This window comes from Papaver somniferum, chromosome 11 (genome assembly GCF_003573695.1).
Source record: "Papaver somniferum cultivar HN1 chromosome 11, ASM357369v1, whole genome shotgun sequence".
In the NCBI taxonomy this organism is placed as follows: domain Eukaryota; kingdom Viridiplantae; phylum Streptophyta; class Magnoliopsida; order Ranunculales; family Papaveraceae; genus Papaver; species Papaver somniferum.
In genome coordinates, this window is record NC_039368.1 from 35,119,655 (window position 1) to 35,191,141 (window position 71,487).

Below are 71,487 nucleotides of genomic sequence, written 5' to 3' on the forward strand. Positions count from 1 at the left end.
GATAGATAAGTTCAAGTCTCCACATACCTTTTTAGTCGGATGAAGTTCCACTGGTTCCTCGAGTAGTTCTTCGTCTTCGTAACATGATCTCCATGGAGTTTGGAGCTCAACTACACTTAACTATCCTAGACCGAGACTTAGTCATAAGTAAACTAGAAATCAAGACATATAGTTTTGATCACTAATATTGGTAAACATGCTTGAGATAGCAACACATGCGAGTTCGACCGAGCAATGCTCTAACACCTTATTTGGGGAACTATTGCAAGACCGATCATTAATAAGTTAACCAATTACAAATATATTTCTGACTTGTTTATTACTCTAGTGTTTGCATAGATATTAGAATTTGTATTGGTTAACATGGAAAGTTCAAAATGTCGTCAATGTATTTGAACATGTGCTGAATACTCATTTTTTAATGTTCAATACTCAGGGTGAGATCCATAACCGAAATATTCCATCATATCTTTATGATATTAAGAATTTATGTCTTTAATTTTCCAATATTTAAAGAATATCTCCGGATTATAGATTGGGAAAATTAGGCTCAGGACCCATCCATGGGTAACCCATAATATGAGGCCCTTAATTAAAAGAAGTTTAAATCTAGGCCCCGAATTATTAAAAGACCTTGATACCCTTATGTATATTGTCAAGCCCGTAATTAAATATAATTTAAATCTAGGCCCAAAATTATTAAATCTAGGCCCGACATTATTAAAGTACAGTGCGAATGTGTAAACAGAAGTTACACATGCATATGGCATGTGTATCCAGAAGTTACACATCCTTATGACATGTGTAATGCAAGTTATACTTATATATATATGCAAAAAATAGACATAAAAAAGAAAACATAAAAAAATACATGTATTACTTTAATATTCGTTTAATTCAATTTTTTAGCATGTGTAACTAGAATTTACACACACATCTGTCTAGTGTAATCGAGAGTTACATATGCGTCTATCTAGTGTAATTGAGAGTTACACATGCATCTGACTTGTGTATTCAGCGTCAACTCCAGTTCCAGCGAGACCAATACCACAAATAAGCAAACCATGACTGCGGTTCCTGTCTCCGTATAACACAAAAATAGTTTCAGTATATACAGAACATATAATAGTTTCTCAGATTCTATAGAACCTTACATATACTATTTCATGAAAAATGAATCAACTTTCTGTTAATAAAATTACTAAAAATAAGAATAACACTTTTTGCATGTGCATTTAGCATCTGTAGCTAAGAGTTACACATTCATATGGCTAGTGTAACTGGAAGTTACACACGCATCTGGCTAGTGTAACTGGAAGTTACACATGCTAATTGTGTACATATACACTGAAACTAATTGTTACACATACATATGACTTATGTAATCAGCAAATACTGAGCCTAATTGTGTACCTCTGGCAAAAAAATTCAACAAAGCATCAAAACTAACAAGCTTCAAAGACATCAGTGTCAACTAATATAGTAGTCACCATTCACATTCTAAGATATGCTTTTCCTGTGTAAGCAAGTAACATTGCAAAAAATTATGTAGCAGAAACAATGTATGAAAACTAGAGGTCTTCAGATACCATCTATTCGGCTACCGAAGACGCAACACAATACAAAGAATTCAAAAAATATATTCGCTAATTATTACTCATACCCTAGCACATTTACGTTTTGCTTATTTTGTTTAATGTTTCAAAAACTACATGAAATGTATAATAAGGCACAAGACTGACCTTTTGGAATTTCTTACAAGCAACTGCACTGTTTAAGGTAGATACTCCATAAGCCAACACATGAACTGTCCAAAAAAACGCCTGCAGCATAAAATGTACAACAAAGCCTCAATCGGTATTGAAATACATAATCCCCAGACATTGCAATAACGAACTAACCATCCTCATTTCAAGTAAACACTCGAAATACTTGTTCATCCTCTAAGGTCTACAACCACCATTTAATAACATTTAACCACGAAAAAAAAGCTCAAATATTTGCCTCAACATAAACAATCGATGGGTCACAAGTTCATGTTCAAATTAGCTTTTCAATAATCATAAATCTGGAGACAAAACAAAAATGCAAAGCAAAGATGAAAAACACTTGAAAAGTAGTAAATAACCTCTTGTTTAATAAAGAACAAAAAGTAAAAAAACTTGAAATTTTTTTCACCTCAATGTCTTCGCAGTATACTTCCAACAACACGAGTATCGAAGCTCAGCACTGCTTGCATCTCATACTCTCACTGCTTGAAATAAAGTTTCACCTCAACGTCTTCATATCTCATGTGCACATCTTGTGTAAACTGCAGTTACATATATACAATGCTTGTGTAAACTGCAGTTACACATCTCGTGTAAACTGCATTCTATCATGTGTATATATAAGTTCATATCTAATTAGCATGTGTAACTAGTAGCTACACATCCATTTAACTTGTGTAACTAAAAGTTACATATCTAATTAGCATGTGTAACTAATAGTTACACATCCAAAAAAGGTCAGATAACTTACAACAAATAGACATTTCTCTTCCTAATACAAAGTTCAAATGAATACACAGTTCAGACATGTGACTTCAAAATACAAAAGCACATAAATTGCGAAGACTGTGCCTCAGAAAATTGAATTGATCATCAAGGAGAAGTAATGAAACAACCCCATTAAGTTCAAAGTGAAGAAATATTAAATTAACTTCATCATCTGCACATTTCACTTTGATTTGAATTGACCCGATTCAACTATATTTATAAACCATTAAGAAGACAAGCTAAACCTTATCAATTTCACAAACTGAATAAAACAATGCTTACAAGCTAAAAGAAAAATTCAGATATCATTTAGTGCACCAAAACTAATTGAGAAAGAAAAACACAAGCCTATATTACAATATTGATCTGATTATCGTATGAGAGTGATTTAAATGATTCTGTGAAAAAATGCACATTCAATCAGTATGTGTAAGTAAAAGTTACACATCCAATTAGCATGTGTAACTAGAAGTTACACATCTATAAGTTATATACCTTTGTGGTAGAAGAACTGAAAACAATAAGAATGCTCTTTTCCTTATAAGAGTCTCTTTTGTATATTGCCTGAAGATAACGAAAAACTATGATTTCAAGTTTGAATAACCGAAAACCTAGTACAACATACTTAGCATCCAACATTACAAGTGAATATGGCTTCTTTATGACAGCCTTTCGCTTCATATAATAAACCTGGAATATATGTATTACCTTTATAAGGGCTATATAGACAATCGAGAATAGAAGGACAGGTACACGCAAAGAATTAAAAAAAAACATAAATGTACCTGTTGTGTGCCACCTGGAAGCAGAATAAGGTGCAATGACCTCAGATTTAGAGAGACAGACCTCAGCATACATCTAATCTTACCACTAAGTCCATTCTGCAACTTCAATTGCAACCACCATCAGTTTCACTGCCTATGCTTTCTTGGCTCTGCTCAAAGAAATCAGTCAATTAAACACAATCAATGTTACAGAACTATATAAAAACTAAGAAAAACCAAAGGAAAAGATGTTGTGCCACAAGAGTTGTACATAAAAATAGCAATTAAGCTTCTGTGCAAAAAAATAAATAAAATTAATTACCTCATTTGATTCATTTAGCAAAGCACTGCTTTCAAAGAGGTTGAGAATAACCCAGGGGATGTTTAAACTGGAAAGAATCTCAATACTGCATAAACAAGGGATGCGAGTTTTATTTATTCATACATACCTGAGTAGTATTCTAGTATCAGACCAGAACATAGAAAACATGAATGCATGATGTGAGAAGATTAACTACTGAAATAGGAGTTACACATGCATTTGAATAGTGTAACTAGGAGTTACAGATGCATTTGAATAGTGTAACTGAGAGTTACAGATGCACCTGACTTGTGTAACTGAGAGTTACACATCCACCTAAACCCGTAAGAAATGTCTAATGTCTTACACCTAAACCCGTAAGAAATGTCTAATATCTACTGCAACAAAAGTTGTTCAGCAAATCAAGTTCAATAAAGATAAAAAGTGAAGGTGCAAAACTATACATGTGATGGATGTATTTGAGGCATCCCCAAGTCTCCTTGCCTCCCATATAAAATCCAATTACATAGAATTTTGATCATAGACCCAACTGGTCAGCAAGCTCTTAACATCTAAAGCAGTACTCTTATCTGTAGGTTTCGATTCAGATCAGTTTCTCCATACCTAGATCTATAAAATTAGCATGTGTAACTGGCGGTTACACATCTAATTAGCATGTGTAACTAGTAGTTACAGTTGTAATTACCATGTGTAACTAGCAGCTATACATTCATATAACTTGCGTACTTGTTAAGTCTGAAGGCATCATACTTCAAAAGTTAATAGTCCATACAAATGTTTAATGTTGTTGATAAATACAATGAACCAATATAGTATACACACATGAACTAGTGCCAAAAGAAAAATGGAAACGAATATTGCTCAATATTTACCTTTCAACAGACACACATGAACCGCTGCTGGCCACCACCACTACCTTCTCATCCTCCAAAACTTGTACCTCCAGCACCAAAATCACCACAACTTTGTTTGTAGAACAAGACTGAAGATAAGCGAACTAAAAAACAAACTCAACTGTGAACTTTAGTAAAATGTTAATGTTGCTTATATCCAAACAAACCAAACGCAGAAAGAGACAAGTAGTGAAAAATGAAATCAAGTCGTCATATCTTCTGAACCTTGTTCCCATGCTTCACAGCTGCCTCAAACACAGACACCTGAAAATTACAAATTCCAAATGATTCATTAACGAATACCACTTCATAATCACTAAAAAAATGATGCCCTATTGGGACGGCAAAAAAGTGTCGCAATAGCCTGTTGTAGAGGAACCTTACCTTCTCTGATTCATTCAACAAGCGCACCCTGCAACATGAACTCCTGCGAAATAAAGTTTTACCATGAACTAAAGCCCAAAGAAATTCTTAATATGCCCAGGCAGCGGGCTTTCCAAAAAGAATTCCACTTGCTAGCCAAAGAAGCTGGGTGATCTGGCGGCTTGACAAGCCAATTATAGCAAGCTTTGACAGAGAAAATGCCGCCTCAGAAAGTCTTCTTCTAGAATTAGGTAAACGTGTAAACAATCTAGGTAATTTAAGAACTTGGTAAACATATAACAAATTACTGAAATGACTGACACAGTCACTTACTTGGGAGCTCTTTCTGCTCCAAGGGCCAATCGTAAAGCCACCACTCCAACAGAATCCTTTTGGCTTTGTCCCAAACCTCATTTTGCTGCGAAAGAATGGTCCAATAGCATCAATCATTAATCTTATGATTGAAATACATAATTAAGGTGTAAAAAATTCCAAAATAAAACAAACCATATGAAGAAAAAAAATTACAATGAAATTGCTCCAAGTATTAAAAACTTAAAATAAAATACCATTATGCCAATAACATGCATTGATAGCTCACCACGAATTCACATCCTTTGCAAGTATTTTAACCAGAAACTTTCTCCACACCAGAAAATTTCTAAAATTTCTCATACCCTGCAATAGTGATAAAATGAACACCAGGTTAGTTGATAATGCACTACAATTGAATGAAAATGAAAAGAACGTAAAAGAAAGGAATGAATGTATTTACATGCAATGATAGCTCACCACGAATTCACATCTCTTCTGGATTTAATTACCATCATAAATGAATGTATTGGCATCACCAATCTACGATTCCACAAAACCACATGTTGTAAAATCAAACCATCTAAGAAATTGTTCACAACAAAAAACAGTAAGACACCATTGTAGTATTTAAAATCCCACTTTTAGACCACATCCATTTACTCTTAAGATGATTTCTCAAAAAACAATAAAAATAACTCACTTCAAATTCTTTGAACCGTCTCCTACTAAATCATTTTTCTCAATCAATTGTTAAAATGAGAATCCAACTAGTGAAATAAGAAATCAAAAGAATCAAATCTGTAAAAGCTATTATGAATAATTACAATATAATAAACGTCAAAAATATATCAAAATGAACATAATTTTGAAGACAAACACCACCATGAAAAGACGATGAAGCAGGAGATGGTTCCAATCGAACAAACCAGAGTTTTAAGAATCAAAAGATGGTTCAAACCCAACAAACAATTAATCGGTTGAAAGCTTGTCAAGTAACAAATCTCGATCCGTAAAACTCCACTGCTCCAACTTTGATTTGTGTTCTCTGTGAAAGAAAATCGAAGCCCTAGCAAAGAGAACAAATTAGATTTAAGATTAGATCAAAATTTCAGCAACAGATCCTTACAAAGAGATTTCGTAAAAATAAAAAAAAACTCTCAAAACCTTAGTTCCAATTGAAGAGAATGATAAAAGTATTATAGACCTAAATTATGATTCCAAATCGGATCAAAAATTCGAAGTGAAATCAAATGAATTAGGGTTTTGAAACCGTAAATCAGTCATTCGTAAGTTTATTTTTGTTAAAAACATGACGAGATTTCAATTGAATCGAGTATAGAGATGAGAAACTTATCTGTTTTGTTAGATTTGTTGATGAAATTGTTGCAATTCAACATTAATCTTCTGATATTCAGAACCTAGAAATAATTTTTGCCGGACCGAGAGCGAAAGAGAATGGAGAAGAGAGACAAAGAAAATAGATAAATGAAAATATCTAATGAGATTCCTCTTGTATATATAGTAAAGGGTAGTGTTGTCATTATTAAAATTCGTAATAATTAATTATGGGCCGGATCTGAAGAAAATTTGATTTTTTTGGCCTAACAGTATCATTTTCCTAAAGTATGGAATTGATAGTGGAGGATCCATTTTGCGGGGCTTCTATATGTTGAACCCATATAGTAAGGGGGTTACAGTATTTTTCACTTATAGATTAGTAAAGTATACTTATATGCTAGCTAATATTGAGTTGTCATTCATGAGATATTTCAGTATATTAGTTGGACAATAGTGAAAACCGAAAATTGGAACTTACTGTATATCTTTTGATATTTTTACTTTTGGAAATTCCTTGTTGTCCAAACTACCATGGTCTATAAATATTGGAGTTTGTTCTTCTTACAAATCATCCCAGAACACACGCACTTCATCTTGTAGTCGCTGTGGGAAACCGACTAATAGTATTACTTGTAATGCTCACTTGGTGTGAAATAACATACGCCTGTTTCATTAAAATACTTCTGTGGGATCAAGAAGAGTCTAGAATTACCGCTGGTGGGAAACTGTAATTCTTTTGTTATTTTAGCTTTCGATCATTAATTTGATTTGACTAATAGTAATTGCACCTTGATAATCTCTAGTTTGTTTATTCCATGATCCTTGTCTTCTGATATAAGGTCACTAGAACTAGATTAAGGATCGAAAAATTTCAGATATATTTTTATATCTGAAAATAAGCTTATGATCATCCATTGTTAACAGATTTTTTTCCGTGCATGATCGGTCAGACGGAAAATCAAATTATTTTTGCAGGTATATTGAAGACTGAAAATTTGAAGACAACACGATTTTATCATTGGTATTATGATATTTGTGATTATACTTCATGCACATTTGATTGACTGGGATCCGAAAAGTTTGTTTATCTTTGATAGACTTTCATAACTTGGTTTTTTAGATCGATGATCTATAATTTCGTGGTTCTCTTCAGATTCCGAATCTGATAGGTTGTAAACTAAGCTTGATTATCTCGATAATCTAGATCTTAGTAGATCTAAACCCATATAAATGAGTTAAATATTTTAAAAGTAAGAGACTTTGTATGACTCACCTATGATTAAGCTCTTGAGATTTATAGAGTCGTTATCGAAACATATTAGTCCTTTACTGTTTCAGAATACGATCCAAAGGAGTTGAGTGCTAAAAGTCTTCACTGTATGTGAAGAGACTTAAGATAGTGGACTCTTTCTTAGGATTCATGTACGTTGACCAGAATGGTAGTAGGCGCAGCGATACTGAATAAAGTGAGTAATTTGGAGTTAGTTTACTTGGTCTCAACTAACAAAGTTGGTAGTAGTCTTTGTATAACAACTTAATTCTGAGAGTATTCTGAACTGGACTAGGTCCCTGGGTTTTTCTGTATTTACGGTTTCCTCGTTTGTCAAATCTTGTGTCGTGTTGTTTACTTTACTTCCGCATATTATTTATCATATAACTAAATAAAATATACTTATACGTTAATTAATCACTTGGTGTAATCCCATAGTTGGTTCGGTCCGAAATTATATTATATACCGAGTGTACGTCTCGTGGTTGATATCTTCTTGACAGTCTCTGTCTAAATTAGTTCACGCGAGGTGTGTCATAAATAGGTTGATATTGAAAGGATTGTGGGTGTACTTGGTACCCTCGTCATTTCAATTGGTATCAGAGCAGGCAAACACAGAAGATCTAGCAATCTGTGTTTGGTGCGATCCAACCTATCAGACATGTGTCAAACTAATATTAAGAGATATTGAAGAAAATACTCAATTAACGTATCACAAGAGGTTGATAACCACTCTGTGAATTAGATGTTACAAACAATGATAATGGATCTTTCTCATATGAATCAAGTTCGGAATATTCTTCTGATATTATCTTAAATGAGTCCAAAGGATCTCATGATGAGTTAAAACTAAGTCATGTAGGCATGTCGGGTGACTCTAAAAAAAACTCTTCTAGAGATGATGCAATTCTTGCGGATATGTTAACTTCCAAGTTGAAACAGGCTTGTGAGCAATTGCTTAGTTGCAACAATGCAGAGTAATATTTTAGCTAACTTTTGGTAATGTTTGGTCATGAGGTATGAGGAACGGTTAATCTAGTTAGGTATATATGTGATTAGGTCAGGTTTTATGAAAAATTCAAAAATTAAACTTTTTATTTTTCAGATCTCAAACCTTAACTCGTGTCCATTCATTGTTTGTTCTTGATTTTTCTTAAATTATATGGAAAGGATATATGATCGACTTTAGGTTTTGTTTGGGATTCTATATAACTGACCGATTATTAAGGAATCCTTTTATATGGTGACTCCACTGTATTTTGTCAATCACACTTTTTTTGTCAGAGTTTTTTCATTCTTTCTCCATCTCAATTTATTCAAAATTAATCGAATCTTAATAAATTTTGATCAAACTGTTAGAGAATTGCTCAGTTGAACCCACTAGCGTTGGTATGTCAAGTTAGTTGTCAATTTTAGTTTCCAAAATGCATTCTTGAGTTAGTATATTAAAGATAGTTTCATACTAGATTAGGTCTAAGAAAATACTAGATTAAAGATAGTTTCATACTAGATTAAAGATAGTTTCATACTAGATTAGTATATTAAAGATAGTTGCATTCTTGAGTTAGTATATTAAAGATAGTTTCATACTAGATTAGGTCTAAGAAAAACTATCAAGGATGAAGACTGAAGATTACAAGAAGACATCAACAAGGACTTCATCAACAAAGGTATGTGGTAATTGATTTCATTTGGATTCTTGTTCAATTCTACCTTTTTAATCTACCGAAACAAATGCTCACTCTATGGAACAATTCCTATGGCGGTTAATGTACATTTATGTATATATATATATACTCGAGGTTATTTGAGCCATGACTTTTGTGACAATAACCTTTATCCCTGGAAAGGTTCTCATGTTATAGTGATTGAGCTTAATAATTAATCGAGCCAAGAATCACTCAATACCGAGTTATAACGATGAAGTTATGAGTGATTTATTAAAGTAACAAGTGTTGCTGTAATTGTTACAGTTCGTTAGTAGGAAACAATCCACGAACTGTTTGTAACGGTTCACGGACTTGAGCCCAATTACGTGACTAAAAGTCTTTTTTAGTCAAGTTGGTGATGTTTCCTTATCTAGGCAAGTTAGCTATTACTCCAAACATCTTTGATTACCATATTAAAGTGTTTGTGATTTCTTCCAAATTTAATTTGTGATTTATTTACATAAATACAATATTTGCTAAATTAATTAATTATTTAATTATTTTGGCAAGAGTTGTAACTTAGGAAAGACTCCCAAAATTAGGAGAATCTTGAAAAAGAAAAATAGCTTTGCTTAGCTTTAAATCTACCTTGACTATAAATAAAGGGTTCGTGAGTGCTACACGTTTTTTTATCCCCTTTGGAAAATTGGTGTAAGCTCATAAAGTTGTTTTCCATGTCTTCTGTTCTTCGTGAACAAGAGTGAGATAAAAGTCTTTGTATTGGAGATCACAAAACCGAGTTGGATTTAATCTTCGTGATTGATCTACAACTTGTAATCTAGGTTTTTCACCTCTTGTCTTTTATAAGGTATTCTCTTCTAATATAAGACCATTCAAGAGTTGTTGATCATAAACCCTAGGTTTTGATAGATTTCAGTTTCCGATCATATACCAACACTTGTTAGTCGAAATCGGAAGCTAGAAAGAAAACTTCGATTAAGGAATCTCAAAAAAAATCCTTAAGAAGTTTTAAACAAGATATCTCTAGATTTATTTTAGTTGATTCTTGTGGTAGAATAATTAGGTTTCTCTTCCATTTTTGAAGAGTATAATAATCCCTAATATACAAGTTTGTTTTGATATTACTTTTACCTAATAATTGTTTTTCTCAAAACAAACACAAGATTTCCAAAACCTTGATTTACATCTAAAGGGAAATCGATTCAGTGTTTTGTGAAAACAAAAGATCGAAAAATATTAATCGTGTTGTTGTATCTTCTAAAGAGAGCCTTGGGTTCTGCTATAAGATTTACGAGAAGAATTCCTAAAGACAATCGGTGTTGTGCTAGGAGTTCTATAAGTGCTGAAGCAGGTATTACATCTAGTATGAATAGGTAGTAGTAAATTGGTGTAACAACTTATAATCAGTGTGTGTTTATTTTGGACTAGGTCCCGGAGTTTTTCTGCATTTGCGGTTTCCTCGTTAACAAAATTTCTGGTATATGTGTTATTTCTTTTCCGCATTATATTTTATTTATATAATTGAATAATACAGGTTGTACGTTAATCAATCGTAGTTGTTAAATCCGACCTTGTTTGTTAGATAAAACTTGATTGATCTTGAACAATTGATTTTGTTATTTTCACATTGTTAGACCAGTCTGGACTAACCATGTTTTAAGTGGACATTGTGCTGAAATATTCCTTTAGTGATTGTATCTTAAAGAGGTTTATACACGGTGGATATTGAATAGGTTATGATTAACACAAAAGATTTTGGTTCAAGAGCTTCACACTAAAATCAGGTTTACGGACTTGTTTCTGTTTAATTCTGATTGTGCTGAAATAGAGATATAGCTATTTGATATACTTTTCTAAAGATCGAGTCTGACTGTCTAGTTGATTCTCTTGAAAGTATATTGAAGTAAGTCTTCTCATATTGCCAAACGAATTGTTGGGTGTGGTTGTTGTACTCCCGCATTTTCACAAACTTTGACCAGATTCTTCAAATTGACCAATAATCGCACTTCAGTTTCATATGAATTTCTACTTTTCGTCAATGGATTATATAATTTCTAGTTTTTACTTCATTCTATCACAATCAGATTTATTTTTCACAATTTTTTGAAATTAAGATACAGTTGTAGATAATCAAAAAAATTCATTACAAAATTAGGTCAAACAAAGTTAAACAAACATATTCAATGTTCAAAGTTTTTCTAAGTAGCCATTAGATCAACTGGTATCGATCAATTTCAGTATTTAAAAAAAAAAAAACACAGAGCATTTCATCACTGAAAATGTGGGGGTCTAACAACCACACCCAGCAATTCGTTTGGAAATCTGAGAGGACTTACTTCAATACACTTTCTAGAGAATCAACTAGACAGTCAGACTCAATCTAGAATAAAGTATATCAAATAGTTTAATATCTCTAACACTTAATTCAATCCGCAATCAGCAAACATAAATATGCAAGCCCGATTTAATATAAGAGTAATTACTTGAACAGTACCAAAGACCAATGTTCAAGTGTCAATTAATGTAAATCAACAACCAAAGGTTGGATATTCTAATTGATTGATCTTAACGCACAACCTGTGATATTTCAATTATATAACAAAATATAATGCGGAAAAGAAATAACACAGACACCAAAATTTTGTTAACGAGGAAACCGCAAATGCAGAAAAACCCCAGGACCTAGTCTAGATTGAACACCACACTGTATTAAGCCGCTACAGACACTAGTTTATTACCAATTAACTTCGGACTGGACTGTAGTTGAACCCTAATCAATCTCATACTGATTCAAGGTACAATTGTGATCCTTACGTCTCTGATCCTAGTAGGATACTACGCACTTGATACCCTTATCTGATCTCACCCAAAACTAAGAGTTGCTACGACCCAAAGTCAAAGACTTGATAAACAAATCTGTCTCACACAGAAAAGTCTATATGATTGAATAAATCTGTCTATCAGAGATATAAATCTCAAGCCAATTTTACAATTGCACTCAATCACGATAGAAACAGCAAGATCAGATCACGCAAATACAAAGAGAATAGTTGGGTCTGGCTTCACAATCCCAATGAAGTCTTGAAGTCGTTAACCTACAGGGTCTCGAGAAGAAACCTAAGGTTAAAGGAGAATCGACTCTAGTTATGCAACTAGTAGCACACAGAAGGTGTGGGGATTAGGTTTCCTGGTTGTTAGAGTTCTCCTTTATATAATTTTCAAATCAGGGTTTGCAATCCAAGTTACCTTGGTAACAAAGCATTCAATATTCACCGTTAGATGAAAAACCTGATTCAACCAAGCTAATATATTTCAACCGTTAGATCGAACTTAGCTTGTTACACACAAATGAAATGTACCCTCATTTAGGTTTATGTAACCGTACCCAAACGTGTACACCATGTTGGTTCACAAATAGTTAACCGAGCTTAGCCATATGATTACTCTCATATCAACCTTATTCATATTACCATAGCTAGTTCAAATGACTCAAATGAAACTAGTCAAAGAATTGTTCAATTGCTATATTCTCATGGATTTATATAAGAACACAATTGAAGCAAAATATGTTTGATTCACTTGAATCGATACATGAACATTATAGCCACGGTTCGCAAAGATTGCATTCCTTATTGATAAATGTTTTAGGTTCATGTACAACCGATTTTAGAAAGTAACCACTTAAGTATGCGTACAGGTATGCGTACTTAAGTAACCAGATTTGTGTTTGTTTTAGTTTTCAAACTCAGCATAAATTCACGGACGTACGGGTACGTGTACTTTAGGTAGCCAGATGAGTTTGGTTTTTGGTTTTCAAACTCAACAGAAATTCACGGACGTGAACTTTCGCCAGTATGCGTACGGTACGCGTACTTTAGGTAACCGGGTGAGTTTGGTATTGGTTTTCAAACTCAGCAGAAATTTACGGACGTGAACTTTTGCCAGTATGTGTACGGGTACACATACTTACCCAGTCTCCTACAACCTTTTTGTATGCACACAAGTATGCATACTTTAGGTTCCCGATTTTGGACTTATACACCAATGTGCGAACACACTATGCTTATATCCAAAGATGGTTACAAGATTCTAAACTCTTTATTTCAATCATTGAAACATTCTTCTATAATGACAATAGCCGTTTTCACACACTATTAGCATCAAAGCAATTTTCAAGTTATTGAAATAATCATTATCGAAACATTCCAAGTCTTACACTAAATGATTGTATCACACAAACCATGTAAGATGTTACTCGGTATTTTCTCATGATATAAGATGAACTTGGTCGAAGAGAAAGCTTACCAACACATATTTCGAGAAATATGTAAGCGAGATATACTCAACTCGAAATCTCAAATGTGTATAGAGAAAAATATATCGTAACACGACTTATGTCTCAATATAGGAGATAGAGTAGAAATAGACTTTCCAAGTGATAGATGAGTTTAAGTCTCCACATAACTTTTGTCGATGAAGTTCCACAAGCTCTCCTTAGTATTTCTTCGTCTTCAAGTGATAAGCGCCGTGAAGTCTAATCTCAACTACACAAACTATGTCCTAGTCCGAGACATCTATAAATAGGCTAGAAATCAAGACTTATAGCTACAAATCAAGACTTATAGTTTTGATCACTAACATTGACAAACATGCTTGATATAGCAACGCATGCGAGTTAGACCGAGCAGTTCTTTAACAATCACGATCCCGTCAAATTCAAGCGAATTTCTTGGACATTAAAAACTTGGCAGTGATATCGTGAATAACACATGGGTTTTCTAAAAATGACTTGCCAATTCAGAAAAAGGTCTTAAAGGAGCTAATGATCTAGATCTTAAAAATGATGATGACAAAAAAAAGAAGAGGAAAAGAACAACATAAAAACCCTATTTTTTAAAGAAGAATTAGTTGTAGTACGTAGTTGAAGAAATTTATAATGGGTATGATGATAAGAAAGTGAATGGAAATTGATATTTGGCGATATTTTTAAAGGGTTTCTTCAACTTAGATTGATTAAAGTTGTAGAAGATGAAGAATAAGGCGTGAAAATTAAATTTTTTTGTCAAAAGATCTCTCTGATCCCGTGAAGAATAAGAAAACAAAAAAAGTGCCATAATGCTTGAATGTAAATTTAATTTTTGTTAGGTTTGAACTGTTAATGGAGGCTTATCAGAGGGAGAAGCGGTATAGAGAAACAAATAAGCAAATAAAAAAATGAATTTTTTTTTGTTGATGATGGATTTCTGACAAAGAGTAAAATAATTATTTTGGGTGAGTTTCATATTCACCAAATTTTGGACCAGGGGAAAAATGGTCATTTTACAGAAATACAAGTGGAAAGGGAAAATGATCATTTTGTAATTTCTCTCGATATTTCCCTCAGTACTTAATTGTCAAAATGTTTTAGCGTTATGTTCTTTAGCTGAACTCCTAAAAAGATATATTCTTTAATTTTACTCAATTTCATGTGAAGACGTCAATTCATGTAAATACATGAATTTCTTTATTTTTACTCAATTTGCCATGAAGCATAGCATCTTGACTCATATTAGTCGAATACCCCAAGCAAGGAGTGAAGAATTCCCATGATTGGTTGCACTAAAAACCCTAGTTGTGGTCAAAAAAATAACTAAATCAAATTAGGGTTAGATCGTGACCTCCCAAGTCAATTGGGGAGTAATCCCGACCACCCAACTTGACCAACCAGTCTAACTTGCCTAGCGCCTCCGGTGATCGACCAATCAGGTCTCATGGTGACTACCTGCCTCCCTCTTATATTATGGCCAATCAGAATGCTCGGAGCTGACCCGAAAAGCTCTCAATTAGCCGACCAAAATAGACCAGTCGAGCTGCCAAATTCATGTGAATTTCCAAATTAGGAAACCCTAAAATTTAAATTTGTAATGTTTATAAAAGTTGAAAAAAAGTTACAATATTCAAGACTTCATCATTGCAACACTTATACGTTGAAATTATTGTTGCAATGCTTATAGTGAATATCACTCTTTGTAAGAATTGCAAAACCGTTGCGAAGTTTAAACTCATGGACAAACTACGCTTTCAAGCGTCACGATCACTATAGAAGGATCCGCGACCCATCCCAGCCGTACATTATGCATAGAAACGTTTGTGACTTCTTGTAAATATCGAATTCATCATGTGAATGACTTCAACAGTTTATTTCACATGATTTGTTTAATTTTATTATTTAATTAAGAGCATCATGCATCGGTTTGTACTGCTTCACAGGGAAAGTCATATTTTTATGAGACTTGATTTGACATCATGACTCATCTGTAGCATAGATCGGGTGTGATTGGTCGAAATATATACTTCCATATAGGACTCACATGCACGTCCTATTACATATATTCCCTCCGTCCCAAATTAGATGAACTAGTTAGTTTTAAATTTTTTCCCAAAATAGATGACCTATATCATCAAATAATGGGATATTTTAAAATTACTCTTTAATTGATTATTATTAGTATAAGAAATATGTATAATTTGATAGCCATATTTATATTCGTCACATAAGTGTTTTAAAATGCTTTACAATGATATAAAGTTTACAAATATACATCGTATAGTTTGAGAGATAAATCATTTCTAAATTTTACTATTAAATATCCTTAAGGATATAATTGTAAAAAATACGAAAAAATTCTCCTCTCTTTTGCTTGCCTTAAGAACTGTGCACACCACAACTAGGTCATCTAATTGGGACGGGAGAGTTTCATTCTTGAGTTCATATCCTCTTTGTGTGTCCTGTGTGTTATCGTAGTATCCATCATATCCTTATTACATATCAGTTTTTAGCATTCATTTTAGTCATCATTAATAGGCTTTCTTTGTTCCTCTTGGCTCAGAATATAGTTTGTCCTAGCTGCATTTAACTCATAGTTTTCCTTTCTGTTTAGACTTCTTTCTTACCATCTCTGTTTCTATTTTTATTAATATTTTCTGACTGCTTCCGGAAGTGTGTTCCTCGTATTTTCATCTTAGCCTTTAGCTTCGCCCATCATTATATCATCTACTTCACTTTTTAGAACCCTTTACCATCTTCAATCTCCTTTTCCTCAATCCTAGTAACGTTACTAAACTCTTTTTCGATTCTCACAAGCATCAAATTTGTGCTGAATCTATTCCTTTTATCCCTTATCTTTCCAAACGTCTCAAGCCCGGAGTCTATTTAGTTGAATTTTTTTAAAGCCCATTAGCAAACCCATCTATATACTCTTTCTAGCACCCTTTGGTTTTTCTCCGCATCTTTCCAAACCTCTCAACCAGATTAACTTTATCTCGACTGCGCTTTCAACTCCTCTCCACATCCAGTTCCAGTCTCAACTTTTAACATGAACATTTTGGCCTGGAATTGCGAGGGCATCAATAATCCAACCACAATACAACACTTAAAAGATATAATCTCTTTACACAAGCCCAATATCATCTTCCTTTCAGAAACTTTAGCTAATGAAAGACATATGTCAGGACTTGCTCAATCCCTTCAATTCCAAAACCTAACCACAATTCCCAAAATTGGCCGAAGAGAAAGAATTTGTCTCATGTGGAACAACCTAAATATTCAAGTGCTAACTCAATCCCAGAGTTTCATTCATGTCCTTGTAAATACCCTAGCTCCGGCACAACCATGGATCTACATAGGCATTTACGGTCCTCCACATCCAGATGCAAGATCTGATTTTTGGCAGGATTTCCCAATAATTTTCCCCAACATAAGCAACTCAACCTCATGGGTGTTGATGGGGGACTTTAATGAAGTAACAAACCAATCGGAGAAGAAAGGAGGAAGACAAGTCAACTATAACGAAACTTAACCTTTCCTCACAATGATAGATCAAATGCAATTCATCGACCTAGGATTTCGTGGGGACCCAAGCACTTGGAAAAACAATCAGCATGGTCAAGATAAAATATTAGAAAGATTGGACATAGCACTTGCAACCCTATATTGGCGCATGGAAAATCCTCATGCTACCGTCACTCATCTCCCGAGGATAAGGACTGATCATACCCCCATCCTTTTTCACACCAAAGCAATTGAATGAAAGGGACAAAAAATTACAAGTCTGAACATCTATGGTTGACGCACCCTCATCTCAAGAAAGTTGTAGCATCTTCCTGGACTCAACAAAGTGACGCTGAACCTGCTCTAGACCTTCAGCGAAAGATAATCGCCACCGTCCAAACTATTATGGATTGGAACAAGGATATCTTTGGGCATCTTTTAAAATTAATACGCAAGTCAACAACACAAATTCAGAGGGCACAACATCAGTGCGCCATTCATAATGGCAAGGAATTAACATATTGACTAAATCAAGAAAAAGAGCTAAGGAATCAACACTTAACCTTACTCCAATGTCATGCCACATATTGGCAACAAATATCCAGAATACAATGGCTCGAATCAGGAATAATAATATGACCTTATTCCACACCAAAGAAACCATACATCGAAGTTGCAACAACATTCAACAATTACAAGATCCGCAAAACAACTGGGTTTCCGATAAAGATCAAGTAATTCAGATCATCCTGGACAATTTCACAACTCAATACACAGCTCCGAGCACAATAATAGATAAAGATATATTTGAGGAAATAATGCCAAGATTTACACAATGTGATTCACTCTCAGCAGAAGTAACAGTACAAGAAATCAAACAAGTTTTATTCTCCATCAACTCAGAAACTGACCTTGGGACGGATGGTTATACAAGTAAGTTTTTCAAAGTTTTCTGGGATATCACTCACACTCAAATAATAGGCATGGTGCGAAGTTTTTTAATTATTTAAATATCCACCCCTCATGAACCACACAAACATTACGTTAATTCCAAAAGTGGACCACCTAACAAAACCATCTCAATTCAAACCTATACGCCTCTGAAATGTCTGTTAGAAAATCATATCAAAAATTCTAGTCAACCGCATTCGACCCCTTCTCCTATTTCTAATAATCCCATATCATAGAGCCTCTGTCCCTCAACGCTCAATTCACGATAACATCGCAATTGCAGGAGAGCTATTCCACTACATCAAAACTTCAGCAGAGCCCAAAATTGCTCTTAAACTAGATATCCAAAAGTCATATGATAGCTTTGACTGGGTTTAATTAAAAAAGACTTCACCAAATTAGGCTTCCCAACAATATTTGTGGACTATATCATGCTATGTATCAGCTCAGTCACCTACTCCATCAACATCAATGGTACCCTCATGGTTTCATCACACTAACGAGAGGCATAAGACAAGGTAATCTCATATCTTCATACATTTTCATTATATGTGCTTAAATTCTATCAACAAATCTTGCCAAACTGGAAACCAGACATTTGGTTCGAGGTATCAGAATATCGCAAAAAGCGTCACCCATATTACATCTTATGTATGTATATGATATCCTAATCACTTACAAATCCTCCCAAGAGAGTAACATCCACCTAAAAAAGATACTTCAATCATATGGCTCATCAGCAGGACAAATAATCAACACAGCCAAATCAACAATCATCCACCATCCGAGATTACAGCCACACGACATAAATACTCTAGACCAAGTTTACAACATGGCAACCTCTTTAACCACTCATATATATCTTGGGGTACAATTCAAACACGGGAGAACCTCCCGTCACATCTTCGAAACTTTGCTTCAAAGGCTAGCTCGTAAATCTCAAGGATGGATGTCAGAATTCCTTACACCTGCGGGGAGGTTAGTTCTCATTAAAACCTCCTTAACTCTAGCCTCCAACCAACTTATCCAGGCACAACTTTTACCCACTCATGTTCACAAACAAATCGATCGGATTACCAGAAATTTTTTCTGGGGCCATGATTCCTTTGTTAGAAAACTTCACTCTTTGGGATGGAACAAACTCAACACACAGATAGCGAAAGGAGGACTCAGCATCAGGAAGAGTATCCATCACAATAAAGATATGCTCATGAAAATATTATGGAACATTGGCGATCAACCACATTCCATCTGCATCTGTATCTACAACGAGAAATACCACCAACATCAACCAATTTTTCAAGGTACAGTCACTTTGTTGGAAAACGATTAATAAAATATGATTTCTGAAGTTTTAATAAAAATTATAATTTATTGTTTTCTTTTGTGAATGAAAAACTTATTAGTCCCACACCGTGGAGTTTCCACTTTTTAGTTGTTTTAAGAGACTATATAATATTTTTAGTCCCACATCGGGGAGTTCCTCTTCTTAAGTTGTATTTGTCAATTATATAAACAAATTCACTACTTTTGTAAAATCTATGGGAAAGGGGATTCTTTATTTTTTAGAGAGGCCCCCAAGAGAAAATATTTTATGGTGATTTCTTTAATGTTCACGATTTTCCTTAACGGTTTTTTCGGAGTTGCCAAGCTCAAGTTGAGCATCTACTACATATGCTAGTAGTAGATATAGTAGGGTGTTTTATCCTGGAGATATCCGTCCTGTGAGGGATATAGCATCACTCTTGAGTGTAGCCGGGCGCTAATGTCTTAAGGGCAGCGTGTTGAACACGTGACTCACTCTGTTTTTTCAAAGTTTTGCCTTGTTGCTGTTGTGGAGATATGGGAAGCTCTATCGTTTCGTAAAATCCATCACTTCCATTAAAAAGGAGCTAAGTATCAATAACTTTACTTATTTGATTTTTTTCCTTATTTTGATTATTGCACCCAACAATCTTAAGACATTAGCGTTTGTAATAATCATGGATTAATTGTGGAGTGAAAAACAAAAAACGATTTTTTGGTCAGCTGTATAGTTTCTAAGTTATCTCTTAATTTATAAGGAATTTCGACGAACCCCTTGTACATAATGTAGTAGACACCTTGATAGTTACCCACACAAAATTTCAGAATTTTTGGAGTTGTTAATTGTTTTTTTTGATATTTTACAAACCAGAGAAACGTTCCTGAAAATTTCCAACGAGCAGAAATTTGTTGTTAACTAAAGTAGTTTTTATGGGGTAACCATGAGTTTTTTGAAATGGTGATTCAAACGAAGTTTGTATATATATATGTTATCTTCAAAACTCATATTTTACTTTCCGATTCGGAATTGTGGTTTGTGAATAAAGGTGTCATCTCCAAGGGACAAGGCTAATAGGCGCATGTGGTTGGAAACAAATCTTCCAAAGCTGGCAAAGGTGAAAACATCGAGCGCAACTCTAAGCATGGTCTTCATAAGAAAGGTATGTTTCGTAAACCTGAATCTAGCATTACTTTAATTAAGGGTGATTTTTTATGTTTGTAAATTCCTGGCCATATGGCAGTAAATTGTAGACAACGTAAAAACCTTAACAAGTAGAAAGTTAATGTTAATTTAGTTGAAACAAATATAACGAGTTCAGTGGCATGATGTCAGAAGCTATTTTAATAACCAATGTGAGATATCGGTGGGTGGACTCTGGAGTCACCAAGAATGTTTATTCAAACAGAGACCTGTTCAGCTCCTATTAGAGGATAAGGGATGTCGAGAAACTCTTTTTGAGTAACTCATCTCCAACAGAGGTTGCATAAAAGGAAAAAGTCGAGCAGAAACTCATTTTTTTGTAATATTCTCACATTGAATGAAGTTTTTCATGTTCCGAGCATATGCAAGAATCTTGTATCTTGTTCTGTTATAGATGGTAAAAGATTTAATATTTTAATTGAATCTGGAAAAAAATTTGTAACTAGGCAGTGATTTTTTAGGAAAGAGTTATATGACTTTGGGTCTATATAAGCTTAACGGGAAAACTGATGATGTGAACATAGTTGATTCTTGTGCTTTCTTGTGTGATTGATTGTTTTACGTGGTAGACTTGGAACCGTAAACTTATAAGTCAATGCTTAACTGGCTAGCATAGGCTGCGTACCTAAATTTAGTTTGGATATTGAACACAAAAGTGAAATCTGTGAAGAATCAAGATATGCTATAAAACCTTTTAGCACAAATGTTCAGAGTAATTCTAAGCCTTTAAAATTAATTCAGTTAGGCCTAGTTGACATGAGTTCAACCCAAAACCACCGTGGTAAAAGATGATTTATAACTTCCGTAGATGATTGTACGGGGTACTATCTTGTATACTTGCTTAGGGATAAGGATGATGCCTTAGAAGCCTTAATATGTATAAACTTGAAGTTGGAAACCAATTAGAATCCTTGAACATAACAGTTGTATCCTTAAGGAGATGATAATTGCCATGTTGATTAGTTCAGTATTACCTGCGGCTTTGTGGGGGGAGGCAGTCCACTTAACTAGTATATCCTGAATAGAGTACTCTTTTAAGGATCATATGAAACTCCATATGATTTATGGAAAGGTAGATGCCCTTCTTATGAATGCGTCAAATTGTGGGGGGTATTGACTAAGATTGTAATTCCTCTTCCTAAAAGAACTATATTGAAACCAAAAATGTTGATTGTGTCTTCATATAGGGTATGTTGAGTATACTTCTACATATAGATTTTTGGTTGTGTGTTCTGATTTTTCTGACTCTGGTGTGAATATTATTACGGAATCTAGGGATGCTGAGTTCTTTGAACATGTTTATTCTAAACCTATATCTCATTAGAGATGTGTTGTTGATCCCCTAGATTTATTTTCAATTAGGCAGAACTTATTTTAAAGGAAGATGAAGTTGATGTTGAGCCTAACAGAAGTAAAACAATTAGACTTGAGACTTCCTACGAATCCGACTTCATAACATGTCTAGCTTAGTCTGAGCCCCCAATTTGTAAAAAAACCTTGATATCTACTGAAACTCCATTCTGGTAAGAAGCTTCATTTAGTGAAATGGACTCGGTCCGTCGGAACCAGACTTGGGAGCTTGCTAGTTTACCTCCAGGGAGTAAGACCATGAGATGTAAATGAGTCTTTAAGAGGAAACGTTAGGTAGATGGAATTGTGCAAAAGTATTAAGCTAAGTTGGTAGCTAAAGGCTATAAACTAAAAGAAGGTGTAAATTTCCTTGATTATTATTCACTTGTGACGAGAATTACTTCTGTTGAGATGCTAATTGATATTGCTGCCATAAACAACTTGGAGATACATCAGCTGGATGTTAAGACAACTTTTCTAAAATTGTGAATTAGATAAAGAAATTTACAAAGACCAACCTGAGTACTTTGTAGTGAAAGGTTATGAAGACAAAGTTGGTAAATTGAACGAATCTTTGTATGGTTTTCAAATAAGCACGTAAACAATGACATGGAAAATTTGATCATGTGATAATGTGTAGTGGATTTAAGTTAATGAATCTTACAAGTGTATTTACAAGTAACTTGTTAAGGATGCTTGTGTGATTGTATGTTTGTATGTTGATGATATGCTTATACTTGATACAAACATAGATGTGATTAATTCCACTAAAACATGCACTAAGTGAGAACGCTGGCTTGAAAGACTTAGGCCCTTTTTATGTGATCTTAGGGATGAGGATTAGAAGATAATCAAACATTTATAGTCTTAGTCATTCTCATTATATTGAATTTGTGCTTATGAGATACAATCAGCCTGATTGTAAGCCTGCGTGTACTCCATACGATTCTTCTTGTAGACTCGAGAAAAAATAAGGGTAATGGAGTATCTTAACTTGAATACTCAAGAGTTATAGGATGTCTGATGAATTTAATGAACTGTAAGAGTCCAGACATTGCTTATATTATGAGTAAGTTAAGTAGATATACTTGTAGTCCAGAGAAAGAGCATTTGGATACACTTAGTAGAGTATTATGGTACCTAAAATACTCTATTACCTTTTGTTTAATTTATGAAAGGTATCTTGTTGTCCTTGAGGGACTTTGTGATGCAAACTGGATAGTTGACTCAAAGGAGTCTAAGTCTACGAGTGGATATGTTTTCACTCTAGCAGGAGAGTTTATTTTTGGAAGATTTCCAAACATCTACTCCGGATTCGGGTTGGATAGAAATAAACACGGATGGATCTGCTAGAGGTCATCCAAGTATGGCAGAAGCGGGATTCCTTTGCAGGGACTCGAACGCTCAAACCATAATGACTCTTGCACAACCTCTAGGATAAACTAATGCACTGACGGCAGAGACATGCGCAACCGTAATAGCAACCAGAATAGCAATGAAAAGACAATGGCCACAGGTGCTATTTGAAACAGACTCTGAGAATCTCATATGCTTCATTAAAACACCAACGGAAGCTCCTTGGTATATAGCACAAATGATTGCGGAAATCAAATAAAGAATGCGTCAAATACCTTCCTGCCATATTGAACATAATTATAGAGAAATTAAACCAAACAACTGACGATATAGCAAACTTCGCAGCAAATAGGAGCGAAAAAGGCAATTACTCGACAACATTATGGGATCAAATAAACCCGCCTTTTCTTAATCAGATTCTTTTAACCGACTCCATGTGAATTACATTCCCGCGTGTAATCAAAATTTAGTCCTTTTATTAATATATATATATATATATATATATGCTTCCAGAAAAAAAAATGTCAAATTAGAAAGTTAATGAAGTGAAATTGGTGGATATTATGGTAGGATTATAAAATTATTAAAGAAAGTGAGAAATAATTCCAAATTTCCAACGAACTCGAGTAAAAGTGAATCTGTCAAAAATAGATCCTCGAAATCTTAAATGGGAGATATCTGTTTTACTTTCACACCATTCTTGACTTAAAAGGTAAACTTAGTAGTCTAACTTCTTTACTACTCCTAGTTGTTTTAGTGGGAAAGCATTCAAGAATTTCGAATATTTCAAAGTGATTCGATGATGACATGGCGAATCTAGAACTTTATCTCACTGGGGGGCACGTGTACATCTTTACCCCAAAAATTGGTATTAGAAATTCAAAAGGCCATATTCTTAACGTAAACAAACAACCAAAAAAAAGAAAATTTGATACGACCTGTGAAATGCCAAGAGCACATCTATGGACTTGAAAAACCCATTGCCGCAGCAAGATTCTTGTGAATTTGAAAGATAATATGGGAGCCAATGTCCCCATATGATGAAATGTGAAAGAGCAAATTTACAAGTCAGTGAGACTTCGTAGTTATTTAAAACTTTGCAGTGCTAATCTCTCACGTTCTGTAACCCAGTTTTTAGCTTAATAATAAACGGGGCTTCAAATTCAACTTCACTTCAAATTAAAGAATGATGCATAGTATCTTCGGTCATGTAATAATGCTGCCAATCACTAGACAATGCACTCTGGGATGCTGGTATACGATAGTGACATGAAGAGGTTTAAATTCCTATCCGCCATTTAAATCGTAATGAAAAATTAAATTCGGTTTGCATTCTTGTAGTCAATTCTGAATCTACTCTGCAACTGCAAGGTCTCGGTTGTTACTAAAACTAGTCGAGAACAGCTTTGCAAACATCGATTTTAGATTTTAACATTCCTTCGGTCAGAAGGGTCTTGAAAATTAGAACTAGACAACCACCCAAGAGATGGTAGCTAATACATTCAAAAGGTCGGACCTGCAGCTGGCTGGCTTATATATGTGATGTCCACATCTGTCAACGGTAGTAGTAGTTTTCACTAATTTGGTCCCAAACGTCTAGTTAATTGCCTGAGCTATCTTTTACGTCGAAAGATAATATCTGTAGTGGATGATGAATGTTATCCTTATTTTAGGTGACATTTCTTGCACTGGAACAGTCACGGGAAGGGGTATCCGCGTATGCGCACAGGTATTGAGCTGAAAGCCTGAAAGCTTCACACTGTGAATCTTTCTTTGCTTATGAGTGGAGTCCTGCATTTTTACATAAAGTGCTTGATACCTTTAAATCGTCAAATCGTGTTTTCTACAAAGCAAATAACAACGTACATAAATGTTGGCAATGGCCAATCCAAGAGGATATGGGACATAATCAGTAGAAAGAAAAAGAAGAAAAAAGGGTAAAAGCAGAATCACTACTACTACATAGACAAAAACTAAAAAGCAAAGAACTGAAAAACTGCACTACCAATTTTTTTTTCTGTCTCAAAAAATTTCAAACATCTTTATTCAGAATGAATAGAAGAAGGAAGAATGGACATTCTCATCTCCAGAACTTTCTTATGAGAATTGGAATGCTTATAGCTCACAAAAGTAGGACTTTTAGCTGGTCTATACTCCGGCAACAACCTCCCTGACTTAAACCTAACTCCACATGCATTACACAGTGTTTTTGGACCCAATGGTCCTGCTCTCCACTGTGGGGTCCTTTGTGAAAGACAATGTGTACATCTCCTTGGTTGTCCTAGATTTCCCAAGCTGTCCTTCCTTCTACCCTCCTCCTCTTCTTCTTCTTCTTCTTCTTCTTCTTCTTCTTCTTCTTCTTCTTCTTCTTCTTCTTCTTCTTCCATTTTCATCATAATTTCTTCTTGCTCATCATCTTCATCAATAGTGGTTGTGGTTGTAGTGAAAGTAGTAGTACTAGTGCTATTATTATTGGTGCTCTCATTTTGGGGTACATTAATGAGTTCACTATCAGCTAACCAATAAGCTTGGTGTACTAGTAGTGGAGTCATGTACTCTGAAGTCATAACCACATGGTGGTGGTTAGGGTTCTGGTTTTGTGGGTCTTTTGCTCCTTGATGATGAGATGACCAACTACTATTTCTACTATTAATCTTACCACTAGTGCTACTTCTAATACTACTATTGCTGCTGAATGGCTTTCTTGGTAATTTGGCGGTTCTTCTTCTTTTGGTTGTGGAATTTCCAGTTGGAATACTCAGAAAATTTTGTAGAGATGGGGCTGTTGGTGCTGTTGAATGATGTTGATTATCTGCTAATGATACTGACGAGTAATGTTTTTTGACATTCAATGGCTGGTGGTCATTTGTTGGTAAAGGCTGATTAATGCAATTCCCAGTGTTGGATAAACAATCTTCAACTAAGTTTGATAGCCATTCTATGTTTACATCACCTGCTTCCTGCTCCTACAAATTTAACAAGAATATGAGCAACTGACTCAAAAACAAACAACTAATGAAGCCAAGAAACTAGAAGAATCCCATTTCTAGGCTTCTAGCCAATAGTATTTACTCATAACCCATGAAATGGAAGAACAAAAACTGAAGAAGAAGAAGAAGAAGAAGAAGAAGTAGGAGTAGACTGACCATATTTTGAGTGGAGAAAAGGTCATCAACAGAACAACATGAAGAAGATGAGACAACCCCAAGCTTAGAAGAGTAAGTAGTTGAGGATGGAGAAACAACAAACTGTTCTGGTTGGAAGTCTGAAGATGGAAACCCGCCATTTTCACCACCACCACCACCTGTAACTACTGACATATTCCTATAGAAATCCATCAGAGAAACACACAGAGACTATAAATGGAAACCCTGTGAAAAAAGTTAGTGAGGAAGAAAAGAAAAGAGATGGATAAAGAAAGGGTGAGTGAGTGAGTGAGAGAGTAATATTGTAATGTGAAGTGTTTGTTGGGTATTTAAATTTTTGAAATGAGGGTTTTCTCTTTTTTCTCTCTTAAAAAGAAGAAAACAAATAATTATTTCTTGAGAAAAAAAATAAATAAAAATAATGTATGGAGTGAGTGAGTGAGAGTGATTACTGACTTGTTCTGTGTCGGCAGGAAAGCAAAACCCATCCCCACACCCCCACAATTATATGAATACTCAACAATCAATCAAACACATTTCAAAAAACAAGATAACTCTGTTACTGTATAGTAGTATTATTTCTTTTTACTCCACAGCCGGTGCCGCAACACAAGCCAATTTTGTCATTCTTGGCGGTAAAATTTTTCGAGTCAAGCTTCAAATTATTAATATACAAACATCTCCCTCTGTACCCTGTTTCTCAATTCAATTATTTTAAGAAAATGAGAAATATTCTACATTTCTTTCTTTCTCCTACTCCTACGGGCATATAAACGAACCGAGCAGTTGAACAACTTAAAATGGTCAAAGTCATACCACCAGGTTGACAGTAGTACGACCCATTATTCATCTCTCATCTTTCTGTGGTGTCTAGGTTCAGTTTTCAGAGTTTAATTTGGTTTCCATTGTGTTGTTCAAGAAAGACTGGGGTTTAATTCAAAAAGACAAAGCTGATTTAAATGAAGGATGATGATGAGTCTTTCTTCTTCAATTGTTTTGATTGCACGAGACAAAGAATATTTCACTGTTACAGCACAATCCTATCTGCAAAACATATGTGCTTCAAAAGTACAAAAATGAAGGGTGTACATATAACATGGATACATGTGTTTGTGTATGTGTACATTGAAACATCTAAGAAGGCGACATGCCGGTGAGAAATCAGATTGCAGGGAGCCACCATAGTTACCAAACCAGTGATAAATTTCAATATCTAGGCAGAGCATGTTGCAGTTGTCAATAAACAATCAACTTGATAGAAAAAAATGGTAGGCCAAGGAAATAATGAAGGTGGCATTCTTTTTATTTATATTTGCCGAAACTTTACAGTAGTAAGTGTAAATTGGAAGATACAGTGTTGTGTATTAAGATATACAGTGGATATACAATTATACATGGTTACATTTTTTTAGTACAATAAATGCCACTTCTGATTGGATTTCAGAATATACCAGACAAACTACGACATGGTCTTAATGAGGAATGCAGACCCACGTTGTAGTATGGAGGCAGCAGAACAACACCAATATGTACACAGATTAGGGACGTACCAATTCCAAGCATTACCAACAATGACAAGAGAACAGTGTCATTGATCCAAAGGCGATTTAGATAGGTACTCGCGCCACTCACTTGGCGTCCCTTTTCTCAAGCTCAGCATTTTTACAGATGCATTTGTCAATGGTATGGCAAGTATATCATACTCTTTTGGTGCCTGCAAGATGAAGAGGAAAGATCTTAGTCAGCATGCAACTCTAACTTCCACTGGCAGAACATGATGACCGTGGATAGATTTTTATCACAAACATCAACTACTTAATGTGTAGCTGGGTTGATGTCCATGCTTTATTTCCCTAGTTCATACTTCTATAGATCTTGCTTATAGGAAAACTATCAACACCGTATTCAGGTTATGCTAAGCAAACATAAGGGACACACCTTTGGAACCTTCAGAAGCTTCATGTTTGCTTCCTCCAAAGTTTTATGACCTTTCTTCGAGTTGCATTTTACACAAGCCGTAACCTGTAAGGAACAACTATCATGTTAACAAAAAGGAATATATCTTTTGACAAACTGATACTAGAAGAGAGGGGCATAAAATATGCAATAGAGTTATGATAAGCAGCAAGGAAAAAATTGTTCGTTAAATTGCAAACAGAAAGAAAGAAGTGCCTTAAATTGATACACTAACCATGGGCAGCCTATCTATGAAATTCTTCACGGGTTTATGATTATCCGCATAATTCCTTTTTGTGCCATAGTCATGAAAACAAAAGAATTCTCAACTATTTAGTGCTCTTACCAGATTCTCCCATGTCCACTCTCCACCTCGTGAGATTGGAAGAACGTGATCAATGGTCAAGCTCTCACGCGAGGAACAGTACCTGTTGTCAGAGGATGTCAACATATTGTTAACTGCAAATTTCATAACTTGAGTAGTTTACAGTGTGGTTATGCAGTTTAGTTAATGACAAAACTAAGATATGTACTAGCATACAAATTCTGTGATGTTACTGATACAGAAACATTAAGAACTACTTCAGCTGTTTCACAGTATTGCGCTTGTCATGATTCTAGATATTAGTAAGACTGATTTTTTACGTCACGGTTCAAACACTCAACACGGAATTAAGATTTATAGATTATATCACTTTAGTGTAAGCGAAATTAGGGCTGCACAGCGGGTAGGGTGGGTAGGATATGGTCTATATCCGCCACCCTACCCATTTACTGGCGGTTAAGAAAATATTTACCCGCCACCCTACCCGCCAAATAATGGATAGGGTAGGATACGGTTAAAAAACTGGCGGGTAGGGTAGGGTTGGCGGGTAGGAGTAGGGTATGTGCACTCCTAGGTAGGGTGGGTAGGATATGGCCTATACCCGCCACCCTACCCGTTTAATGGCGGTTAAGAAAATCTATACCCGCCACCCTACCCGCCAAATAGTGGATATGGTAGGATACGGTTAAAAAACTGGCGGGTAGGGTAGGGTTGGCGGATATGGGTAGGGTATGTGCACCCCTAAGCGAAATTCTCCCCATGTACTGTAGCAAAAAATGACTATATCCAACTCATGTAATCTTCAAAGATATTAACTAGTAAACTAGGGAAATTTGGAAAAACCCAGAAACAAAAAGAGACTTACTGACACATGAAAACATCCCGAAAAAGTATATTTTTCCGGCTGAGGTTTTGTTTGATTCTTCTTCTTTTGACAACTTGCAGTAAGTGGGGAACCTGCAAGCAAGAAATATCATAGCATAAATGTTAAAAAGTAAAAAATCATGAATAAAGAAAATAAATGACTATTGACAAATTAAAGTAAGACATTAAATAACATAAAAAGAATTTATTTTAAACACCCTTTCAAATGCAATAACCAAGTCTTATCAGTTGCATACCCTTAGGACAGCTGGTATGTAAAAGGATCCGCTGGGAGAATCTACGGTCTGATCATAATATTCCAAGACATCGGCCTGGAAGGAAACAAGATCAGAATAAACATAACACGAAAGAAATCACGGTAATGAAAATTACATTTGGAAATGGACTTTCTCCGTGAACCCCACAAAGTAAGGGTAAAGTAGAACATTGGTCGTATATTCCGAAGCACCAAAGAAAATCAAAGGGTTTCATTTAGTAGAGCAGCAATCCAACCTTTTCCATGAACTCTAAACAAATAGCACGCTTCCAGCAGACGACATTGACAGGCCTAACCAAATGATAAAACAAAACAAAAAAAAAAAAAATCAGGCATGATATGTAAACTTGGTTTTTACATGATGCAAAAACTAAATAACCTGTTTCGAATGAAAAGAAAAAGACATACAGTCTAAGTATATCAAGTATCAATAGTAGGCATAAGGTCCAATGAACTCGAACTCGGGAAAGCAAAAAAAATTGCGATGCCTTTAGAATGAAACGACCTCCTTAAAGAAGTGCAACATAAAACCTAAGGAGCAAATTTAAATGGAGGAAATCAATTGTGTTAGCCTCTGTAATCTCGGTACTTGGTAACCAGTGTGGTAATGCGGGCTCCAAGTTCAAGCTGGCTGTTGAAAACCGCAGTAGGTCAGAAACCACCAAGACCAAAGAAATAGAGGTTCAGTTGAGCTGATTAGCTCAGTTCTTTAGCTGTGAGCCAGTGATAGCTTTGACTTGGTAATAAACCATATCATCCAAAACTGAAGCAGGCCAAGATGGGGCTACTAACACGTGTTTCACGGATCACAAAATTCAAATATTAACCACAGAAGCAACGTACATAAAAGCCAAGCCAAATAAGAAACAGAATATCTGTACATCCACGAACATTCTTTGGTAAGACCTAACGAACATTTAACGGGAAGCATAACAGCATTCACCACAGGATATAACTTTTGAACAATGAGCAATTTGTTACTCCAAAGTCAACTTCTTCTAGGTGACAAAGATTAGTACGTGATATATGAAGTTTGAAAAAAGGAAAAACATGTAAATGGCACATTTTAAGGACTACAAATCTATCACTGGCCACTACCAACGTCAGTCATGGAGGTGATGAGTACGTCATAATGTTGGTGCATTCTCTCTCACATTTTCACCCATAAAACTACCAAAAAGGTTGACAAAATTCAGGTTTAGATTAGGTAGGAACACGAGAAACCTTATGCTATTACCTGCTTGTCATGTATCTGTCCAAGCAAAATAGGTTAGGCACATAACCTAGCTATTTAACTCATCCCAAGCTTGACCCACGGATTCACTTACCGAAATACATTTTAGGGGCTCAGCCCCCTCGTAGACCAAGTGACTAAGTGAATGGCTTAATCCACCTCTGTGTGCACCTGGCCTTCAGATCTCATCTCAACCAAATTGCACTTAAACAAACCTTTGACTCACCTCTGTTTCATTATAACATGGGCCAGATTTGCTCTCCACTCCTTGAGGAAACAGATGAAAAACCAAAGAGACACATCTCTGATTAGGTGGTAGGTTCTACAATTGTATGTCCTCCCAGGTTTGGTGGTCACAGCAAAACAAATAAAACTTTTCACAAGATCGTGACGGGATTAGTCTCTTTAAGATCAGCAATCATCTTCTTCTACTGACAAGGATAGCGACGTTCATAACCTTTCCAGCCATCTAAGTCATATGAGAGCCATTCAGTTACACCAATGTATCAGTGCACCGTAACCTCTGGATACCTCAAGTTGATTATGTATATGCGTAGTTTGGAGAGCGCTTGCTCAATAATGAAACCACTGACTAATTTTCCTAGAAGTTTATGGTTGAAAAGGTAAAGTGCAACGAAGGAAGACTCGGATAAAGCAACATGCAAACTCCTAGTTCTCACTTCATCTTCTTAGATGTTGGAACCATGAGATGCAATGTGTGCATCAAAGTCAATCTAGAGAGCTTGGTGAAACTATTTCCTGGTAAATTTTCACTAAACCTTTAATGTGCTAAGTCCTCCACAGTTCACATTAACTAAAATCTTGGAAATTTAAAGTGTCAAGCTGGGTTTGGAGTTGGCTCCGATAATCTAACTTTCCTTAAAAGCAGTAGGCAGAGGAACGACCTTATATAGTATATTAACAACAGATGCCTAGGTTGCATAGGATGAGGGAATATTCTAACAAAACCCGCAGAATAAACATCATTCCACATTTCAGATCACGAAATACACATGAAGGTTAGAGCTTTGGAATATGCTTGCGAAACAAAGAAAGCAAGCTTGGGATTATCGCTTAAAAGTTAAAACAGATTGTTGAAAAGGATCATCTCTACTAGGAATGTGGTAATGATGGTGGTCATAGTACTGCTAGCCCTTTCTGTTCATTTATTTTGCCACTTAATTGAAATTTACCAAAAGTTTTCCAAAGTTTAGAGATATTGATCCAAGCTATATAACACATGAAAGCCCCTCAAAAATTCTAAATATACAGAAACACATTAGAAACTAGATTTCTGTCTCCCACAACTATAATGGTAAGTACCAGGTAGAAGTACTCTAATGCAAGATTATGAGAAACAGAAGCAAGATTATAATTGTCAGCACAGAAAGAAGAGAAGTGGTACTAAACTAAGCACTCCTAAGAGCAGCACAAGGGATTATCTGATATTATGCATTATAATGCACTATCAGTCTGCAGTAGAAAATTAGATAAAACACAATGAAAGAACCAGACTAATTTTCACAAAAAAATAAACAATCAAAAAGAACCCATGAACACAGTAGAAGTTAGTCAGAATTTTTGAAGTGTAAAAAAAAAAAAAAACTAACCTTTAAGAAATATCCAAGACCAATCCTCTGAAACAAGCTAACTCATCACTTTTAAATTCAAATGGATCAAAATCAACATCCCCTCCATCATAACCAATGCTTAATGATCGTCCATCAGCATTAGAACTACTTGATTTGTTCCTTAAAGAACTGAAAATCCTTGTCTTTGATCTAGACCCATAAAACCTCTTCTTTTCATGGTGGAAATGATTATGGTGATTGTGAATGAGTCTTAACCCACAACCAACTTTACCACACACTGGGTCTCTAATTTCAGACCCAATTGATAATCTATCACCATTGAATAGTGGTTTCATACCTCTTTGAGCTGTAAGTTGTGCCATGAATGTGGGTGTTTGGAAGAACTCTTTCTGGGTTGTGTGAGAGAGAAGTTCTATTGATATTTTTAACTTTCTAGCTGATCAGGGAAATCTATGACACATGTCGTTGGCATTTATTAAATGTTGAACTAGGAGTTTTATGCTTTTGGCTGAAACTATTTTTGTTGTTTTCTTTTCTGATTGTGGAATGGTCTTTACTAGCCACCCGTTCGTTGCTTCTTCTGATATCCAACAACACCAACGTCCAAAGGACATCCTTTTCACTACTTTTCAGTCTTCTTGGTAGTTTAGAAGTGAAAGATGTCTGAGAACAGAAGAAATAAGGTGAAGTTTAAAACATGTTTTTGGGAATAGAGCATGGACTTTGAAAGTTTAGTTCTTGGACAATGGCCAATGTGTAGTTGATGGTTCATCATGAAAGTTTTTCCTCCACCTAAGTTATATTCTCAACCCTTGAGACCAATCCCCGTTCCTTTGAAGAAGAGAGAGGTTGCAAGTTGTTCGACGCTGACAAACTAACAACTTCATTAACAAATTTATTCGTTTGAAGCAACTGAAAAACATATGGCGAAGGAACTTCACATCTGAAATAGTGAGAAAAACATAATGAACCATAGAGTGCTTTTTATTAATATAAAAAAAAATCTTTAAAAACGGCAGAGTTGCATCCTAAAACAAAATTAGTTTGTTCTTTGTTTAAATTCTTTTTCCCCTCAGCTTTATCACTACCTACATGTACTCGCACGCTTAGTGAATTCCACAGTTTACATTCTAAAGTCTCATCATAATTTATCAGATGCATCAAAAAAGCCAGAACGCCAGCACACGTCCTCCCATATTTGCAATCTGTCATGTGGTCTCCTTTTCACCCTGTATTTTACAATTGGAATGAATCTTCCACAAAACTGTAGCAAGGCATAGGCATGAGGTAAAGCCTAAACCCCTTCTATTCGACTACAAAGAGACAGGCTGCACACAAACAAAATAAAAAACAAAGATAAGTGGTCAAGGATGGGGTTGACATTTGGCTCTGACGCCATGTTAAAATCCCATGAACCTAACTTTCCTTAATAACCAGTTGGCAAAAGAACAATTGCGTAACAGTACTAAGTAAACACAGGTTGCATAGGATGTGGGAATATCCTAACAAAACCCACCGAATAAGCACCATACCATTTCAGATCACAAAATACACATAATGGTTTAAACTTTGCGAAATAAGAAAGCAAGCTTGTTGTCACCTAGGACATCACTAAAAATACATGGTCAAAAACTGAACTGTAAGCCCCTCAAATTCCACAATTCGTCTCAAATTTTAGAGATATTAGTCCAGGCTATCCAGCCCAAACCCCCTAAAAATTCTAAATATACAGAAAGACATTAAAATTTTAGATTTATGTCTCTCAACAAGGGGATCTCAAGGGATTTTGAGACTCACTAAAAGCCTCTAACCACTGCCAGGAACCTGACTAGCCCCTTGTTGATGTACTCTAATGCAAGACTATGAGAAACAGAAGCAAGATTATAATTGTCGGCACAGAAAGAAGAGAAGTTATACTAATCTAAGCACTCCTAAGAGCATCACAAGGGACTGTCTGAATATTATGCATTATAATACACTATCAGTTTACAGTAGAAAAAAGTAAGATAGAACCCACTGAAAGAAACAAAAACTAAATTTTGCATAAATTAACAATCAAAAAGAACCCGTGAAAATAGTAAAAGTTGGTCAGAATTTTTGAAGTGTAAAAAGTAACTCCAGCAATCTATACAACAAAAAAAAAAGTGACTAACCTGTAAGAAATATCCAAGACCAATCCTCCGAAACAAGCTAAACTCAAATGGATCAAAATTAACATCATCTCCGTCATAACCAATGCTTGATTAACGCCCTTCAGTATTGGAACTACTTGATTTGCTCCTCTTCTTTTCATGGTAGAAATGATTATGGTAATTATGAATGAATCTTAATCAACAACCAACTTTACTTCACAATGAGTCTCTAATTTCAGACCCAATTGAATAGTGGTTTGATACCACCTCAATTTTATTCATAAAGCAACCACTTCAACAAATATGAGATGCATTTTCATTCACGAAGACTAATTGGAGGTAGAGGAAGGAGAAAAACCTTGGGTCTCAGCAGCTCTTACGCGTGTTTGGTACATGGCCCTTTGTTCTCAGCGCCGTTTTGGAGCAAATTTACGATGCATCTCAAGCAGCTGATCAAGGGAGACCAGTGACCAACCCGCTTCTGTCTGTGCTAAGACTTTCTGATTTAAGGAATCCACATACACACTTATGTTACCAAAACCATATATCTGAAGACCATTATGTGACCTGCCAGGCTTTGGTTTAAATAGCAACTCATGCTGTTGTGCATGGGCCTCAATAATTTCTTTCAAACTCATTTCGGGCACCCCTCCCATACCATCCACAGGCACTCCACTTCCCATGCTGGCGGCAGCTTGTTGCTGCGCATAAGCTGCTGCCTTTTGTCGAGCCTCAAACTGCCTTTGTTCAGTCACACGTAGGTAACTAATGTTCTCTCTTGCCCCAGGTTGAGCCACCTCCATACCTTCAACAGCCTGGTTCATCATGTCCAGGCCTATGTCTAACTGATAGCGTATCCGATCATTGGCTAGCAATTCTGCAGCTTCTGCCGAGAAAATTCCTTTCCAGCCCAAATACCATTGTGTAACTTCTTCAAAATTTGGATTTGAGCACAACCAGTGATACAGAACCTGTTGCCATTTAGGAAAGAACTCCACCTCCAACATTGTTACCATATGGCGACTTGGAATGGCAGTTGCCCAGGACATAACCCAACGGAACTCATCAAGCTTCTGATTAGCAGGGTTCACTTGAAATGTCTTCAATGCATCTACCAATTTGGGAACTATAAATTGAACGATAAGATGTTCCCAACTATCAGGATCAAAAACTGTCTTCCAAGGAGACAATATAGCATATGCAGACGCATCACTCGGGTGCCAAGCATGGAGCACTTTTCCCAATTTAAAACGAATGGTGTAATACAAACTTTCCAATTTATGTCCCAACAGTGGCAGCCATGGATGCACCCAGACATGGATGGAGACCGTCTCCCTTTGTGGATCCCATGTCTCCACAGCATAAGACAACTTTGGCACTATCACATTGTCCAAAATGCTCTGAAGAACTGATGGTGGAAGCAGCGACTCCCACGACTCCAAAAGCCGAAGCATTGGCTCAGGATCCCTGGGATTCCATGTATTGGTGCCACATATCCTCACAGCAGGGAAAACAACCTCCATTACCAATTGGGTGTAAGGTGAAACATCGTCTGAGTAATCAAATGGATCATCTCTCTGTAACAAGTTTTTCCATGAAGCCATCAGCTGCAACCCATGTGACGCATTTTGGAGTGGATTCCATCCCTGAAAAACTCTTATAAGTAATGGCAGTGCATAAGAACACGCAATGCAAGACAAGTTACATAACTTGTACTCATCCCTGTAATTTGTCTGCAGCTCCGTAAATATATTTGAAAGCGACTCTATGGTCAGAGTGCCAGCCGCATTCTCCCCCTCTATTCGATCCATCACTGCAATTATTTCCTCCATGTTATCAAGCTGTTTCTTCTGCCGACCAGCATCCTTTTGGAGTGTTTCCTTCTCCGACTGCAAGCTTACAACCTTTTCCCTCTCCATCCTCAGATCCCTATCAATTTTCTCAATATCAAGTTGAGCCAAATCCAAAATCAGCTTGATATTATATTGAAGTTCAGGCATGGGTTTATCACTCTCCCTAGCTTTCTCTTCTGCATTCAAGTCCTCCAAATTCGTCAAAACTTTAACCTGTGGACCTCTCATATCAATAATCTTTTGACCAATTTCAAAACCCCCATCTTCTTTGCTGGCCAATAATTCTTCAGCTGTAGTATAAGCCTTATTCTTTTTCTTCGTCCGATTCTGTTTAGACCACAGCTTCTCTTTCGACTTAACAGCAACCACTGGAGGCAGTGAATTCTTCTCTTCGAACTTCTCCTGCCCGATTGGTTTCGCCGCATTCTTTGCTTCTTTATAATCATTAAAACCCATTCCCATTAGCTTGGGTCTTAATTGTGCTTCAATTGGAGTTAAAATACCTTGTTGATTCTTACCTAATCCACCTCCCTTATAACCCATCTTGGCTAATAACTTCATTCCAACCCCTTTGGTATGTTTCTCAAATTCCCCAATATCATCTCCAACACCACCTGATTCTTTTTTACTCCCTAATTGTATTTTACTCTTATTAACCAATTTCTCTTTCTCTTTCTCTTTCTGTTTCATTCTTCGCTGGACTCCTTCTTCAATCTTTTTCCCAAATGCAGTAGGTAGTAAACCATGATCATCCTCATTCTCACTATCACCACCACCACCATCGCTAATATTATTCGATTTAAACCCTAAACCTAATCCCCCTCTACCACCACCACTACTACTAACTCCTAAACCAGGTTTTGCCTCCAAATCATTATCATCTTGTTCTTTGAGTTCTTGATTAGGTATAACAATGCCAGTAGAAACAAAATTAACAGGTTTTGTGTAATCTTTAGAAGAAGATAAGATACCTTTCTTGCCACGCTTACTGGAAGAACCACCACCACCATCAGAATCACTACTAGCATCATCAGCGAAAATACCATAAGTAACATCATCTTTTGATTGAAATTTCTTGCTTCTTTCTTTTCGTTTCTTGTAATAAAATTCTCCCCCTATCCATTCCCCACCTTCGTAATCGTTCTCCATATCTAATCTCTCCATCTTTTGATAATCATCCATTCTTCTCGCGAAATATTAAAAACCCTAACTCTATTTTACTCGCTCCCCAAAGAAGAAGAACAAGTACCAGAAGATCCCGTCTGGGTTGTGAGAGAGAAGTTGTATTGATATTTATTTATTTATTTTTAACTTTCTAGAAACCCTGATCAGGGAAGTCCTGTGTTGTCTTCGTTTCTGATTATTTATTTTTTTATTTTTTTATTTTTTTTGTGAAGGAAAGGCGGACTTTTATTCATTTACCTCATTGAATCTGAGATTGGAAGAGATGCAATTCGGTGGAGAATTAGCACTTCACGTTGCAAATGGCTGAAACCTTGCATTTGATAAGGAAATAGCTTCTCTACGAATCTCCAGAGTTACTGAGCGTACATTCAATAATAACGTTAAAACACAGACAATTTGGATCTTGGGCAAGTCCACTACAGAGGGACCCTAAGTCGAGAAAAACATATGACAAAGGAACCTCACAACTGATATAGTTAAGAAAAACATCATGAACCCAAGAGTGGTTCTTATTAATATAAAAAAAAAAAAAACGGCAGAGTTGCATCCAAAAAAAAAATAGTTCTTTTTTGTTAATTTTTTTCCCCTCATGTAGTCGCACACTTGGTGAATTCCACAGTTTACACTCTAAAGTCTCCTCATAATTTATCAGATGCATCAAAAAAGCCAGAACCCGAGGCCAATGTCCTCCCATATTTGCAATTGCCGGTGATGTGGTCTCCTATATTTACAATTGGAATGAATCTTCCACGAAATTGTAGCAACGGCATAGGCATGAGGAAAAGCTTAAACCCCTTCTATTCGAGTACAAAGATACATACTTAACATAATAAGACAGTTGCCTGCACACCAACAAAATAAAATACAAAGATAAGTAGTTAAGGATGGTGTTTTCCAGTATAACACAGGTGATGAACACCGACATGCTACAACCTGCAGCCTAATATAAAAATAATCTACAATGATCTTTCTATCCCATTTCTTTCTATCTTATATTGAATGGCGTTGAAATTTAAGACGAGAGTACCATATGTTACTGCTGACTCTTTCTGAACTCAGTTAGGACAGGATATATATTTTCGAAGGCTGTGTATGTCTCATCTCGAACCTGAAACGAACAATACCAGGCACCATAAATCATTTAACATCATGAACTCAAAACATTTACACATGAAAAACCAGAGTAACAATGCTATACAATTTACCTTGGCACCCGTGAGAACAATTTTGCCTGATACGAAAATAAGCAGCACAATCTTTGGCTGTTTCATTCGATAGATCAGACCTGGGAAGAGTTCTGGCTCATACTGTACCAACAAGTTGCAGCTAAATTCAAATTAGAAACACCCCTCGAAACCAACAAAAAAATAAGATACCCCAACAAAGGATATGCAATGGTCTCATTCTGACCAGTAGCTGAACAGTACTTACACTTGAAAAGGCACCATGAGAATATGCCAGCCCCTCAAGCCTAATGGGGAATTTCACATCACAAGAGCCGACGATGTTTTGAATTTTAAAGTCCTAAAACAGAACAGACAGAACGGAGGAATTTGTAAGAGACATTGTCCAATGAGGACGGAGGATAAATCAGCCAATCGAGCTCTATAGGACAAATACCTTAAACTTGGCTGGAAACCCAAGCTTTTGTATAATTCGAGCATACTGCAAATTGTCAATTTCAAAGATTTATCAATACATCCAACTATCCAAATACCATTGAAGAAGCTTCTCAGTTAGAAGCTATAACGAATATAAGTTGTAACCCGGAATGTTTCCGGGGATTAATACCTTCCTCGCTGCAAGCTTAGATTGCTGCTCGCTCTTAGCCCCAGTGCACACCTGAAAAAAGAAGCGCGGACATCAGTTTAAAGGTCAACTATAGAGTATGTAGATTAACATACATGCATAGCAAGGGGGCTAACAAATAATTCCCTTTCGAGTAAAATAGACAGCACTACATACCATCTTCCCAGAAGCAAATATCAATGCAGTTGTTTTGGGCTCCCTTATTCTCATGATTACGGCAGCAAAACGCTATAACAAGCATTGTGAAGCTAAATCACTACACATTCATATCCAAAATTAATCATACAAAGCCAACCGTCAGCAAAGATGTTAGTAAAGAGAAACACATTAAACATTGTACATACCTTTGGATTATACTCAGCATTACGAGCTTGTAAAGCGATGGCTTTGAGGTCCAACTTGCAATCCAAGTTGACAGTAGATACAATATTCCTAGAAATATCAACAGACGGCGTCAACTCTAATTATAATTTAAATGTGCAACAAAATCTCATCATAAAGTAATGACTATGCTTACTGTAGTATAGGCACGATTCCAGAAGGATGCTTGGCAAGATCTACTGGTTGGCTTCCTTCTAAAACTTGATCAGCCATCTACTAATTGCTTCTGAGGCAAATAAATCACTGGGAGCTTTATCCGCAAAAATGTAGAACTGGCAAAAGCATAATGTTCGTCATTATAAACCAAAAGAGACTACATTAGTAAGTCTATGCACAAAAAGAATGCATGGTAACTGGTCACGATTAAATTAATCAATCTAAAGCAAATTTATCAATCTCTAGATGAACTGGATATTGCATAAGTCCAACGTTTACAGATATTATTACACAGTAATCAAGCATAACATCCGGGTTTACCATATCCTATCTATTATTTGCTTATTCATTAGACTCAAATTCGTGGAAGACTGCCACTTCTCAGATATATATATATATATATATATATGTCTGAATCAAACTCTGAAATCTAGACAGTCTATACATGAACAGTTGCATGGAAACTGGTCTGCTTACCACAAAAAAAAAAACGATTCAACATGCAATTTAAATAGTCTACAGCAAACTTATCCGGTCTATAATGAATTTCATTGTATAGACAACTGGGTATTACAGAATACCAAAAATGGAATTAACAGATGAGACATCTTGGCTAAACAAGACATCAAACAGTAATTTAAAAGGGGTAACCCAAGTTTTATTCTTATTCAGATTATATTATTTAGTCACTGGATCCAAATTTATCGACTCAGGGTATATAAATGAATCAAACTCTCAAATCTCAACAGCCTCACCCCCTTACAAAGAAAAAGGAATTAGTCACTGGATCCAAATTTATTGACTCAGGGTATATATATGAATTAGACTCTCAAATCTAAACAGCCTCACCCCCTTACAAAGAAAAAGGAATTTGAACGAGCATATACCTCGTTCAGCTTCAAACCCTTTGTCGGTTGCTGCTGTACAAAAATCCGATATTTTTTTAGGGTTTTCTCTCTCTTTTATTAGATCTAAAACCAAAACCCTCAATCCAAAAACAAATCAACTGATCTAAATCAACTCCTCTTCCAAAGATCTGTAAGCTTAGAGGAGAATCACAAATCAATAGGAGTCGAATCACAAGTCTAGGTTCGTTTTGAATGATTTGGATCAACAAAGTTAACACCTTTCAACGGATAGAAATCTGGATTCAAGAAAGGGATTAAGAGATTTTAAAATATGAGACTTTATGTAAGAATGATAAGAATGGAGAGGGATGGAGAAGATGAGAAGTGATATTAGGGTTTGGTTGGATGTTTCGGATGAATATGAGGTGGAGAGAGAAAAAAAGTTGGATCGCTTATCTACCTGTCTTGTAGTATTTATAGGCATCCACCGGGTAGGGTAATTTTAGCCGGTTACGGTAAAGGTTTACCTGTTAATGCCGGTTTCGTTCATTCCTATATATATATACATACATGGGTTCTGGAAATTGAAACAAATTTGGAATTTGTTCCGGGTTCCATATTTCGTTCTTTTTTTAAGGGCTATCGTCAGGGAAATCCCAACGTTTGCTTTTTCCAGAACACCGATCCAGACATAGTTTGATTTAACCCAAGTGGAAGGACAACTGAGTTTGTCCGTCAAAATTTAGTAAGTTTCATATTTTTTCTTCTATTTTTACTCCTCCACCACAGTTAGTAACCCAACCTTAGTTAGTAGAAGACATAGTTGTGAACGTTTAAGGAAGAAGAAATCAAGTGACGGTTTCTTATCTCTATTGTGAAGTGAAAACCAAATCATACTCGGAAGACCAAGTCGTAACAAGCTAGTCAGTAGCTAACTTGTTTCAGCTAAGCAGATAAGCTTAAGATATCTGGTCAAGACGTATGAACTAAAGTGTCTTTATATTTTATTTTTTTATCTTGCAGCTGTAATGCAAACATATGGGTTTGAATACTTGAAAGAGAGTTGACAGAGCTCTTGGACTACGTAGCTAGAGTTGGGCAACATGCTATATGGCATATACGGTCATGAAACCAAGCTCGACAGAAGTGATGTCAACGGGAGGCATGTGAACCAGAGAATATAACCGCAACATTAACAGCTTTGGTACTGCATGTGGTGTTCCATGACATAAAATTAGCAATGAAGAAACATATATTATTTTTCACGGTCAAGTAAAATGAATTTTGGGTATATAAAATAAACTGGGAATGTTGTTGTGATGACCGTGGACAGTGACGATATTAGCAAAAGAAAACTTTTCTGATATTAGCAAAAGAAAATTTTCTTTCACCCATACAAGTATTTTGCCTTCGGATGCTAGTGCAACTGGAATTTTAGTAACTCCATTAGTGCATTCGAAGCCAGTCCCATCACCTCTTAACGGATCGACATCGCATTGGAAGCCAGTCCCTTCGTCCTTACAAACAAAACACAAGTTGAAATAAAGATTATGTATTGGTGTTATTATAGTTGAGAGAAGGTGAAAAATGATCGACGGCGAATATGCCGCATGAACCTTTTCACAGTAAGTTTTATATGTCCCATGATGTCTTAATCCTAGGAAAACAAATATAGACCTGCAAGACTGATTGAAAGGCTTATACCCAATTTTGACATCTAGTAGAAAACCAAATGAACTTGTAGTGAATACCAGAGCATGAATCAAATAATCGAAATGTAGTCCATATAAAAATTCTGACCCCTTTCCAGAATATATGTTATTGGATATCAACACAAAAATGATCTTATGATTGTGCTGTGCGTGGACTATATATGACAATTCTGACTACATCGACTGCTAGTAATAAGCTTCGACAAAGAAAAATGAAGGATGTTCACTAATTTAAAACATCAAACCTATATTCAGTTAAAACTATGGAAAGAAAAGAAGAAGAAGAAAAACATTAAGCAATGGGTATCTGAATTCTTTGTCATCATTCTTCTTACTCCTTTATCTCCATTACTACAGACTTCTCTTCGTACTATATTCCCATAAGCCTGAACTGACGCTAACCTATTTTAGATCATCTTTTCCATTCCAATCTATATACACATGTTTTATAAATATACCACAGAGACATAGTTTTCGCTTTCTTTAGTTTTAAAGTAAGTTTGAGTTTCACGCGTTTTCACTTTGAGATCAGTCGACTATTCCACACAAGTGACCATCAAAAAATTACTGTAATCATGTTTACTCACACTAAAAAAATTTCAAAGAGAGTGTCATTTCAATTTTACCAATCATACTTGCCCCCACAAGACTTAATTTTAACAGAAAACCCAAGCCTAATCTAACTGATCGTGGAAGTTAACATGGGTAGATGATTCAGGCGGTTGTATCAAAGACAAATACCATCTGCAATTAATGTCTGCTGGTCTAATTCATAAACATGTAACAACAGGCCAACAACCTAACATTTCGAATTAGCTTGCTCAAACTGATTATGTCACCCTCTTTTTAAAAATTTTCATTGAGTAATTTGTGTATTGGTTGGCAACAATCTCAGATGGTAGTTTTACTACTGAAGCATGGGGGAGGCCGGAGGCATGAATTATTCTACAAACCCATCTAACACGAGTGGTGCTTAACTTAGGTTCAAGAAGTGGGACTATCGGAGAAATTGCATTTGGTGGTAACACTATTGTTGCAAATTGGGGTTCCTATCGTATAAAATTAATTGGGTGTCCTACAAAGGCAGTCATACAAAACAAATTGGGTATGTTGCTCTATGGTCGTATAAATTAAAATGGTTACCTGGCTTAGACGATTGTATAAATTAAATTGGTCGGCCGAGTCACACGTAATTTGGTTTAGTCTGACTGTTTAAATTCTAGTAGAACTATTTTAATCCAACCCGAACAAACATTAATGCCCAGTGCATTCTAACCTGACTTCTCCAATTCTGTAAAGTTTATCCCTTTAAAGTATGAGAGTAACAATACTTATTTTCCTCACAGATCATCACAAAGGCCTTCAAACTTGCATCTAATAAGCTAAACCAACTAACCAAGTCACTAATCTTTCATCTTTCTAGTTTGAGTTGGACAATCTTATTCTTGCTTCTACAAACAAAAATAACATGCTGATAAACACAAATTATATTATTTTCAAAGGATCGTATAAAATAAATTAGGTACCACACTAACACGGTCGTATAAAGTAATTTGGGTATACGATGTTCCATGGTTGCTTAAATCAAATTAGATACAGGTAGATTACAGGAAAATCTAAGCCAAATCACCCAATAAAATTAACTTATACTACACAAGGGAGTACAGCTAGACATTAATAATAAAGTGAACGCGTGATGAGGGGTAAGAGATAATATAAACCTTGGGTAATTACGATAACAGGACTTAAATAGAAGGAATGATGATTATGTGTACCAACCTTTTCATCAATCCACATTAGTGAACTGAGCTGATTGCTTAGAATGCGTACAACAACATCTAACAGATTCAACCCATCGGCTGCATCGAGGTCCCCTCCCTAATTGAAGAGAATGTGAGTATCTTGTACTTAAACAGCTCCTAAGAAGGTTTCATATGAGCAATTTTTTCCTTACCTGACTAGCATTCAAGGTATGAATAATTGATATTGTATGTTCTGTCATTTGCTCCATTTCCCTATCAACATATTCAGTCTGCTCGTACCTGAAATTGCAACATTGGTTAGAAGCCAGATGTAACATGTATGCAACGAAAAAAAAGTTGGTACAAGTGAATCAAAGTGAAATTCCAGTACCCATTCCTTCCATTTTTGCCGAAGTTTGTGTAAAAATCCAAGGGCCTAACAAGCAAATTAATCCAAGCTCAATTACAAGGAAATAAAAGAACCCCTACCTTCAAACAAAATGTAACACAATCCATTGAGAATCAAAGCACCAACTTTTGTAAGAACAAGTGAGGATTTTCTGGAAAGTTAAATCAACCCCAGCCAAAATCAGTTACCATTATAATTGGTAAATTAAGGAAAGAAAATGGAAGAAAACCTTACCTTTTGCTTTAAAACTCCAAGAGTGGATTATGGAGAGTTTCAATCCTAGGAGTTAAATAGTGAGAACTGAGAAAATCTATGTGTTTTGAAGTATGAATATTAACCCTCTCACCGTTTTTGGATTGTACATGAACCAAGGACTAGTAATACTGCAACACACCGTTTCGAAGTAATTCTTTAGAGAAATTTGAAGCAGGATGAATAACACTGTGACGCAATTGAGCACTTGAAGATGTCGATGATGACAATCCCAAAGTTGTGGTCATTAATCACAGATTGCCCAACTGAAAATCAAAGAAATTCAGAATCAGTACATTTTGAAAAATTGGGGAACAAAAATAAATCAAATCAAATCAAATCAAGAACTTAACTGAAAATTGGCATGCAAAGAATAACAAATTAATAGGGGGAAATTGATGAATGGAACTCTGTAGTCTGTGCTAAGCACACACACAATTAATATCAACCTAATCACATGATGCAAGTAGAATGTTATTAGGTTACCTGGATTCAAATTCCCACTCGCTCGAAATTCTCTGCTACGGTTTTTACCCAACGAAGAAGAGGAAGAAAAATCAGGGAGGATACAAGTGAGAGAACTTTAGTCTTCTTATTGATAAAAGTGATGACCTTCACAGGATTATTACAAACCCTTTAATACTAATCATACAGTCAAAGTAAATAGTTCACCTCACACACTCTTTACACACAAACACAAATACTTGTGACACACAAACAACTCGCACAAGTATAATATCTAATACACCCCCTTCAATCTGATACTAGCAGCCAAAATAACAGATTAAAAAACACAAAGTAACATCTAGTGAATAGGAAAACTATTCTTCAACTGGAAAAAGACACACTGAAGAATTTAATGATGAGGTAACAAAAGAAACATCTAACAGCTGGCTAAGTAATCTGGAGAATGTTGGATAGCATAAACCCTTCGTGAATAAGTCTGCAATTTGATTTTCAGAAGCAATATGCTGCAACACCAAGAAGCATTCATCCACCAACTCTCTTACTGTATAATATTGAATCTCTATATGTTTTGTCCTGGCATGAAAAACAGGATTAGTAGCCAAAGCCAAAGCACTAGTATTGTCACAGAGAAGTAAAGCTGGAGAATCAAGTTTAATATGTAGATCAGCAAGAATATATGAAATCCATTTTAATTCAGCAGAAGCAACAGATAAACACTTGTATTCAGCTTCTGCAGATGACTTTGATACTGTGGGATGCTTCTTAGAAGACCATGACACAAGATTATAACCCAAAAACACAGCAAAACCTGAGGTGGATCTTCTAGTATCTGGACAACCAGCCCAGTCAGAGTCTGTAAAAGCCTTCAAAGTATACATACTATCTTTAGTTAAAGTAATTCCCAGACCTATAGTGCCTTTTAAATACCTCAGAATTCTTTTGACTAGCTGAAGATGTAAATCTGATGGAGAATGCATAAATTGTGACACATAATTAACAGCAAAACATATGTCAAGCCTTGTTACAGTAAGATATTGTAATCCACTCACTATTGTTTTATAGTCAGTTACATTATCAAGTTTAACTCCATCATGAATAGACAACCTTGCTCCCTTGACAACTGGAGTATCACAGGGCTTAGAATCCAACAACTTTGCCTTGTCTAATAACTCTAAAGTATACTTCTTTTGAGTGAGAGTTATTGAAGTAGGAGTTCTAACAGCTTCTAACCCAAGAAAAAATCCTAACTCTCCCAATTCTTTCATAGCAAACTCTTTCTTTAAAGAGACAATAAGATCATTCATCAAAACGGAAGAGCTTCCTGTGAGTAAAATATCATCTACATATAAAAGTAACACCAACATACCATCTTTAGAAGTACACACAAACATAGAATTATCTGAGACTGATTTCTTGAAACCATAAGAAATTAAGAATGTGCTAAACCTATGAAACCAAGCTCTTGGTGCTTGCTTTAACCCATACAAACTCCTTTTCAGTTTACATACATAATTTGAAGGATAATCTGGATTTATAAACCCCTGAGGCTGTGACATGTAAACATCTTCATCTAAGAATCCATGAAGGAAAGTATTACTAACATCTAATTGTCTAATCTGTCAATTGTATGTAATTGCCATGCATAACACAACTCTAACAGTGGTACATTTAACAACAGGGCTAAAAGTTTCATTAAAATCTAATCCATCTTGTTGATCATAACCCTTTACAACTAATCTAGACTTCAGTCTGTCAATAGTACCATAAGCTTTCTGTTTGACCTTATAGACCCATTTAGAACCTAAAATGTTCATGTGTGGCTCAGGTGCCACATAATCCCATGTTTCATTATCTCTCAAAGCAGTATACTCCTCTTTCATGGATACTTTCCAGTCAGGAATCTTAAAAGTTGTCTTAAAAGTCTTTGGTTCAACAGTGGTTAATAAAGATGTATAAGAGGAAGACATTGGATGTTTAATAGACATATGAGAAACAAAATCAGGAAATTTCTTAGATTTATCAATGCCCTTATGAGACCTAGTAACAATACTACTAGTAGGAGCAGAGGAATCTGATGAAGGAAGAATAGATGGTAATCCAGAATTATGCAAAACAGAGTCAGGCACCGAAGTTTGAAAATAAAACTGATGTTCATCAAAAACCACATGTCTAGATATATAAGATTTCTTTGAAAGAGGATTATAACATTTGTATCCTTTATGAAGAATACTATAACCAAGAAAAACACACTTCACAGACTTTGGAGATAGCTTAACTGCTCTTGAATGAGCAAGATGAGGATAGCACACAGTGCCAAAAATTTTAAGAAAATAATAGTCTGGACTTTCACCAAGAAGAACCTCAAAGGGAGACTTGAAATCTAGAACCTTGGTTGGTGTTCTATTATCAAATAAGTAGCAGTAAGAAAAGCATCATACCACATTTCTTTTGGACAAGAAGAGTTAAACAAAAGAGAATTACCCATCTCAGTAATGTGCCTATGCTTTCTTTCAACAATGCCATTTTGTTCAGGGGTTTGAGAACAAGAAATCCTTACAAGAATACCACTTGACTCTAGCAAACCTTTAAAAGGACCTTTAACAAGCTCAGTTGCACCATCAACTTGAAAATTAATAATTTAGAAGAAAATTGATGTTATGTATGGGTTTTAAAATGAGAAAAACACTTAATTGCATCAGATTTCAATTCCATTGGATAAATCCAATGAAATCGACTAAAATCATCCACAAACAGAATATAGTACCTATAACCATGTAAATAAGGTACTGTTGGACCCCATACATCACAGTGAATTAAAGAAAGTGGTTTATCAGCATGAGAAGAGGAAAGTTGAAAAGGAAATTTTTTACTTTTTGCCAACTGACATGGATGACACAAAGTTACAGAATGAGGTGAAGTTAAAAAAATCTGTTTATTGGATTGTAACTTTTAAACAATAAAATTTGAAGGATGTCCTAACCTTTCATGCCAGACTTTAGATGATGCAGACAAGATACAAGAAAAAGCACATGGAGCAGTAGAAAAAGACGATTTATAATGAATGGGATACAAGTTATTAACCATTGAACCATGAGACAACAAAACATATGAAGACAAATCTCTAATTTCATAACCAGTAGGATATATCTTGAAATAACATGAATTATCCTTAGTAAATTTAGCAACAGAAATCAAATTATGCTTCATATTAGGTACTAGAAGAAAGAATCTGCTATGGTCTTGATATTTTGCAAATACACAAGTACTGTCATATTTCCTTTCTTGACATTATGTAACTGATTTCTTAGCATATTCTTTCTAGCCATGAACTGACTCTTAAAAGTTACTTCAAGAAATTCCCAAATTTCTCTTGCAGTGGAAAGCCCCAATACATCACCAAACACAGAATCAGTAAACGTGGCCTTCATACAACTAGTTACAAAACAATTAATTTTCCTCCACAAAACCCATTGTGAATTCAATGTTAAAACTCCATCAATTTCAATCTGTTTCAATGGTTGTTCAATCTCACCATTAACATAGCCATATAAATCAGTAGAAACAAGAATTGATTCCATTTGATCTCGCCACAACAAAAAATTACCTGGCCCTAATTGTGTTGAAACAAAATTGGAAATATTGGTAAAGGGAAACGTAAATCCAGAAGAATCATTACCCATTTGAGCAGCGGAATTTGCTTGAGAACCCATATTTTTTCTTCTCCTGTAAACGATTGTTGTAGATGACATGAACTCAAAGCACCAAGAAATTGTTGTAAAAGAATCAGATCTTGAATTTAATCTTAAGAAAGATTAATAAAGAATCTTATAAAGGATGTTAAATCCTGAAAAAGTATTGTAAAAGATGTGTGATTTTAATGTCTCTGCTTAAAAACGTTGTGTGTGACAAATTATTGCAGAATTGATAAGAATGGCTCAGGATCGAAGGAGTGATACCATGAGAGAACTTTAGTTTTCTTATTGATAAAAGAGATAACCTTCACAGGATTATTACAAAGCCTTTAATACTAATCATACAATCAAAGTCAATAGTTGACCTCACACATTCTTTACACACAAACACAAATACTTGTGACACGCAAACAACTCACACAAGTATAATATCTAATAACAAGAGAGAACTAAGAATTAAAAATGATGGGGTTCAGATTAACGAGTATAGCTTTGGTTAAGTTAAAGGACTACAAAGTCTTTTCCATACAATTCATTTCCAACCAGAGTTGACCGATTTGACTATTTCCGTCAAACTGGGTTAACTGATACTTGGTACGTGTATAAGGTTTGAATGAAACCTTTGGATTTATATGAAGATAGTCCCTTTTTTTAATGACGTTAATAGCCTTGTTACCCAATTTTATTTTATTTTTGCTAAGAAAAATACTACAATTAAAAACCAAGGAATTACAGATGTTCAGTGAGAAAGTAAGGGATATACCCAAACCATTCACCATTGACTCTATTTTTCCTACCATGTTTGGCTGCGATATCATCCAAATAAGTAAAACTTCTATTCAAGAATTCAAATTTACTAAACATAAAAGATTCTAAAACTGACTTACAGTCATTCAAGATTGATATATTATACCAGCACAACTGGTTATTATTGGATTTCAAACAATCTATAACTACTTTAGCATCACTGATGAAACATGCATTTTCCTTTCCTTTCTCTCGAGTCCAAATTGCAGCTTCCGGGAGAGCAAGGCTTTCTGCTTCTTCCGCATTCCTAGCTATCCCAAAGATGATTTTGCATCCGAGGAAATTTCCTGCATTGTCATTCATGACCAGACCAATACCAGACAAGTTAGAATTAGAGTCATGAGAAGCATCACAATATACAATGACACAATCATCAGGGAGATCAATAGTAGTCGCGTTATAATCCACACCCACTGGATTAGTAGGTGGGATACCAATTTGAGAAACGTCACATTTTAATAATTGTTCTGTTTCATTAATCATTTTGAGAGCCAACCTAGCAGTAGAATAATGATTTAGAGACTTATTATGAAATACGAAAAAAACATTTGTCTCTCCAGATGATCCAAGCAATAGTGAAAACATCTACAGCCTTTTCTTTGAGATTAGCGTAGCCAACCACTTTGAAACCCAGTCAGAAATGGAGATGCTCATGTTACTATCCTGAATCAAAAGATCCCTGTAAGGGGTAAGTGACCACACCGCTTTTGCAAAAGGGAAATGAAGAATGATATGCTCAGCAGTCTCATTAGCAGAAGCATTACACATTCTACAGGTTATATCACGACCAACACTGAACTTATAAACATTACTCTTAGTGGGCAGAATTTTTTCATGACATTTCCAAATGAATAATTGTACCTTTGGAAGGACCCTTAGTTTCCAAAGAGATTTATAAGTTGGGTTGATACTACTAGGGTTATGCATATGTGCAAACTGACCAGAAATGAGTTTATATGCAGATTTCACAGTAAATTGACCATTTTTTTGTGAAGGGCCAAATGAGTCTGTCATTTCCTATAATGGGAATTCTAGTATTTAGAATCAACTGAGCATTATGAGGAGTAAAATATGCATTCACTAAATCAGTTTTCCAGCTTTTCGAATCCGGATCACTGAAATCAGACACATGATAATTAGGATTAGGAGCATACAATGTTATTGGTTGAACTGAATTCGGGATCCAGTTATCCTTAAAAGCAAAAATATGTTGGCCATTTCTTACTTCCCAAAAAGAATTTTGGAAAATGAAGTCTAAGACAGAGCAAATGCTCTTCCAAACCCAAGAAGAATCCTTTTTTTTATTGCAATGAAAAACATGACAGTTTTTAAAATATTTGCATTCGAGGATAATGACCCACAACTCCATATGATTGTGAATCAGATTCCATGTAGTTTTGCTCAACAGGGATAAGTTGACGTGTTTAAGTTTTTTGAAGCCTAAACCTCCCTGAAGTTTATGAGAGCAGATTTTACTCCACTTTTTAAGATAGATACCACCAGGACACGATTTTCCCCACCAAAAGTCCCTCTAGGATCTCTCCATATGATTAATGATGTTGCCTGGAATGGTAAAAGTGTTCATGTGATAAATGGGGGAAGCTTTTAACACATGTTGAACCAAGACAGATCTACCAGCTTGATTTATATGTTTACCTTTCCACTTAGCCACCCTTTTATCAAACTGATCATTCAAATGGTTAAATGAATCAGTTTTAGATCTAGAGATGAAGAGGGGAATGCCTAAATATTTTTCATTTAGAGCAATCTTCTTGACATTTAAATATATAATAAGGGAAATGGCATGCTCAGGGTGAACATTTTTACTAAAGAATCAACTTGATTTTTGAAAATTAATGACTTGACCCGAACAAAGACTAAAATTCTTAATCATGTTCATGAGAACGTCGGCTTCTTTGTGAGAAGCTTTAGCAAAAATAAGGCAGTCATCTTATGTATAATAGAAGTTATGAAACTTTAAAAAATCTCAAATATTTTTATGTAATAATCTTTTCGCCAGACAACTTAGCTGAATTTTTACAAGTTCTTCTAATCTGCCATGTCTCAATTTCAACCAGTATCATTTCCTTTCACTTTGAATTTCAACCGACATGATCTTCCCTTCATCCCAACGATTTGCTCCTCATTGCCCCGCTTTAAATTTCAACCAGCCTCCATCTCGTACCACTTTGTTGTAAGCTATTTATTGACTATAACTTCGAATTTTGAACCAAAAAGAACCAACATAATGAAATTAAAAGAACAAAGCATCAAAAGAAAACATCTAAATTAGTTGATTTGATAATGACGATAATCAAAAAGGAGAATCTATTTTTTTTGATTTGTTACCCCTTAATGTGCGGATCCAGAAATATATATGGAGGGGTGCTAAAATGAAATTCTATAAACATATTTGTCTTGGTGGACTGAATACTAACAATTGGGTGGGCTAAATATAGAAAGTGGGATAAATTTTAGGGGTTTTCATATGGTTTTGTATAATTTTGGGGGCTAGAGCCATGATCAGTCAGCCCTTGGCTCCGCTCTTATTCCCACTGCAGCACTGCACTATATTATCATACCACATTTACATATCAACTCTTGTTGTGAGGTATTTTTTTTCTTTTTGAAAATGAGAGGGGTTAAGGGAACCCAAACCAACAAGGAAAAAAAGAAAGAAAAAAAACTACAACTGCAAAATACTCGAAAAAATAAACTCACTCAGTCCCATCAAAACTAGCCGACATGGCTTTAGCTTCAAAAAAGTAAATTTTATCAGATGCATACTCCATAACAATTTTCATCGGGTCTGCATCAAATGAGTTAGGGTCTAGAACAACGTAATGACCATAACGAGTGGAGTTGTTCAATGAATCGGTTGCTCTATTGATTTCTCTGTAGGTGTGAGAAATAGAAGAGAAATCAGATTGTAAACTATCTTCCTTGCTGTCATGGAGTGTACACTTTTTTTTCTGAATATTGAGCAATGACATCAGAGTTGGGTTTGGAGGTAAAAGAGATCAGAAGCGGTCGGCGAAACTACAACCAGGCTTTCCCTGGATGGAGCTACCCCAAAAGCACAATAAATTATTTTTTTTATTGCCTAATTTCAATTGGGCCTTAAAACCAAAAACAGTCAATCCCGGGATATAGAATACTTATGTTTCCGCCCTTGGAAAAGATGCAAAAAAAAAAAAAAAAAAAAAAAACGGAAGTAAAAGAAAGAGCCTCAGTATCATCCAAAACAGAAACACACAAAAAAAAAAGGAAAAAAAAATCAATAAGCACTACTAACTATTCCTGGCAACATCAAATTAGAGCTGTCAATTAGTAACCCGGCCCGCGGGTTGACCCTAGCCCGGCTTGTTTCAACCCGGCTTGGCTGGGCTTGTTTCCTAAACGGGCCGGGTTAGGTCTGTTATATCTGAACCTAATAGAGAACAAGCCGGGCTAGGTCTAACCCGCGGGTTACCAGCCAACCCGTTAAATTATGTTAGTAACCTGTTATCGGAGGTTTCGGTAGAATTTCACCTGCTACCCAGGTAACCGGGAACGAATCTCATTCTTATCTTAGTTTTCCAAAGAAAGAGAAATCAGAAAACTTCTCTTAAGTTTTAGATCTGGACTGGAGGGTGGAGGCAGAGCAGAGCAGAGCTGCAGAGGTATTCGGTATTCCGTATTCGAGTTCGTGAGTTCGTCTCTTTTTCTAATTTAAAACTAAATAGGGTTGTTTACTGTTCGTGAGTTCGTCTCAGAATCAAAAAGCATGTTTTGATCTTTAAGTTTACTGTTTAACTATAATGATTTTTTTTTTAATTTTCTAACTATCTGTTATTCACTTATTCTGTTTGATTTTCAGGGGTTAGGGTTAGGGCTTTACTCGTAATCAACTAACCAAGTTTTATCCTTTAGGTTGTTTTTTCACTTCTAAGTTATAGATGATTTTAGAAGAATAGGAAAAATTGGTTTTTTCACTACCGTTGAAGAAGAATAGGAAAAATTGGCCGATGATTTTACTTCTACTTTCCTAATCTAGGTGAGTAGTTCTAAGTTTTTAAATTTTAATGCATAATTTGTATTAAGTACTGTTAGGTGTTTGTGGAAATGATTCTTAGAACCCCAATCCCCTTTTCACGAATTTGTGTCATTTATTGTTAACTCATGTCTCTTAATGTCAATCTATCTCTTAATGTCGATCTATAATAAATTAATAATGCATAGCTTGCTTACGTTATGCTTGTGAATATTTATTTGAATTACAAAGGTTTACTGATTCTGAAAATGGAAATGAACTCCATATGCAGCATGTCAGAATCAGAAAGCACATGTTTTATTTTGGCTTACATGAAAGTGTAAAAAAGCATACTTTTGTTGGCTTTGCCTTTGCCAGTTTGGGATGTGTACTTGTTGGGATTTTAATTATTGACAGCTCTAGTCCCCTGTGATGTAGCTCAAGGCTTACTAATTTTGATTTTTGAATTCTTTATGTAGCTTCCTAAAATGTCAGTTGAAGAAGACCATGACGATGTCATGAGTGAAGAGGATATCACAGTAGTAGAGTCGATGACAAGTCAAGAGCATGCTTCAAAGAAAAGGAAATTTACATCAAAAGTATGGAATGATTTTCATTGGTCACGAGACAAAGATGGTAAAGAAAAGGCTACGTGCAAGCATTGTAGGAAGGAATATGCTTATGACAGTCAGAAAGGAGGAACATCAACTATGTCAAGGCATTTAAAGAAGTGCCCTAGACTGAAGATGCAAGATGTGGGGCAACTTTTGTTATCTACAAATAATGGAGAACTGGCTACTCGTGCACGCAAAATAGATCAATCAAAGTTTCGGGATTTAGTTGCAAGACTAATTATTGGTAAAAATCTCCCCTTTAATTGTGTAGAATGGACTGAATTTAGGGAGTTATGTAGTTATCTGAATGTCGATGTTGAAACCATATCAAGGAATACTACAAGGTCTGATATTCTTAAAATGCATAAGTTCCAAAAAGAAGTTATTCGCAAGAAATTACAATGTGCTCCAGGTAAAATGTGTCTAACATCAGACATGTGGACCTCCGTCAACACCACTGGATACATAAGTTTAACAGTACACTTTGTTGATCAAGATTGGGTATTGCAGAAGTTTCTTTTAAATTTTTCTCACTGCCACCACCCCATACTGGTCAAGCACTTTCAGATAAGTTATTTCTGATGTTAAATGATTGGGGAATTGAAGGAAAAGTAACCAGCATCACTTTGGATAACGCTGCATCAAATACTTCATGTGTTAAGATAATGAAGAGTCGATTCATTGCAAGGAATGTTATGTCGGATACTGGGAAAAGAAACTTTCATATAAGGTGTTGTGCTCACATAATAAATCTTATTGTAAGAGATGGACTGACAGAGATTGATCCAGCAGTAATCAAGATAAGGTTAGCAGTGAAGTACCTTAAAGGTTCACAAAGAAGAAAACAAAATTTCTTGGATACTGTCAGCGATTTAGGAATGTCAGTAAAGATGGGTGTTCGACAAGATGTTAAGACAAGATGGAATTCTACTTATCTGTTGCAAAGTTGTATTTCGTATGAAAAAGTCTTCACTCATTTGAGGTTGGTGGACCCTGACTATGCAGAGTCTCCTAATGGGGAAGAATGGGAGCAAATCAAAGTGGTCACGAAGTTTCTCAAGGTCTTTTATGACCTCACGACTCTATTCTCTGGAAACAAGTATCCTACTTCTAATTTTTATTTTGATGGGGTTTGTCAGATTAAAGTATTATTAGATCAAGAGACAACTAATGACATTGAGTTCATCAGAAACATGGCGAAGAAAATGCAAGAAAAATTTGCCAAGTATTGGAAAAAATTGAGTCCAATATTGGCAATGGCAGTCGTTTTAGACCCTCGATTGAAGTTTGAATTTGTAGAGTTTACTTTAGAAAAGGTGTATCCTGTTGAGCGTGAAATGAAGAAGGAAGTTGATATTATTAGAAAAAGGATGGCGGCACTCTATAAAGAGTATCATACGGCGTCAACTTTAAGAGGTTCGACAACAACCAATGAAACTCAGAATTCGGGTACTGTAAATGGTGGGAATTCTGGACTCAATGGAAGTGCTTTTATGCAGGTGATATTTCTTTAAGTTTTAACTGCTTGAACATTTCTATAACTGTCCATATAGAACTGGTAGTTAATTGTTGAAGTTTTTTGATGCAGGAATTTGCCGCGGCAAAAAAAAATGGTGGTCAACAATCTGACAAATCAGAACTAGAACAATATCTAAGCGAGTCATCAGGATCAATGCCAACTGATTTTGACATCTTGAAGTATTGGAGAAGCCAAGAACTACGATACCCTAATCTTACAAGAATGGCAACTGATATTTTATCAATTCCTATTTCAACCGTTGCTTCGGAATCTGCATTTAGCCTTGGGGGAAGGGTACTTGATAGATATCGCAGCTCCTTATCACCTGAAAGTGCCGAGGCATTGATAACAACTCGTGATTGGATATATGGAATCGGTAAGAGGCTAAGTGTCTTGAATCTTGATTGAGTAATATTTAAAATTAGTTGTAAGTATATTTAACAATATATATGAGATTGATAATTACTTATTTTCAATTATATGTAGGAGCTGCATCAACTGATGTTGAGGAAGTGAAAGATAATGATATTAGTGAGGATGTATTGGCATTTGAGCCAGCAAACAACAATGAGGCAGTAAGTTCTTATGCGTCTAATTAGTATCTGTACTTCAACGATATAAAGCGGGTAATTATGAAAATTCTATTTATTTACATTAACACATCCTTTTGTTTGATATACTTTTTGCTGGAAATTACAGATTCATACTGGAGCATCTTAAAGTGATACACTTCTAGACACAATTACAAAGATACATGGAAAAAGAACATTTTTTGGGCACTGATTTAGGAAATATTTTGGACTTCTATATGATATCACTGTCTCCTATTTTTTGTATAAATATGAAGGGAGACACTAACGATATATATTGTATATGTGACTGCATATGAGGGTTTATGACCTTTAGGTTGTGATTCAAGATTTCTAAGTCAGTTCAGTAGACGGTAGCCGTAGCTTCAGTTCAGTACTTCAGTTTGTCCACTTTTGTATATAAAAGGACAAACATAGATAATAGTTACTGTCACTTTGAGGATTCTTATATGAATCACAATCCTGGACCTAGATGGCTAGATCCTTAATTCCTTATTAATGAATATGATACTTTTTGTGCAGGAATAAGGAATTGGTTGTTATTATGGTCTCCTCTTCACTAAGGTAGTAAGGTTGAAGTGTTTTAGACTTTTAGTAGGTGATACTATGTGTCTCTGTCACTGTGGTAAACTGGTAGGCAGTAACAGTGGAAGTTTGTATTTTTTTCTTGGTTTTATATATGTATGTAAACAGTAAACTATGTCTATATGTATTCCACTCCACAACTTTGGTTTGGTTCATTTCAAATTTTCAATCATGACATGTGATGTTTAACAGCTGACACCATAGGCATTGAGTTGATAAAAAACCTCAACTTTCTTGGTTTAAACATAGTACGGAATAGAATGGATATTTGGTTCAGAAACACCATCAGTTAACTGATGCCATAAATTTACCAGCCAACCCGCAACCCGTCAGAGCCAACCCGTCTAGGGCTAGGGTTGGGGTTTTGGGCTTGTACATGAACAGTGCTAGGGTTAGGGTTGACCCTAACCCGTCCGTGGCTTGTCAAGCTAGGGCCGGGTTGACCCTAGCTTGCCCGTTTGACAGCTCTACATCAAATGTTAACCACACAATGGATGGGATACCAAATTTGAAGGATGAGAGACATATAAAGACTAGAATATGAAAAGAAATGTAAATGCTTCCCTTTCAAATAGTCTAGCACAAAAAATAATAAAGGAAATCAAAAACATAATTGGAACAATTTTGACAAGGACATCCAACAAATTTCAAATCATATCATACCAGGGCCGGCCTTGGGCCAAAGCAGCCGAATTACAACTTCGGGGCAGCACAAAAAGAGGGGCAGCGAAATTTGTTTTTTGTAACATAGGGGGATAAGATGAATTAACTACTTTTGTAGATGTAATTTGAAATAGTTATATCATCAGTAGAGCAACAAAATGAAAACTTTATTAATTGAAGGGGGTGGGAAATAGCAAGCATAAGAAAGATTGCTTTTCCGGGGAAGGTCCTAACGCTGATTTATGATAAATGGAGGAGACATTAATTTGATTAGCAAATACTATAAGAATTTGTAGTAACTCAGTTACTTCAATTTTGCATGCGACTTTGGAGTCGCTATAATCTCCACTATTGATTCAGAGACTTTATAATAAAATGAAAATTTGAGTTATATCCATATACATTATACGTTTTTCTGTAATTGTATGCTGATAAACCTTCGATGATTTTTTTACCATTTGGGCAATGAAAATTTCGGTTATGGTCAATATTGACTGACTTAGTCAGATATTTGGAAGGGCAACACTTTCTTATTTGCTTTGGGCAGCAACAATGCCAGGGCCAACCCTGTATCATACAATTTGAGTTACTCTCAATAATTGGGCATGAGGGGCAAAAAATGGGGTAGGGTGGATTAGGGGATGTCAAGCATTTCCATTTAATTCTAATTTTTTTGTTATATTGAAATATACTCAAAAAAATTCTCAATTAAGGATACATATGTATACACGTGAGAAATATATTATATGTATGTGGTACGTGTGGTATCACATATAACGTAAAATACTGAAATTTGTTGAGTATCAAAGTTGTTCTGTCTATGTTTTTTAATTTTTGTTGTATATATATACTTTTCCTTTGTTAACTTATACATGGCATGACAAACTGTTTCGTTTGCCCAACACACTATATATCTACTGAATCTATTTAGTGAATCTTATTGACAAAATAGCTGAACATAAAAACAAGTATATATATATATATACATATTGAGGATATGATGACAAAATGGCTATATATTATTGTAGCGTCCCCTAAACTAGCAGCTGACTAATCCAAGAGTTAACTAAATAAAAAAGTATTACGAAACTAAATCAAATAATTAAGCAATCAATTAAGAAACCTGCTGCAAAAACTTAACCAAAAAACTATCCCCTCTCTAAAATATATACAAGAATTCCTCTCAAATGATACATATTCAATAGTGAATTGATTTACAAATAGAATATAAACACAGAATAAACATAGCGGAAGCTAAATAACGTAAATAATTATTCGAATCTTTCATCGTCACATGCACATCTTGATCTGAATTTGAAATTGAAAGTGGGAAAGGGTGAGCACATCATCCCTAAAAGGGGGGCCCTGCAGGAATAACATTTAACTTTAAAGAAATCATGAGTAAGATTTGGAAAACAATTCCTGTTTTCCCAAACATCAAAGTGACTAAGTCACTCGAAATGCACAAACAAAGTATATGAACAAACTCCTTCGTCAAACAATATATATTAGTGATGGCGGGTTTTTCCACACTTACATAACTATATTGATGCCGGGTTGTTCCGCACTTAATAAGCATAAAAGCTGAATTCATGTAGATATAAATGAAGGAGCGTATCCTGTATACCACAAGTGGAAATTCTCATTTCCCATAACAATTCATAACGACAACAAACATTACAAGTCCTTTCTAAATCGTGGAAAGATCCAAAGAATCAACAGAACAATCGTAATACAAACTAAACAATGCATGAAATGCACAAACAGACAATGCATGAGTTTGTGAAACATAAACTTTTGTAAAAAGAAACTACAATGGTTTCAAAAGAGTTAAAAGTATTCCCACCTCTTTTGATGACAAGCCACGCCTACCTCGAGATCCAAGATCCACAGGTTCATCCTTTGAATCGATCGTTGTTAATACAGACTAATTGTTAATCACACAAGAAGTCTAAGAATCTAGCCAAAAGGCTCACACAAGAATCATACAAGTCTTTCTAATGAATCTAGGCCCATTTAAGGTTCTACATCTTTTATTTATCTATTTTTAGCATAGCTAAGGTTTACTAATTTAATTAGATTGGTTATAGAGTCCATTAACTAAGTCTTATGAATATCTACAACTTTGTAGAAGAAGCCAAAGTCTAATTCAGACCATAAGGGTCCAAAACATCTAAATAGAAACACTAAACCTAAACCCAAGTTCACTAGACAAGCCCATTACATAAGGCCTGGTCCACTAGGGTCAACAACGGCCTCTAACAGTCAACAGGGTTGATTGACAGTCAACGTCCAGGGTCTTGTCAAGTCCAGGGTAATCGAATCGGTCAAGGTCCACTGAGTCAACTCAGGTAACAAATCAGGATAACTGAGTCAGCACAGGATTGACTCAGTCAGATTGACTCAGATACCTAACTAGGATGAAAGGCATAATGCCTAACCCTTGCACTGGTCAAATCCATTGCTCAGGCCAAAGGACACTAAGGCACAATCGTTGTGCAATACAACTCTTAACTATATAATTTAAAAAAACAATACATTTATCTTAAACAAACTTAATAAATCAAATATAACACTCAACTAAGATTACCTGGAATTGCAGCTTTAAGCATTACTCAGATCATCTCAACACATTCATCTAACTATATTTCTAAAACTTCAATCATATAACATCTCATACAACCCGAGTTCAGATCAACACAATCACCACTAAAACACATCTCCTCCCATATAATATCAACACCATCAGATTCCCTCATTAACTCAGATTACTACATCTACAACCCATATCAACAACTCAGTTTCACTATTACACATCATATACTTCTTCCATGTCCTGAGACTGACAACATCACTACCGCCAATCAACAACTCATACATTTCCTAACTCATTCACAACCAATCCACTACTCATTTCAACACCAACTGTGAATCACTGTTGCAGTACCACTTCCCTGAAACTCAACATACATCTAAACCACTGTGACTTCACAATCTACTTCCCCAACTCAACACCACCAGCAACAACAACCTCACCTATTTCTAACAGCAGCATCACCTTCACTACCAGCAACATCATTTTCTGAAACAACTACAGTAAGCACAAACCATATCCTTCTCAGTACACACCAATATCACCTCTAATTCAAATTCAACAATCTCTTTACTACAATATCACTTCTAAATACAATCACTGTTTCGTTACTTAATCATCTCAAACTCAGATTCAACCCCAAACATAAAACCTCAATGAATCTTAGCAATTCAACTCAAAAGTACCAAAGTTAAACAATTAAAAGCTTACCAAAGCAGTGACATCTTCTCAATTGCTGGCTCACCAAAGCAATTCTACTGTAACCCTAATTGATCAATCACCATCTTCAATTTCATCCTCCGGGACATAACTTCATATGTAATTCTTCTCTAATCCCTCAAATCACTCATAATCCATCTCAATTCGACATCCTAGAACATCAATTTCATCATCTCAATCTCATGCAAGCCTGCAATTGAACTCAAAACCCTAATTCCTCTCATCTCCTTCTTCTCAGAACCCTAACTCTATAATTCTTCAACAACTCAACTTCAAAACTTTAAATAAACACCAACCCTCTAATTCTTCATCTATCTGCTACTCAAAACACTCTAATTCAATAAAATCTCAAACAACTCTGGAACCTTAAATCGATTCTCTCTACATCACCTCAAACAGAAACCCCTAACTCTCCTCCTTCTTAATTAACCAGAACATCTTCACCTTTAAGGACTGAACAATCTTCATTAATTGATTCTCTCAAATTAATTCTCAGAATCGCCAGAGACGAGAAGCTGAAAAATAAGAAGAAGAGAAGAAGAAAAAGAAGAACAGAGAAGAAAAAGAAAAAGAAGAAATAATAAGAGAAACTGATTGCTCTTCGACACGTTTCTGGTGATAAGGCCAGCGACCAATGATAAAGGAAACTTTCCAAACGATCAGGGCATCCAGGCGGTTTAAAGGATATACACTTATTTGTCCTTCGTACAAATCTGATGATTTCTTCTTCGTCTGATATCCGAATGACACGTTCGAGTGGTCCATTGTGCATAACTTCTCGAGTTCTATCTAATGGTACTAGTTTCGTATCTAGATCATTTTTTAGATTAATTTATAATAATTAACGTTCGAGTTAAACTAACCGAGTTATTATCGACTAATACGTCTCTTGACTAGTCTAATAGCGTTGACGAGCTTGCGGGTCTTTACAGTTATCTTATTGACAATCCAATGGTGTAGATGAACGTAGGAACCGTACCCTTGAGAATATGAGGAATGCCATGTTTATTAGTCCAGGATGACATCCAAAGATGGTTACATAATCTCAACTCTTCATATCAATCATTGAAACTTTCTTAGAGGACGTTATATAGTTGTTGTTCACAAACTATTTTTCGTCAAAGCGATTTTCAAGTTATTGAAACTATCATAATGAAACATTCCAAGCCAACACCAAATGATTGTATCACACAAACCATGTAAGATGTAACTCGACAATATTCATATGATCTTATTCGGACTTTCGTTACGAATGTAAGATGAATTCGGCCGAAGCGAAAGCTTGCGAACACATATTCCTAGAAATATATAAGCGAGATAAACTCAGCTCGAAATCTCAAATGTGTATAATAGAAAACTATATCGTAACACGACTTATGTCTCAATATAGTAGATAGAGTAGAAATAGACTTTCCAAGTGATAGATAAGTTTCAATCTCCACATACCTTTTGTCGATGAAGTTCCACAAGCTCCGCTTAGTAGTTCTTCGTCTTCAAGAGATGAACGTCGTGAAATCTAAAGCTCAACTACACAATCTATGTCCTAGTCTGAGACATCTAAATAGGCTAGAAATCAAGACTCATAGTTTTGATCACTAACATTGACAAACATGCAACGCATGCGAGTTCGACCGAGCAATGCTCTAACAATCTCCCCCTTTGTCAATTTTAGTGACAAAACTATCAATACATATGGATTACAAAATAAATAAAGACTTTGTAGCTTCTCATCCAAATGCTTGATCTCCTTGGCATCTTCAACATTACTCGAAATCTTCGTCACTTCCAAGTACTCAATGATTCTGAAGGTTGTAAGTTTAGTCTCATAGTTGTTGAGGATCCTTAGTTATAACAATTAGAAAACAAATGCTCTCGATCATTGTTATACAATGTCATAATATTATTACACAGTATCAAAGTTCAATTGCATTACAATTTTGACAGTAATACTATGGTGATATGTATTACTCCCCCTTAGTCAATACATCATCTCAATATGAAAACTACTCCCCCTTACATAATGGTCCTTAAACCATATGTATTTGTAGTATGAAACTACACATTAATTCTCCTCCTTTTTGTCAATAATAATTGGCAAAGGTACGAAAACTAGTGGGATCCTCATGAAATTTCCATAGAGATTCTTCATGACCAAAAGAGAACAAACATACCAACAAATTTAGATGCAATCATAAAGCCGAAGCTAAATGCATTCATCAAGGAGTTTATAAATATACAAGATAACCCCTATAAAATTTCCACAACCGCACTCCCCACAAAGATATGGCGATTAAGCACAAGTTCATAAACGGAACTCTCCCCCATAAAATGCCATTCCCGAGGGAACAACAAAGGCGACCTTACTTTTACAAGAAAATAAGGATTTCTTTGGACATAAGCAAATCACATGAAAACATGAATTTGTATCCAAAGAATTCAATAGAATTAACCATACAAGATGATCAATTCAATTACACATGCTCGTCATAGGAGAACTTACGGAGCAACACAGTAAAAACACAAAGATGTGGATCCGGGAAGATCAATACTGCGGAATAAACAAGAATTCACTCTATTTTCCATCACTATTTGCACAATGACATAAAACAGACAATTCTTGTAAAAAAAAGTTCATCCTTTTTTCTATCAATATTTGCATAATGACATAAAAGGCATAACTTTTATTTGTCAAAAGTTCATTCTATCTTTTATCAATAATTTCATACCGACATGTGATAGAGATAACTTTTGAACAAGTATGAGACAGTCAAGGTTCACGGACGTAAACAACATATCACATAACAATTTGCAATATATAAAACCATAAAGATTAAAATTGCAAACATCATCTTCCAAATAACTTAGAATTTAAATAAATCTAAAAACATTAAAGATGAAAAAACATTTGGAACTAGCTATGTGTAATCACAATCATGGCTATTCCAAACCCTAGTAATCCTTCTAAACAAAAACAAGAATAAAAATTCTCATAAGAAGTTTCCTAGACAGAAAGAAGAAAGACTAAGAACAACTCTAAAACCCAAAGACTGATCACAAGCGATAATCAGAGTTCATGACTGGAATCTTCATGGACCACGGCATCATCAAGCTTGTGACAGACATCATCAGAATTAACTTCAGAGAAGATATCCTCATTGAGAAGTTCCTTGACCTGTGACCTCATGAGAACAAGGTCAGAATTAACCTTTTTCAACTCAGTGCAAAGTAGATTAATATCCTTCACAGAGTCCTCAAGCTTCAGTTGTGTTTTCCCGAGATCAGTGAGAAAACCATGAACCACTTCAGCAAAAACCATCTCAGCATTCTCTTGATCTTGGTGAGAGAAAGCATAGTAGAATGATGCATAGAATTCGAGTTCATCACTTTTAACAAGAGTTCTTTTCTTCTTTAACACAAACTCCAAATACACAGAATCATCAATTGAATCTGCTGGTAGATTCCAAGAGTTTGAAGGATACCCCATTCTTGAGAAAAACACAAAAACAAACAGTATGCGAACTCTCACGAAAGTTTTTGGTATTTATAAGGTTTCGCAAAAATTAGGGTTTCATAGTTTAGTTCTTTCCATGCAAAGCAGGTACTCGCACGAACACAACCTTACCTCCTGGAGGAATTTGACCAGAGGGAATTGACAACCTGTTGATGATCTCTTGATAAACTTCAATTATCTTTTTTAGGTTGTCTTCCAGAACTCCCTTTTTGATTCCTTCTTCTGGAACCTTTTTCACATCAAGAAAAACATTATATCCCTTTTTAAAAGAAGATTCATGAGTTCTTCTTCGACGCAATGGTTTAGGAAGACTTTTTCGCTTTTGAACATTTGAGGAACATATCGAACTGACTTTCCTGGTACAATACACAGGGTGAGTACTAAAACCAATTGGTTTAGACATACGAATGTCAGTTACATCTTTGAGAATTAAATCTAAGGTGTGTTGAATATGAACAATAGAATTGTCATTCAACCTGGAATTTCTCTTTTGTTCAATATGTCCTTTTGAATCACAAAATAGACATACTTTCTGATCACTGGAGTGATTAGAGGGAACAGTCTTAATACCATTGTTGGGAGACTTCTTCCTTCCATGTGATGTAGAAATTCCTTGATTATAGGAAGATACAAACACATTTTTTTCAACAGGAAGAGATTTTGATTTTGCTTCTGAACCAGTAATTTATCTGGATAAATCAGAAGCAGTTGGTATAGTGGACTCTTTGGAACATTCTTGAATAGAGAGTTTACTCAAAAGAAGTCTAGTTTCCAAATCATCCTCTATGAGTTTTTCCTCATGAGAGTTCTGGGAAGGACAGATAAAGGTGTTTTCCTCACAAAGGATTTTTAGAAGAGAGTCACGCTCATTTACCATACCAACAAGGACATTGCCTTTGTGTTTCAACCGATTGACATTATCATCCTGGATTCTGACAAGTTTCAGAATCATTACACTCTCTTGGGCTGTATTACTTTCAACTTCAGAGTCAGACTCGTCAGTAAGGTAGTCAAGGTAACACTTGTCAATGTATGTCTATTTCCTTGGAACACAAAGTTCTTCTATATTCGAGATTAATAAATCTTTCTCTTTAATAGACTTTATGGATTTTTTTTTATTTCTGGCGATGCGTTTATCAGAGACAATATCGTCCATCCTCAGATCGCTAAAAACACAGACTTATAAGGTCTTTAATGTGTTTTCCTGCTCTGATACCAATTGAAAATGCGGGGGTCTAACAACCTGATGTGATTTTTTGATTGAGTTGTAGTAAAAAGTTCGTTGAGACTTGTGAAAGCAAAAGATTTTAGATTCAATGAAATTTAAAAACAAAAAAAAACTTAATTCAAGATTATTAGGAATAATCAAGACACTGATTCCACTATCACACATGAATAAATTATGGCAAATAATCCAAAACTCTAATTGTCTTTTAAGTCCCTTATTTCTTAATTCACAAATAATCAGGCAGATTCTCAAATATCAATTGTATTCCCTAAGCATAGATTATCAATTGACTAAACAAAGTATAACCTATCAGATTGAATCACAACTAACTAAGAAAATTATGCAAACAATTTAAAACTCTGCAAAATCAGTGATTGAGTGAATTATAAATTATAAATTAGAGAAAATAAAATAGTTACCAATTATTCATGCGTAAATAGCTTCCTCATTGCCTTGGTTGTGGGAGATTTATCTCATTATCAAGTTGGAAACACGCTCAAAAGTTGATTTCATTGCTCAAATGGTGTTTACAAATGATGAAAAGGGAGAAATAATTCAAAACCGGGTTTGTAAAGCTTATAATTGTTGCAAACCAAAGAACGATACAGAGGATGTGTCACTGTTACTGTAGCTCTAAGACTGTCGCTGAGCAGTCGCAAATACTGTAGCAAAAACGACTGCTTCTGTGGGTCTATGTTCTTCGTGTTCTTCAATGGCAGCAGCATCATGTTTCTCTGGTGATCGTGTTTCGCCTCTGTGATGTTCCAAATCCTTCCCAAACTCTTCGTAACCCTTCTAAGACATCCCAGGGCACTATATATAGACTTCAGAAGCTCAAATATTCGAACATTACTCCATATAATTCCCGTATCTTCTCCATTAAATGAAAATATCTTCCACGGGATAATTTCCCTTTTTGAATTTCTCACGTTGTTTACTGGCCATAGACACACTCCAAAACGTTCTAAATATCTTCAGAAAGAGTCGAACTCATTCCAGATACACGCCAGACACATGAAATCCCGTGACTTTCTCCATGAAAGTACGTCCTCTGTTTTGGAAACTCTCCGTAAATAAAGAGATTTGATCCCTTAAGAATACTTCCGAGACACGTACGCAGCCCTGCTTACATAGTAAGAGTTTTATATTCCATTAAACTATTAAGAATACACCCAAAAATCTTTTATAGCGAACATGACCAAGAAATCTCGCTCATTACTCCCCAAAAATCTTCCATTACTCGGCAATCAATAAAAAAATATTTGCATGCAAAATAGGGATTTTCTTCCCTGTTTTAACTTCTCACGCAACTATTTGTTGTTTACACATTCCAAACTGATTGATACACATTGTAGACTCGCTCCAACTTTCCAAAACCAACAGAATCCCGTGAAATAACTCTCCCATGCACGGACTGCCCTGTTTTCTTCTCGCGAGTTATCTAGCCAAATTTAGCCGATTCCAAAGTCCATACCAATCCTGTATCGACCAAAGGAACACTCCCTAACAGTTTCATCCATTGAATCTCAAGAAACCACGTCAAATTCTTGATTTTAAACTCTGCCAGTTCACTGCTCCATTTTCCCGCCAAAACCAAAATTCAAACAAGAAATATGGGTGCTAAAGATGAACTACACATAGCCGGGGTGCTGAGAATGTGGGTGCCCCTTATCCAAACTTGGAGTCGGGGTTGCTCCGAGTGATTTTTCCAGCCGAAGTTTCCAACAATATTTAATTCCAAAAAATACCTACAAACACACAAAACACCATAATAAGTATGAAATCGAGTGCCAACAATACAGAAAATTGAGGACAACTTAAACACAAAAATGTGTCTATCAAATACCCCCAAACCTATTATTTGCTAGTCATCGAGAAAAACTAATAAAATAAAAGCCTAACTCACTAGGTGGCCCTAGTGACCGAGATATAGTCTCGGGAGGGTTTACCAGAGGTGTACCTACTAAACCTTTACTCCAGACCCTAGCTATCTACGCAAAACCTTGGAAGGAACTAAAGAATATCCTTGGTTGGCATACTGTCATTGACTATAGGAGGAAGTACCCTGATGCGAAATTCCAATTGTTGTACACGAGTTTGCACTCAACATACTAAAATTCATATATAAGTGACAGAGCTCTACTCAGATAGTTTTTGGACATCATAAACGGAGTCAACCAATCACATGGAAAGATTAAGAAGATGTATAAAGAGAAAAGTAGATGGTTTAAAGTGAACGGTGTTTCTCATATCTGTCTGAAGGCCTCTGCCAAGATGAACCTATCCTAATGGACTGAGATACCGGTCTAACTAATATCAACACAACTGGCATATACAAGGGGACCAGTGGTCGATAAACCTAACTATAGGTCAACACAACTGGCATATACAAGGGCACCAGTGGTCGACTTTATTTGAATTTATTCCGGTTGGTCTGATGGTCTGGTCTCAAACTTTTTTTTTTTTTGTATCTCAATCACCCTATTTCACCCTAGCAATGGTAACAACTTGAGTCTTGTGCCCCACCAAATAACTTAAGAAATAAAAACATAAGGGATTAGGATTCAACGAGTTATGGCGAAACTACCATGTTTTTTTTTAATTCTAACACTTGAGCTCTGTGCTTTTATGAATATACTCTTTAGATGTTTCCATCTAATCAGATTGGTCCTCAACTCCTACAACCAAGATGTTCTCATCCACTTAGATTGGTTAGTGCCAACCTTAATAGGCATAAATTTCTAGGCTCTGGAGTTTATTTATTGCAACTAAAAGCTAACAAAAAAGTTTCTTCCCCACCCCCAAACTTAAACCTAACATTTTCCTCAATGTTTCTAATGAAAGAGCAATACCAAAAATCAAAGTAACATGAGGAATCAGTAAAGAGAGAAGTCGGAAAGATAGTACCTAGGTGAAGAGAGAAATCAAAAACTAATATACAATATACAATCGCCTCAACATCACCTGTAGGAAAGGGCTCTAAAAAGGGTTTCAATCTCTGACCGTTAACCTTCGAAGAACTACTACCATCTGGTGTCTCGATCTCAACAGCTCCATGAGGAAAGACAGTGCGAACAATAAAAGGACTCGTCCACCGAGAACATAACTTCCCAGGGAAAAGATGCAAGCGGGTATCATACAGAAGAACTTTTTGACCTGGAGAAAATGACTTTCTTAAAATATTCTTATCATGCACAAGTTTCATTTTTTTCTTATACTCCTTCGCACTATCGTAAGCATCTATATGAATCTCTTCCAACCCATTGAGCTGGAGTTTCCTATGGGCTCCTGCCTTGTCTAGTGAAAAATTTAGCTGCTTAATAGCCCAATAAGCTATATGTTCTAACTCAACAGGCAAATGATATGCCTTTCCATACACAAGCCGATAAGGCGACATTCCAATGGGGGTCTTAAATGCAGTACGGTAAGCCCATAAGGCATCAGTAATCCTAGACGACTAGTCTTTCCGATTAGGATTAACTGTTTTCTCTAATATACGTTTTATCTCCCTATTAGAAACCTCTACTTTCCCACTAGTATGTGGATGATACGGGGTAGCTACCTTATATGTAATACCATATTTCTTCATCAAAATCCTAAAAGGTCCATTACAAAAGTGCGACCCTCCATCACTAATTATAGCACGCGGTGTACCAAAACGTGTAAGTATATTATTTTTCAAGAACTCAATCACAACCCTATGGTCATTGGTTTTACACGCAACCGCCTCGATCCACTTAGATACATAGTCTACAGCGACAAGGATGTAAAGGTTACCAAAAGAATTAGGAAACAGACCCATAAAGTCAATACCCCACACATCAAAGACCTCAACAACTAAAATAGGGTTCAAGGGCATCATGTTCCTACGGGAAATGGTTCCTAACTTCTGGCAACGCTCACAAGTAACACAATGACTATGAGAGTCTTTAAACAACGAAGGCCAATAGAATCCACATTGGAATATCTTAGCAGCAATCTTCTTAGCACTAAAATGACCCCCACAAGCATGATCATGACAAAAGGAAATAATACTGGACTGGTCACTCTCAGGTATACATCTCCTAATAATCTGGTCTGGACAGTACTTAAACAAATACGGATCATCCCAAAAGAAGTGCTTCACCTAGGCTAAAAACCTAGAACGATCTTGTTTACCCCAATGTTGGGGCATTTGACCAGTAACAAGGTAATTCATTATATTCGCATACCAAGGTGCTTGGGTAACAAAGAATAGTTGTTCATCAGGAAAACTATCCCTAACAGGAGGAGAATCATTAAGGGTATCCACAACAAGCCTAGACAAGTGGTCTGCTACTACATTTTCTGCACCTTTTTTATCTCTAATGTCTAAGGAAAATTCCTGCAACAATAGGATCCATCTAATCAATCTAGGTTTAGTATCCTTCTTGGAAAGAAGATACTTCAAAGAAGCATGATCAGTAAAGATTATGACCTTAGAACCTAAGAGGTAGGATCTAAACTTGTCTAAGGCAAACACTATATCTAATAGTTTCTTCTCCGTAGTGGTATAGTTCAACTGGGCATCATTCAGAGTTTTGCTAGCATAGTAAATCACATGAAGTAACTTATTTTCTCGCTGACCTAGCACAACACCAATAGCATAATCTAAAGCATCACACATGATCTCAAAGGGTAGGTTCCAGTTGGGTGTCTGGACTATGGGGGCGGTAGTGAGTAAAGTCTTAAGCTTCTCAAAAGCCTCTAAAAAAGCATCATCAAAGACAAACTTAACATCTTTTGCAAGCAAATTGCAAAGAGGTCTAGAAATTAAGCTAAAATATTTAATGAATCGACGATAAAAACCTGCATGCCCTAAGAATGACCTAATGTCTCTTACGGTTTTGGGGACCTGTAAAGTTTAAATAAGGTCAACTTTGGCTCTGCCTACCTGTATACCCTTCGAAGATACGATATGCCCTAGAACAATTCCTGAACGAACCATGAAGTGACATTTCTCCCAATTAAGCACTACATTCTTTTCCTTAGACCTAGTCAAAACTAATGACAAATGATGCAAGCACTCATCGAAAGGCGAACCAAACACTGAAAAATCATCCATAAAGACTTCTAAGAACCGTTCTACCATGTCAGAAAATATGCTCAACATACAACGCTGAAAGGTCGCAGAGGCATTACATAGCCC

The 71,487-nt window shown here is 35.6% G+C and overlaps 6 protein-coding genes, 1 long non-coding RNA gene and 1 pseudogene across 17 annotated transcripts; 1 reads left to right on the plus strand and 7 right to left on the minus strand.

The window, feature by feature from the left end:
• Nucleotides 1–1,750: 1,750 nt before the first annotated feature.
• Nucleotides 1,751–6,647, minus strand: LOC113321607. 9 transcript variants are annotated; one of them, XM_026569490.1, is made up of 10 exons: nt 6,153–6,647; nt 5,672–5,734; nt 5,481–5,557; nt 5,213–5,297; nt 4,742–4,780; nt 4,496–4,620; nt 3,624–3,708; nt 3,323–3,471; nt 2,179–2,311; nt 1,751–1,823 (listed from the first exon to the last, which is right to left on the minus strand). In XM_026569490.1, the coding sequence occupies exons 3-8, from the start codon at nt 5,552–5,554 to the stop codon at nt 3,427–3,429; spliced, it is 453 nt and encodes a 150-aa protein (XP_026425275.1). In that variant the 5' UTR covers nt 5,555–5,557; nt 5,672–5,734; nt 6,153–6,647; the 3' UTR covers nt 1,751–1,823; nt 2,179–2,311; nt 3,323–3,426. The 9 variants fall into 9 exon arrangements, with proteins under 9 accessions (XP_026425275.1, XP_026425274.1, XP_026425273.1 ...); XM_026569489.1 differs by having other exon boundaries at nt 6,121–6,647; XM_026569488.1 differs by adding an exon at nt 3,033–3,101 and having other exon boundaries at nt 5,672–6,647.
• Nucleotides 6,648–25,257: 18,610 nt separating this feature from the next.
• Nucleotides 25,258–26,928, minus strand: LOC113320185 (GATA transcription factor 2-like). Of its 2 annotated transcripts, none has more exons than XM_026568122.1 (2): nt 26,592–26,928; nt 25,258–26,405 (listed from the first exon to the last, which is right to left on the minus strand). In XM_026568122.1, the coding sequence occupies exons 1-2, from the start codon at nt 26,781–26,783 to the stop codon at nt 25,488–25,490; spliced, it is 1,110 nt and encodes a 369-aa protein (XP_026423907.1). In that variant the 5' UTR covers nt 26,784–26,928; the 3' UTR covers nt 25,258–25,487. The 2 variants fall into 2 exon arrangements, with proteins under 2 accessions (XP_026423907.1, XP_026423906.1); XM_026568121.1 differs by having other exon boundaries at nt 25,258–26,411; nt 26,592–26,927.
• A 945-nt stretch (nt 26,929–27,873) lies between these two features.
• Nucleotides 27,874–33,447, minus strand: LOC113322482 (annotated as a pseudogene).
• A 341-nt stretch (nt 33,448–33,788) lies between these two features.
• LOC113322481 (septin and tuftelin-interacting protein 1 homolog 1-like) lies at nt 33,789–38,256 on the minus strand. The gene is made up of 2 exons (XM_026570569.1): nt 34,993–38,256; nt 33,789–34,167 (listed from the first exon to the last, which is right to left on the minus strand). The coding sequence occupies exon 1, from the start codon at nt 38,004–38,006 to the stop codon at nt 35,379–35,381; it is 2,628 nt and encodes an 875-aa protein (XP_026426354.1). The 5' UTR covers nt 38,007–38,256; the 3' UTR covers nt 33,789–34,167; nt 34,993–35,378.
• Nucleotides 38,257–38,414: 158 nt separating this feature from the next.
• LOC113322483 (TATA-box-binding protein-like) lies at nt 38,415–41,636 on the minus strand. The gene is made up of 10 exons (XM_026570570.1): nt 41,243–41,636; nt 40,336–40,471; nt 40,163–40,250; nt 39,975–40,046; nt 39,801–39,851; nt 39,630–39,674; nt 39,441–39,533; nt 39,215–39,316; nt 39,037–39,117; nt 38,415–38,851 (listed from the first exon to the last, which is right to left on the minus strand). Exons 2-9 carry the CDS (start codon nt 40,410–40,412, stop codon nt 39,043–39,045), a joined length of 603 nt encoding a protein of 200 aa, XP_026426355.1. The 5' UTR covers nt 40,413–40,471; nt 41,243–41,636; the 3' UTR covers nt 38,415–38,851; nt 39,037–39,042.
• An 801-nt stretch (nt 41,637–42,437) lies between these two features.
• LOC113320586 lies at nt 42,438–45,936 on the minus strand. 2 transcript variants are annotated; one of them, XR_003346192.1, is made up of 6 exons: nt 45,805–45,936; nt 45,413–45,584; nt 45,147–45,217; nt 44,870–44,957; nt 44,695–44,793; nt 42,438–42,720 (listed from the first exon to the last, which is right to left on the minus strand). It is a non-coding gene; the product is annotated as an uncharacterized LOC113320586 (long non-coding RNA). The 2 variants fall into 2 exon arrangements; XR_003346191.1 differs by having other exon boundaries at nt 45,301–45,584.
• A 4,271-nt stretch (nt 45,937–50,207) lies between these two features.
• On the minus strand, nt 50,208–51,299 carry LOC113324301. Its single transcript, XM_026572619.1, has 2 exons — nt 50,875–51,299; nt 50,208–50,781 (listed from the first exon to the last, which is right to left on the minus strand). The coding sequence occupies exons 1-2, from the start codon at nt 51,297–51,299 to the stop codon at nt 50,208–50,210; spliced, it is 999 nt and encodes a 332-aa protein (XP_026428404.1).
• Nucleotides 51,300–54,785: 3,486 nt separating this feature from the next.
• On the plus strand, nt 54,786–56,732 carry LOC113324302 (zinc finger BED domain-containing protein RICESLEEPER 2-like). Its single transcript, XM_026572621.1, has 4 exons — nt 54,786–55,323; nt 55,422–56,410; nt 56,500–56,655; nt 56,712–56,732. Exons 1-4 carry the CDS (start codon nt 54,786–54,788, stop codon nt 56,730–56,732), a joined length of 1,704 nt encoding a protein of 567 aa, XP_026428406.1.
• The last annotated feature ends 14,755 nt before the right edge of the window (nt 56,733–71,487 follow it).

What these genes read in the sequence shown, in the direction of transcription:
- LOC113321607 (XM_026569490.1), bottom strand. Translation starts at nt 5,554, where the DNA reads ATGAGAAATTTTAGAAATTTTCTGGTGTGGAGAAAGTTTCTGGTTAAA. An exon ending in CTGTGAAGCATGGGAACAAG is followed by an intron (nt 4,621 to 4,741) that starts GTTCAGAAGATA and finishes TTTGTTTTTTAG; the next exon opens with TTCGCTTATCTTCAGTCTTG. An exon ending in TCATGTGTGTCTGTTGAAAG is followed by an intron (nt 3,709 to 4,495) that starts GTAAATATTGAG and finishes TTGTTTATGCAG; the next exon opens with TATTGAGATTCTTTCCAGTT.
- LOC113320185 (XM_026568121.1), bottom strand. Translation starts at nt 26,783, where the DNA reads ATGGATTTCTATAGGAATATGTCAGTAGTTACAGGTGGTGGTGGTGGT. An exon ending in TTTTCTCCACTCAAAATATG is followed by an intron (nt 26,412 to 26,591) that starts GTCAGTCTACTC and finishes TTAAATTTGTAG; the next exon opens with GAGCAGGAAGCAGGTGATGT.
- LOC113322481 (XM_026570569.1), bottom strand. Translation starts at nt 38,006, where the DNA reads ATGGATGATTATCAAAAGATGGAGAGATTAGATATGGAGAACGATTAC.
- LOC113322483 (XM_026570570.1), bottom strand. Translation starts at nt 40,412, where the DNA reads ATGGCTGATCAAGTTTTAGAAGGAAGCCAACCAGTAGATCTTGCCAAG. An exon ending in CTAAGCTTGCAGCGAGGAAG is followed by an intron (nt 39,675 to 39,800) that starts GTATTAATCCCC and finishes GACAATTTGCAG; the next exon opens with TATGCTCGAATTATACAAAA. An exon ending in GGTTTCCAGCCAAGTTTAAG is followed by an intron (nt 39,534 to 39,629) that starts GTATTTGTCCTA and finishes GTTCTGTTTTAG; the next exon opens with GACTTTAAAATTCAAAACAT.
- LOC113324301 (XM_026572619.1), bottom strand. Translation starts at nt 51,299, where the DNA reads ATGACAGACTCATTTGGCCCTTCACAAAAAAATGGTCAATTTACTGTG. An exon ending in CTAATCTCAAAGAAAAGGCT is followed by an intron (nt 50,782 to 50,874) that starts GTAGATGTTTTC and finishes TTCTACTGCTAG; the next exon opens with GTTGGCTCTCAAAATGATTA.
- LOC113324302 (XM_026572621.1), top strand. Translation starts at nt 54,786, where the DNA reads ATGTCAGTTGAAGAAGACCATGACGATGTCATGAGTGAAGAGGATATC. An exon ending in GAAATTACAATGTGCTCCAG is followed by an intron (nt 55,324 to 55,421) that starts GTAAAATGTGTC and finishes TGGGTATTGCAG; the next exon opens with AAGTTTCTTTTAAATTTTTC. An exon ending in ATGGAAGTGCTTTTATGCAG is followed by an intron (nt 56,411 to 56,499) that starts GTGATATTTCTT and finishes TTTTTGATGCAG; the next exon opens with GAATTTGCCGCGGCAAAAAA.